We start from the raw sequence: 72089 nt of genomic DNA, 5'->3' as shown, positions 1-72089 counted from the left end.
ACTAATAAATACAAAATATTTTAGAAAGAAAATATATTTTGTTTAACTTGACTTGCAAGCAATCTATTTAAATCCTTTTCATATTTTTTAGTCCACCAAAGTTGAAGTGTTTGCCACCTTTGCATGAACGGTCATCTCGTAACACTCCTCCTTGACCTTCATGCTGCGAACACCAATTTTATCCCTCAACTCTTCAAACCTCATCTTCTCAAGTGGTTTGGTTAGAATGTCTACAATTTGTATCTTGCCCTGTTCGCAAGCTTGTACTTAATGAACTCGCATTTTGATGTCCTCACACTTTTGTAGCACGTATTTCATTCAATTTACAGTTTGCAGCTTGCACTTATCATAATTTACACATTTGTCAACTCACACTTTTTTAGAGTTCGCAACTTGTATTTTGGTAAGCTCACAATTTCACGTTTCATCCTGTTGCTTACTACTGCATGGGTGGCCAGTTTTCAACACTCTTTCTTGACCATCTTGCAGCAAACTCCAATGTTGTTTTTTCGTGCAACTTTTACAAAAAAGTTGCATGCTCCAAAACTGCTAAGTCACATCTGTGATAAGTTTCAACAATAGGCCTAATGCTTTTAACAAGAAGATCATCAAAACCTTCATCTTTATCTTTATATTCAACTTTAGTCATCTTCTCAATCAATTTTGACTTGTACACTTGACTAAGGGAATTATAGTTCACATGCCCCAGTCTTTTGTTCCAATTATATTATTTATCCACTAGATTAGTATAGGCTCTTAAAGCCTCAAAGTTCCAATCCAATACAAAGATTTTATTATTCATTGAGACTGTGACCACTTCATGTTCCAATGAATAAAATATAGTGCAACATTTATCTTTAAAAACAATTGTGTATTTCTTCTCCACTAATTGACCAATGCTAAGGGGATTATGATCTACTGTAGGTACTAAAAAAATTAAAAATTACTTTTGTACTTGTTGGCGAATTGATCACTATTTTGCCTCTCTCCTCAGCCTCTAAGAGTTTGTCATTACCAATCCTCACTTTAAGACCACAGCTTCGGTCTATCTTCTTGAAGATGCTTTCGTCTGAGGTAATATGGTTGGTGCATCCACTATCGATCAACCAGCCCTTTGCAACTCTATTTTTTGATGTAGAACTTGTGGCTGCCAACACTTGCTCCTCTTGAATGTGATCTCCTTTAGCTGTCTGAGCATGAACATTTTGTTGAGGGGTTCGCCCTTTGTCTTGCATACTTTCTCCATATAGCCAAATTGTTTACAACTTCTATATTGAATATATATCTGGCCTGAACCAGCAATACCTTTTTGAGTGATTTGTCTTTTTGCAGTAAAAACATGGTAGGTTTTCTTCTTTGCCACCACTTTCAATCTATCTATCTATCTTCTTTATTCTCTATCCAACTTTTCTTACCCTTACGTTTCTGAGGGTTCGCATCATCAATATTCAAGGTTCGTAGTGCTTCTTCTTCTGCGCGCTTCCAATGCCTTGATGCTCTTCTTTGCTCTTGAACATACATGGAATTTATTAATTTTGAAAGGGAGATCGCCAAGAGATCTCTTGAGTCTTCGAGTCAGGAAATCTTCGATTCATACCTCTCAAAAAGTGTTATTATGATCTTCTCAACGACCCTGCTATCTGTGAACTGTTCCCTAGCAACCTGATATTATTCACTACTGCCATAATTCTGTCTGCGTATTGCTTTATTGTTTCAGCCTCCTTCATTTTTAAAGTCTCAAAATCTCTTCTAAAGTTAATGAGTTGTTGTTGTTTGGTCTTGTTTGAACCTTGAAACTTCTCTTTTAATTTATCCTAAGCTTCCTTTAGGGTTTCACAGGCCATAATGCATGTGAAAATGACATCTGAGACGCCATTCTAAATACATGACATTGTTTTGTATCTTTTAGCTTGTTCGTCACTATGGTTTGATTTGAGTGATTGCAACGTTGTCCTTCGATGGTGCTAGCTCAACATCAATATTCACAACCTTCCACAAGTCATAAGCCTATAGGTAGGTCTTCATCTTAACAATCCATATATGATAATTTTTGCCATTGAAAGCGAACAATGAATGTGGTGAAAAAGCTTGCAGAAGCCATGTGTAACTCAGAATGAATAATTATGACCCTTAAAAAGATAACTCTAATATCACTTGTTGAAATTTTGATACTAAAGAAGAAAGATTTGTAGAGAAGAAACGAAAAAAATTTAGCAAAAAAATTGTCTACTAAGATTTTTATTATTTTTCACTCATCTATTTTAAACAATGTAACAAGGGTATTTATAACAAGAAAAACTCATAAATATGAAAAGAAATAATAAAGATTTTTATACTAATAAATGTCAAATATAAATGTTAAATATATTATACTAATAAATACTAAATCTTTTAGAAAGAAAATGTATTTTGTTTAACTTGACTTGCAAGCATATTTTGTTTAGCTTGACTTGCAAGCAATCTCTTTGAATCTTGTTCATATTTTTTAGTCCATCAAAGTTGAAGTGTTCGCCAACTTTGCATGAACGGTAATCTCTCAACAAATTTAGTGTCTTATTTTTCTGTAACCTTAGGCATAAGTCTCGAGACTAGATGAACAAGTCTCATGAATTGATTATTGTGGCTTAATTCTTACATTTCTAGGTTTAAGTCTCAAGACTGGTTGAACAAGTCTCGATACATGGTAATGAAGTCTCAAGCCCAAAGTATAGATACATTGACCTAGGTATCAAGATTTGATATATAATTTTTTTATAAATGCTAAAAGTAACATATTTTAACCTTATTTTTAGTGTGTTTTTAGGTGATTATTCGTTGTTAATTATGAATTTTATGCTCCTAATCCTTTAAATTCATGTTTTTATGCTTAATAGAACATTTATGAGCAAAATGAGTGAAAAATGAGCGAAAACTGAAAAATCGGAGCAAGCTATAGGAGCCACACGAGCTGACCCATTCCACACAGTTATGTGACCCATACGACTACTACACAGCCATGTGGTAGGCCTTGTCGGTTACATGGATTTGCACTCTGAATAGCAGAAAATCATAATTTTTAGGTTTTTTGGGCATTCTAAGATGTATATATGACAAAAATAAGAAGATAGGAGTGAGCCGTCCCCTAAACCCTAAACCCTAAACATATTCAAGAAAACAACTCAAAAACTACCATTGAAGCTGATCTTGAAGCAGAATTTCTATAAAGATGGCAGTTGATTTCTTAGAAGATTATCATAAGTTTCTCTATTTCTTTCGGTTGTACTGTATTTTGAATGTTTTTATTTGCAAGTATGAACTAATTTTCTAAATACCTAGCAGAGATGAACCCTATGATGGATTCTGTCGTTTGATTTTTATTTTACATAATAAATACTTAGATCTTGTTCTCAATTATGTGTGTTTAATTTCTTGGTTTAATATTTCTAGACTATTGAACCATGTTTGATGTGCTTAAATCGAAGGTTGAATAACCCTGTTTAAGAGTAGATCTTGCATAATTGAGTGGAGTTGCATGTAATCCTAGAAATAAGACGACATAAATTTACCAGATTAGAGTCAAATCTAATAGGGGAATTCATAGCACGAGTTAATGCGATAATATGAGTTTTAATTAGAAAGAAATTTCAATTAATCAACCTAGAGTCAGTTGTTCTTACTCTCGAAAGAGATATTAGCATAATTTAGGTATTTCTACAGATCATAATACTAAGTAAAGAAATTGTGTAATTTAGATTATAGTAACAGATAAAATCTAGGTGAATTCTTTCTTGGGTACAGTTTTGTTTCTTGGTTGTTAATCGTTTATTTTCTTGATTTGTTCTTTATCGTGTTCAGTAGTTAATTAATTTAGTTATTAATCAATCACTCAAATTATTCGGTTAAATAATATAAAGATAGTAATTACTAGTACTTTTAATCTTCGTGGGAATGATATCTTTGCTCACCGTAACTATACTATTAATTGATAGGTGCACTTGCCTTAGTCAAATTTTTAGTTAATTTTGTGAACATCAATTTTATATTTTGGGCTTCCAATTGACATTTCAAGGCCCATTTGAGCTCGATTTTTGTTTATTATGATTTATAAGTTTTTGGAATAAATAAATGCATGTTAAAAACTGAAGTTTAGATGCATAATGATTAAACAATTTGAGCGATCAGGTTGTTTCAACAACCAATGTGACACTTTTTGTTTGACTGGGCCTTTAGACCAAGTAAGCGGTGTCATAAGAACTGAGCCATAATATATATATGTGTGTGTGTGTGGTGCTCTTCACAAGATAGCTATATGCAATTGGTGTCCCTCTACTTATGATGCAATGGTTTGAAGAATGAAAACTTAGAGTAATTTTGCATAAAATAGGTATTGGTTGTTCATTTAATCTCGATGCTCATATGTTTAATGAGCTTGTTAGTCATACAAAATTGAAGGAAGAGAGAACTTGTTTGCCTTTTCCCTTGTTTATTTTTTAGTTGTTGACGAGGCAAAAGGACATTACAACAACTGATGATATTTTTAAGACACTGGCAGCATATATTAAAATCTCAATCAAGCTTAAGAGGGTAAGCATGTTGGTGATGTTACTCAAGTTGATCCAAAAACAATAGGTGTAATAGAAGAAGCAGATGGGGAACTTAGTGTTACCATTCCAAAAGCCGCACAAAATCTAGGTGCAACAATGAAGGTTAAGACACTTTAAACAAGAGACAAATTGAGGTTGTTCAATTTATGTCTGACATACAAAGATTTTAGATCCTTCCTTTGGATTTTTATCAAAAAGGGGGAGAGAGCATCACTACTTTTCAACTTAAAGGAAGTTGCTACACTTGTTGGTATGGCATTTTGTTTAGGGGGTTTATTGTTTTGGAGTTTATTTCTTGAAACTATTTCTTTAGGAGGAATTTATTTTCTATACTTTTAACTATTTTTTATTTCAGATCATGTTACGGTTATATTTCAAACACTTGCTACTTTTGCTTACTTGAATGATTTTGCTTAGTTGATTTGCTTGTTGCCATATTGGTATGAAAGTGTTTTGCTGCTATAGTGGTTTTCTCAGAAATGTCAAAGGGAGAGATTATTGATGCACAACTCGTAGTGAGCCTTGCGATAGTGGTTTCAGGTGTTGGCACATCTTTTTCCACACCTATAGTAGATAGTTTATACACTATTATATATAAAGAGTTGGTAGCTTTAACGTGGTAACTTATCCTTTCAAGCTGTAAAACTATGATAATTTATATGTAATCTATTGAAGACAATGATCCTTTTTCAAGTAAAACAAGCGTCAAACTTAAATACCGTATAAGGCATCAAACCTTTAGAAAAGTACAATTCTATAACAACATTATTCCCACAATATTTAAAAGTTTAGTGTTTTCAAAAGTATTTATAATGTTGCAATAATTTAAATTATTTCAAAATATTTTAAAACAATGTTAATTGTTACAACAATATTTAGAAGTGAAATATTTTCGAAATATTTATAATGTAGTAACAATTTATATTATCTTAAAATATTTGGAAAATCATATAATACTAAAATAAAGTTAATTGTTTTGATTTTTTTTCCCTTTTGCATCTTGATAATATAGAAAATGGTTAAAATATCTCATAAATTGATGTACTTTTCGAAAATTTAGAGTGTAGTACTTGTATTTTTATTTTCAGAAATTTAACTTCTCTTTTTTCATATTTTAAAATTTGGGTTTAAATGTTAACATTGTTAAATTATTTTTATTAAATTTGTTAGTTTGTTATTTTGAAATAAAAAAGAACTCATTTGATAGCCATGTAATGTGAAGAAAAAAGTAGTGTTGTAATTAACTAAAAAACAAGGGAAGAAATGAAATAGATGGAGAAGAACATAGTCGAACCGGAAGGGTTCATTGTTTTTTACTTCACCAAATTAAAGCCTCAGAGTACAATCAAAAGGTGATTATATAAAGACACAAGTTACTTAGATGCAGAGAAGCTGAGAGAGGGGGGGAGGGGGATGGGATGGTTACATAGTACTTTATCTTTTTCGCTTGTGGAAGAACAACTCTGCTTCAAATTCACATAAACAATGGAAATTAAGGAAATGTTATTATGTTCCTTAAGTGCTAAAGGGTCTGTTTGAAGCTGGAATCTTAACAATTTTGGCATCTCCATCAATGCTCTCATCAACATTGATTGATTTAGCATTGTTTGTGATTGGCAATTCTTGCAGGCCTTTGCTTTTCTCATCACTTTCTGGGCTTTTCCCATCTTTGCTTTTACCCCACACCACAGTGTAAAGCCCTGAGACTATGATAATGGCTCCAAGAATGCTGAAATCACCCACACACCAAAAAAAAAAAAAAAATGGAAGCAGCATCAGAATCCACCAAAATGAATAAGACTTGTAAATTGTTTTAATGGTGATTTTGCATTGTGTCACTATCTGGCAAAAGTAATTATCTTTAACACTTGATGGTGAACGTATTTTCATAATTGTTGTCAATATACCTTCCAAGGTGGACTTGTTCTGATAAAACAAAGGTACCGAGAGCAGCAGTGATTATCATGCATAGAGGGCTGAATGACGTAAGGAACACCGGTCCTCGTTCCCGGATCACCACTCCTTGCACGTAATACGCAATCCCAGAGCAAACTATTCCCTAATCCAAACACAAAATTGGCACATTTATGTGTCTGCTTATTTTGTTTTTACTAAACTTTCAAAGTGCATCAATGGCTGGCCAAAAAGGCTTGTAAAGCAATAGACAAAAGGTGGTATCTCACCTTTTTGTTTATGTTATTCATTGTATTTGGTTTTTATTGGTGCACTTACAGAGTAAGACGCAGCAAGGAGCCTTGAATCCCAACCTAGTTTCCAAGCACTTATACCCCGGACCATGATAAGGGACGCTACTGCATTTTCGATCGTTCCCATCAAGCATATCCAAGCTGTAAGAGAGAGCTCGGCTGGGTACATCTTCAACGTGAAGGACTGAACCATAAACCATATCCAATACAATTAGGTGGAGAACATGCATGTAGTGTAAACCAAACTTTGAATATGTTTCCACTCACTTGCAAAATAAAGTAACTTGACCAGCTTAAGATACTTGCTAGAAGCATTATGGTGCCAGTAACCCAGTGTTTGTCTGCAGATTCAGTGGTGGTGCCATGGTGTGCCACGCCTCCTGATTTGATGAAATCAACAATTGGACCTTTGTACAAAGTCATCACCATTGCCCCTATCACAGTGATTGCTGTTCCAATGATCTTTGCTACACTGTATATCTTTTTCAAATTGATCTTCTCTAACCTGATTGATATAATTAGCATATTAAACAATGATTCAGCACATACATATATTAATAAATGATGGAATTAAATTGGTCTGAATTCTTTCACCTAAAAATCATTGCCAATATGAAAGTAACAGCAGGAAGCATGTTGACGAAAGCCGATGAATATGTTGCAGTTGTCTTCATCATTCCCAGATAGTATAAGTTCTGGTCAAGTACTGGTCTGTAGTAGACAATCAACAGCGTTATTATAGAGTATAGACCCTTTGCATGCTTTAATATATAGCACATAAGGATGCAAAAAAGAAGCATTACTCGAGCAAACCAAGAACCACAATCCTGAGGAAGATAGGAAGGGTCATCTTTGGCCGGATTTTCCTGCATAAAACAAAGGAAAGAGAGAAAACAAACTAAGGAATCGATCCATGAAATAATGCGGTCTATCTATTTGAGAAACTGTGAGAAGAAGAGGAAACCTTTCGAGAACAAAGGCAAAGGGAGCAATGATAATGGTGGCAACAACATGACGATAGGTACAAAGGATGAAATTACTCATTCCATGCTTTAAAGAAACCAAGGAGATGATATACATCCCTGCATATCCAAATTGCAGGGAGATGATTGCCAAGAATGGTTTCACTTTGTTCCATACATTAGACAAAGCTGCACATGGCATTTGGTCTCCCATTGTTTCTCTAATAGCAGTCTCTTACTCTCTCTTTTAGTTTTTTTCTCTATAGAGAGTACTCACTCTGACGCTGCCAACTTCTAAATGAGAACTACCCTTCTTATAGATAAATTTCCAAGTGGAAATGAAATAAAGGTAAGTGCATTATTTTCCAATAAATGTAAGAGCTGTATAAGTCCAAGGCACCAACTCTTTGATTGATTGACATCTATTATTTTTTTCATTTCATAGTGTATATCTATTTGCAAAGTAACAACTGCTATCATAATCAATTTATATTGGATTACTTAAAAAATCAAATTAAACTAAAGATAAATTAATGAGAGCTCGAGTCATGAATTCAAAACTTAATTGTATTATTAAAAAAATAAAAAATTAAATGTGTAATTTTAATGAACAATTTTTTTTAAAAGAGAGTTTAAAATTGAACTTTTATGTTGTTTTTTTTCTTTTCCTAATTATTATCATTATTTTGTCATTTTAACTAGTTCTTAATTAATTCAAAAAATTTCGGTTAGATGGTTTATACTAAATCCACCATTTTTAAATTGGATTAAATCGAATAGTTGGATCAAAAATTGACCGAAATATGGGTATGAAATTAATGGTTAGACTGATTGACTGGTTTAACCAACGACTGAGCTAGTTTCTCTATTTTAAATTTTTTAATACTTTATTTAATTAAACCGAATAAACCAATTAAATTAATTCTAAATACCTTAACCAAATCAAATATAGTACTAATGTCCATTCCAACCCACGAATTCAATCCTCCCATTCTTAATATAAATTTCCTTATCCATTGATCTAAATTCACCCTCTTGCAATGCTGATAGAAACCACAAAAAAAATAAAATTAAAAATAAATAGAGAAAGAAATGTGTTTATGTGGATGTGTGTGAATATGATGCTTTCCTTTATATTATTTAAAATTTATATAGTCTTGCGGGGATTTGATTCATTGACCACCAAATGATGTTTAGGGTAAGTGGGGATGATGCATGCAAAAATTATGTTAGGTTTTTGTGTTAGAGGTGTTGGGTGCTATAAAGCGTGGCCTCCATATATTTTTTTCTAAAATCATTGTTTGCGCTAGTTCTTGACTTCCAAAAAAAACTTCATTTTTTTATTACAGAATTGAAATTAAAATATATCCGACTTAAATTAAAATAATATTTTTAAAAAAATTTACTTAAAAAAATCCAAAGTGAAAACAATTTAATTAGTGTAATTGAGGAAATACTGTATCTTTCTTTTTCAGATTAGGGTTGGAATCTTATTTAAGAAATATGTCGGTAGAAGTTTGAAACCTAAAATTCTTTGTTTTTTTTATTTGATACTATATAGTAAATAGGGTTTAAGTCCTTATCTTCTTATTGATAATCTCGAATGTCTGCACTGAAATACATTTATATTCTTATTCCCTTTTTTATTATATTTGTTTGGGTTTTTTAGCAAATTAATTACGATAAATTTAAGTTTTCAATTAATATTAATTACAGTTTAGCCATTGTAATTTTGATGTCATGTAATATATATCTAGTTTCTAGTGTGGAGTTTTTAATCAATGATTATTTTAGTTGTGTTATATTACGTAAATGATTTTAATATTCTGAATATCCACGAAAGGTCTAATCCTCATATCACCAACATATATGTATATATATTATTAATAAAAAAATTTATTTCGATTAAATTAAAAAACTTTCATATATTTTAATTTTAATTTTTAAATTCACAGCTTGGTGTATCAAATAATGCAGCAAAAGAAAAAGGCTTTAAATATCCAAATATAAAATAATGGTTTAATCATTTTTAATGAATAGTTGAAGGGAGACAATGCAAAATTGGTGCTTTCGTATTTGGATTCCAACACCAAAAATCAGGTTGGGTGATGGAATCCCACGAAACATTCGAAAAGATATGTCAGACATCTTTTATAATTATTACAACATCATTATTTATTCCTTTTTTTAAATTCACAATAATAGGAATCAATTTTAAATTTATATCTCAATTTTCACAAATGAAGTTTTAATGGTGTAATATTAAAATAATATATTTAACGTAATTATAATTGTTTGTGTATATATTAATTGAACGTCAAATAAAATTATTTTTAAGTATATATTAAGTTTTTTATTAAATTGATGTCATAAGTCAATCGGATGTCAACTCAGCTTGAAAATTATTATAAACACCATACTTTTTATATAAAATACCAAATATTAATACAATTTTTCTAACTTTAAACTTTCATAAATATATTTTAAAATATATATAAATATATTATTTTTACATAAAACTTTTCTGACTCAAATAAAAATACACGGCCAGCATTAAACTCTTTTCACCAAATGTATCAAATATAATTATTATTTTAATAAAAAACAAGAATAGAAAAAGCAAAGGAGTTTTTTCCTTTGCTTATCCTTGATGATGATGAAGAGTCACAGAAAATGACTAGCCCTGCAATTAGCTTTTTCCAGGTTTTGTTTCCATTTCCTGATATCGTTCCCAACTGGGTAATTTCATTGACACGTATCTCAATTTCGGTTTTATTTCACTATTTGACATTCAATTCCTCAGTATCTACGATTGATTCATCGTTTCTAAAATTACACAAGTACTCTGTGAAGGATTGAAGTATCAGGAACAGAAGCATGATGGCTGACACAACTTATCACCCATCTCCCATGAAATGTTATTCCCTCACCCTTCCTGCGACCCAAAGATTGAGAAACTGTATATAGATTTATTCATTTTAAGTGCTCTTGGAATTAATTTAGACACTGTTTTTTCGAATTTCTTTTCGAAATAATCTTCATTATAATAAATAAATAAGGGAATCTACTGAAAGTAGATGCAGTTTCTTTAAGCCCTTTCATCATATTCAAAAGTGTGATGTACATGCATATATGGCAAGTAGGTAAGCAGATAAAATTATTCCACCCATTGGGATTTAAATTATGTCAAGTTAAAAGAGTTACTGCAAATGCATCTTTTGTAGGTGTCTGTCTGGTTCATCAATAGAATATTTTTGTCTCCTTCATCAATGTATACAAAGTATATATAGAATGTGATTTTAGTTCTTGAGTATCTCAAGAAATTGAGAAAGAAAAAAATTAAACAACGCATTAACCACAGTTGTTGAATAATAATAATAATAATAATAATAATAATTGACCTGAACCCATTATTAATATGCAAAAGTAGAATATAAAAAAAGTGACAACGGAAATGAACACTTTTGATGACTATTAGGCTCCATTTGTTTGTTAATAAAATGTTTTTCGAAAAATAATTTTTGAAAAATAATTTACTTTTCTGAAAGTGATTTACTTTTTTGATGTTTGGATGAATCTGTGTAAAATATTTTCTGTTGTTTGGCAGATTTCTAAAAATATTTTCTGGAAAAGCTGTTTTTACATATATTAATAAATTTATATTTTAAATTATTTTTACATATATTACAATGATTTATTAATTTAAATTAAATATATAATAATACTCAATTATTAAGCTAGAATATACATTAGAAAATAAAAGGGAGAAGAACAATGCAAAATGTGAAATATTTAAAATTAACATGTGCTGTCAAAGTACAAAAAACTATTACTGCACTTCGACGCGTATCCTATAAGACAGAGCTTTGAAAATTTCATAAACCATAAATTCATATATCTTGGACTAGCTTTAATTTATGAATTCTGACAAATAGATCCATAATGCCAAATACATGAAGAGAAAAAAAGCATGTATAAATAAGTTTGACATAAGTACAGAACTATCCATTCTTCTTTCAAATCTCTTTACAATACCCTTTTTCTCATTGTCTGTACGTCTCAATGCATGTTATTTCAAATGTTTGTCATCAGTAACTCAATGTAAGCATTGCTAGCACCAAATAACTTTAAAACTAAAACCAGTCGTTGGTTAGTAATTGAAACAACCTATGGCCACCATGTAGAATGTGTAATGTCGAGCCTTGAGCTAGTCATCAATGCTAAAGGGAAGAGCTGCAAATCACATTTGTTGGGGTTTTGACAGCATAGGAAGGGGGACAATGCTATACGGAACGACCTTATCAGTTGTGCTATAAAGATATAGCTGCGAACAGTGCTGATGGGCCTCCAAAGCTGCATCAACCACTGCTCTAAACTTTCTGCAGTAGGAACCACAAGTTGTTTATCACACGCACAAGATTTTATTGCATTCGGAGAGAGCAAATAGCATGGCATGTATGTGTTCATTTAACATTTATGTGGGAAGCAAAATCGGATCATAAAGGGAAAACCTACCTTTCCATTTCCGGCATATTTAGAACAGATTTAAAGAACTTTTCCAGGGAAGCTAGCACTACAACTTCAACCATTTGAGGTTCCAATTTTTGTAATGTGGAATCGGCCCATCCGTTTTTGGATCCATTATTTGAGTTGAGTTTCTTCAGTATAGCAACAGCAAAACCAGCTGCCCAAACCTGCAAAGGATGAGCCATTTTCACCTTGTTGGAAAGCATACATAAGAAAATATGCACAAAACATATAAAATATGACATCCAAGCTCATAATCAAAGAAAACTTTAGGAGATTTTTATGAAAATCAAAATAGTATAAATAATGTTATTTAGAAGTTGAATTGAACATCCAGACTACAGAGACTTCATCTGCTTCACAAATCAATACATATAATACGCATTCTAAAGTCTTTTCTACAACTAATAAAACAAAGCATAACACAAGTATTTCAACTTTGATCATACAATTAGAGTAATGCTACTGAAGTGATAGAAATTTCCAAATGTTTCCAGAACCTAGACTCGTACTCAATTCTTTTTTATCAAAGGCCAAGATTAGTATCTTATTGATTCCACTGTGTTCTATTCAAGAGCAGACCTTTAGTGATATAAGCTAAAGAACTCTATTCATAATTTGATATAAAACATTCATTTCAAAACTCAAAAGCTTACAGTGAACTATAATCAATCGTCTAAGAACATTAAGAACATCATAAATAAGAACCTTAGGATTTAAAGGGTCAGCTGATCTTGAATAAAAAATTACTCCTTTTATCATCTCTTTCAATCCCTCTCTTCTCTGAAAACGCTCAATCACTGAACTGTATCTGCCAAATAATGCCAGAATTTACTTTTCCATATGCAAAATTCCAAAATCAAAGACCTTTAGTCATACCAGAAAAAGAAAAAGAGAAAGGGGAGGCATCAAAGTAAGAAGGGTCCTAAATTGCTACAAGAGTTAAACTACCTAAACTACTACATTAAAGACCAATATGAAGAATTTTCAATTTATAACAGTCCTGTCTCATGAGATTATCAACAAGATCAAAATATCAATCACAACATTAACAATTACTTATAATTATCCAGAGTCAAACCCAAAGAAAATAAGTAGCGACAAGGATATCGCACTTTATTGACAAGTGATCCAGTTGCTGCTTGTCAACTATGCAGAGTACCTTTCTGATTCTACTAAAAAAAATACAGCATTGCCTTGTAAAGAAAGCAACGACAGATAACTTCATATTCTGGAATTATTCTAAGCTATATAGAAAATTGATTTAAGCTACTAGTAATTAATAATTACGTCCAAAAATCATAACGCAATCAAAAACATGATAATCAATTCAATGAATAACATGATACAATAAACAAAGCAATCACAAACAACCAATTAAAAAAACCCAAATCAGAAAATTAGCAGGGAATCAATTTTACATTTGTAAAATGTTTTCATGCTTCCAAACACTGTAAAACCAAGAAAACATTTTCTGGAAATGTTTCCTAGCTTCTAAATGGAGCATTAGAAAAAATGAATAACAAACAGAATGGCTAGTTGAACTCAATTCTCAACTGATTCAATTTCACTAAGCTTAACAAATTCACCGTTCACTAGTTGTTTGTTATTCAAATGGTTATAAATATTATATTTCATTTGTGGATTCTTCCTCTCAACATACATGGATATACTTTCTCTGGAACAAGTTAGATGCCTTACAAGCATTTTTAATATTTAAACAAAATGTTGAGTTGTAGTTAGGAACTAAGATCAAATAATTTTAAAGTAATAGAGATGGAGAATCCGTAGTTTTGACCTCTCTCTCCAATGTTTTGGTATTCAACGTCGTGTTTCCTGCCCACATACCTCTAAATAAAATGGCGTGGTTGAAAGGCATCATCGGCAGATAATTGAACTAGCTTAGCCATTATTACTCAAGCATCATTACCTCTTTCGTATTGGGTTGATAGTTTCACTTTTGTAGTTTATTTAATGAACTTACTGCCCATAAAAGCATTTCATGGTGTATCCCCTGCTTAGAAGTTGTTTCACCAACAACCTGATTACAAATTCCTCAAAGTGTTTGGCTATCTTTGGTACCCTTATCTAAGACCGTATAACAAACACAAGCTTCAGTTTCGATTCACGAAGTGCATTTTCTTGAGGTATGCTCCAGATACAAAAGGTACAGGTGTATTGACCAACATGGTAGGATCTACATTTCGTGATATGTACAATTTTATGAAGGTGTGTTTCCTCATGCTAGTCGTTCTGATTTATCTACAACGTCTCTAATCAATAGCCCCACCAACGATGATTCTATTTATACACTACCACTTGTTCTTTCACTACCACATGTTGTGGTCTCTTCTGCTCTGCCTGAGTCTCTATTACTCCTCCCCACAATCACTCTCATGAGAGCTCCCACACTTTGCTTCCATCAGTCTCATCTCATCCTGTTAAAAACTTGTTGTCTCCTAGTTCTTCAACAAATGCTACACAACATGATCCTCATCCACCTCCTCTTGGCAACACCCATTTTATGGTTGCTAGGAGTAAGGACATTATTTTCAAACCTAAAGCATATGTTGCAACTGTTAGTACAGTGGAACCCTCCAACATTCATGAAGCTATCTCTATCTCATTATGGAAAGATGTTGTCCTTGATAAATCACAAGCTCTGACTTGTAATGGCACTTGGGATTTGGTTCTTCCTCCTCCAAATCGCCCTATTGTTAGGTGTAAATGGTTGCTCAAAAATAAAAAGAGTTCTAATGGCTCAGTTGTTCGAAATAAGGCACGGCTCATAGCATAAGGCTTCTCTCAAACTGCAGGTATGGATTACTATAAAATATTTAGTCTTGTTGTTAAAGCTAAGACAATGTACAATATGCTTGCTTTGGTTACATATGAAAGTTAAGACATGTGGATGCCAACAATGCCTTATTGAATAGGAGTTTGATTGAGAAGGTATACGTGAGACAACCATTAGGGCTCGAGGTTGTCAATGCTCATGAAAATTTACTAGCTTGTAAGCTCAACAAGGCTCTGTATGGCCTTAAATAGGCTCCTAGAGTCTAGCTTAAAAAAACTTCATGATTTCTTAGTTCAGGACCTGTAATTTTAATCTTCCAAAGCTGATTATTCTTTGTTATTCAAGAAGTACCTTATTGGTAGTAATGTGTTTCTTCTTGTTTACGTTGATGATATCATAGTTACTGGTGACTCTAGTTCTTTGATTGAATCAGTTATTCAATCTCTCAATAGTCAATCTTCTTTGAAGGATTTAGGAGAGCTAAATTTTTCTCCTTGGACTTGAAGCACCTCGCCATGGTGATACAATGCATGTACACAAAGGAAGTATGAAAAAGAGCTTTTGGAGAAAACAGACATGTGGTATACCAAGTACGTTGCTACGCCTATGGTTAGCTCACAATCATTATCCTCTCTTGGTGATTCACCATTCCAAAATTAGACGAAATTTCAGTAGATTGTAAGGGGTCTTCAATACCTCTGTTTAACCCGACCTGACATTACATTTGTAGTGAATAAAATCTCACAATATATGCATTTTCCATATGATGTGCATTGGACTGCAATAAAAAGAATCTTAAGGTAAGTTTGAGGCACGTTATGGTCTGGTTTTCCAACCCTCGGCAATTTGTCTAACAGGATTCTCTGATGTTGATTGGGCAAGCTCACTTGAAGGTCGCAAGTCAACATTTGGTTTTTTCATTTACCTTGGTGACAACTTGATTGGATGGTTGTCTAATAAACAAATGGTTATGTCTAGGTCCATATTTGAGGTAGAATACAGAAGCCTTGCAAATACTACTGTAGAGATAACTTGGTTTCAATCTCTTTTCAGTGAGATAGGAATCTCTTTACAACAGACTCTAGTGGTGTGGTGTGATAATACCAGCTCTGTAACTTTGGTAGCAAATCCAGTCTTACATGCACAGGTCAAACATGTTGAGCTCAATGTGTATTTTTTGTGTGACAATGTGTTAAATGACAAACCCACTAATAGCAGGTGCATTTTCCAGATTTTGAGATTAGCTGAATGTCACTGCACTTGAAGAATTTCAACAAGAAAATGTAGGGGGAATATTAGAAGAAATAAATAACAAACAAAATAGCCAGCTTAACTCAATTCTCAAATGATTCAATTTTACCAAGCTTAACAAATTCACCATTCACCATTTTTTTGTTACAAAATGATTCCTTTGCAGTAAAGTTCTAGTATATTACCTGTATATATATTGAGGTCCTGTGCACCTTGATGGATATGATTGAGAGAACATTTTCCCTTTCATCTATAATTTCTTGTAGTGGCACTACGATAAACAACAGAAAAATAGGGGCCAAGAAATTGTTTACATAGTTCGATTTTCCTATGTCTGTAGAGCCTAGCTCAGTGAGATGAATCCACTATATTTCAACTCAATACAACCAGTTTCCTAGTTTTATCACACCAGTATAGAATCTTCAATTTTGTACTAAAAAACAGATCTCTCACCACTAAATTCTCTCTCTAAGAATTTAGTTTGTAAATCACCAACAAAATTTTTTTGCTCAATGCGTACAAAGAATATAAAGAATGTGATTTTAGTTCTTGATTATCTCAAGAAATTGGAAAGAAAAAAATTATACAACGCATTAACCACAGTTGTTGAATAATAATAATAATAATTTACCTGAACCCATTGTTAATATGCAAAAGTAGAGTATAAAAAAAAAGTGACAATGGAATGGACACTTTTGATGACTATTAAAAGAAATGAATAACAAACAGAATGGCTAGTTTAGCTCAATTCTCAATTGATTCAATTTCACTAAGCTTAACAAATTCACTGTTCACCATTTGTTTGTTAATCAAATGGTTATAAATATTATATTTCATTTGTGGATCCTTTCTCTCAACATACATGGATATACTTTCTCTAGAACAAGTCAGATGCCTTACAAGCATTTTTTGATATTTAAAAAAAAATGTTAAGTTGTAGTTAGGAACAAAGATCAAACAGCTTTAAAGTAATAGAGGTGGGAAATTCATAGTTTTGACATCCCTCTCCAATATTTTGGCATTCAACATCATGTTTCCTGCGGTTGAAAGGTGCCATCGGCAAATAATTGAAACTAGCTTAGCCCTTATTGCTCAAGCATCATTACCTCTTTCTTTATTGGGTTGATGCTTTCCTTTCTTTAGTTTATTTAATGAACTTACTGCCTACAAAAGTACTTCATGGTGTATCCCCTAGTTAGAATTTATTCCACCAACAGCCTGATTACAAATTCCTCAAAGTGTTTGGTTGCCTTTGCTACCATCATCTAAGATCGTATAACAAATACAAGCTTCAGTTTCGATCCATTCTGTGCATGTTCTTGGGGTATGCTCTAGGATACAAAAGGTACAAGTGTATTAACCAACATGGTAGGATCTACATTTCTTGACATGTACAATTTGATGAAGGTGTGTTTCCTCATGCTGATCGTTTTGATTTATCTATAGCATATCCAATCAATAGCTCTACCAACGATGATTCTATTTGTACACTACCATTTGATCTTGCGCCACCACATATTGTGGTCTCTTCTACTTTACCTGAGTTTCCATTGCTCCTCCCCACAATCGCTCTCATGAAAGCTGCCTCACTTTGCTTCCATCAGTCTCATATGATCCTATTAACAACTCGTTGTCTCCTAGTTCTTCAGCAAGTGCTAGACAACATGATCCTCATCCACTTCCTTTTGGAAACACCCATCTTATGGTTACTAGGAGTAAGGACAACATTTTCAAACCTAAAGCATATGTTACAACTGTTAGTACAGTGGAACCCTCCAACATTCATGAAGCTATGTCCCTGTTGAATCACAAGCTCTGACTTGTAATGGCACTTAGGATTTGGTTCTTCCTCCTCCAAATCGCCCCATTGTTGGGTGTAAATGGTTTTTCAAAAAAAAAAGAGTTCTAATGGCTCAGTTGTTCGAAATAAGGCACAACTCGTAGCACAAGGCTTCTCTCAAACTGCGGGTATGTATTACCATAAAATATTTAGTCTTGTTGTTAAAGCTAAAACAATGCACAATATGCTTGTTTTGGTTACATATGAAAGTTAAGACATGTGGATGCCAACAATGCCTTATTGAACAGGAGTTTGGTTGAGAAGGTATATGTGAGACAACCATTAGGGTTCGAGGTTGTCGATGCTCATGAAAATTTACTAGCTTGTAAGCTCAATAAGGCTCTGTATGGCTTTAAATAGGCTCCTAGATCCTGGCTTAAAAAACTCCATGATTTCTTATTTTAGGACCTATAATTTTAGTCTTCCAAGGCTTATTATTCATTGTTATTCAAGAAGTACCTTATTGGTAGTAATATGTTTCTTCTTGTTTATGTTAACAATATTATAGTACTGGTAACTCTAATTCTTTGATTGAATCAGTTATTCAATCCCTCAATAGTCAGTCTTCTTTGAAGGATTTAGGAGAGCTCAATTTTTTTTTGGACTTAAGGTACCTTACCATGGTGATACAATACTTGTATCATAAAGGAAGTATGAAAAAGAGCTTCGGGAGAAACCAGACATGTGGTACGCCAAGTATGTTGCTACTCCTATGGTCAGCTCACGAACATTATCCTCTCTTGGTGGTTCACCCTTCCAAAATTGGATGAAATATAGGCAAATTGTAAGATGTTTTCAATACCTCTATTTTACCCGACATGACATTACATTTGTAGTGAATAAAATCTTACAATATATACACTTTCCATATAATGTGCATTGGACTGCAGTAAAAAGAATCTTAAGGTAAGTTTGAGGCACGTTATGGTCTGGTTTTCCAACCCTCAACAATTTGTCTAACAGGATTCTCTGATGTTGATTGGGCAAGCTCACTTGAAGATCCCAAGTCAACATTTGGTTTTTTCATTTACCTTGGTGACAACTTGATTGGATGGTTGTCTAATAAACAAAGGGTTATGTTTAGGTCCACATTTGAAGCGGAATACAGAAGTCTTGTAAATGCTACTGTAGAGATAACTTGGTTTCAGTCTCTTTTCAGTGAGATAGGAATCTCTTTACAATAGACTCCAGTGGTGTGGTGTGATAATACCAGCTCTGTAGCTTTGGTAGCGAACCCAGTCTTACATGCACAGGTCAAACATGTTGAGCTCGATGTGCATTTTTTGTGTGATAATGTGTTAAATGACAAACCCACTAACAACATATGCATTTTCCAGATTTCATGGTTAACTGAATGTTACTGCATTTGAAGAATTTCAACAAGGAAATGTAAGGGGAATATTAGAAGAAATGAATAACAAACAGAATGGCCAGCTTAACTCAATTATCAACTAATTCAATTTCACCAAGCTTACAAATTCACCATTCACCATTTGTTTGTTACAAAATGATCCCTTTGCAGTAAAGTTCTAGTATATTACCTGTATATATATTGAGGTCATGTGGACCTTGATGGATATGATTGAGAGAACATTTTCTCTTTCATCTATAATTTCTTATAGTGGCACTACGATAAACAACAGAAAAATAGGGGACAAGAAATTGTTTACATAGTTCGATTTTCCTATGTCTGCAGAACCTAGCTCAGTGAGATGAATCTACTATATTTCAACTCAATACAACCAGTGTCTAGTTTTATCACACCCAGTATAGAATCCACCATTTTGTACTAGATCTCTCACAACTAAATTCTCTTTTTAAGAATTTAGTTTGTAAATCACCAACAAAAATTTTTTGCTCAAAGCTTTGGAATTGTTTTTCCTTGCACATGCCAGAGGTAACTCAAGAAGGAACTCATTGACAGTAGTTTGTCTCATGTTTTTGCATTCCTTATTTTTCGTAATGAATTTTTATCTCTTTAAATTTTTCTTATTAAAGCATGCATTTAGGTTCATTTTTAATTTTGGACTTTAATATTTATTTTAATCAATTCACGTTTTTGTGAATGATTAAATATTTTAAAATATGAGTTCATGCTTAAGTATTTGCTTCATTTTGCAAAATTTTTGAATGATTGATTGAACAGGTTATTTCAACAATCAATATGACGCTCCGGATCCAATCGGGTGGTTTTACAATTTCAAATGCACTAACACAATAATGTTCCTCAATGAACTTATAAGTGCTCTCAAATACTCAGTACAAATACTTATACAAGTTTCTCAAATATATTCAAGTTTTGTAATACCCTAAAATTTGGGGTTAGAAGTTTTGAGGTTGTCGTTGGGGTCATTAAATAGGTCGAGCACTTGCGTGGGTTTCCATGTTTTAATGTATGAATGAGCCTGATGGTTCGGTAGTGTTGAGTGTGTTAGTTTACCTTTAGGTTCCAGGTTTGAGTCTTCATGTGTGTTTTGAGGAATTAATTTATTTTGGTTTTGTTTTTAATTTTTAAAGATTTACTTTTAAAATTTGATAGAAGAGGTTTTTCAGTTTCACATTCTTTTTTTTCCTTTTTTTTGTTCCCTCTATTTTTTTCGGTTATTTCCCTAAATTTTATCTGTAGACACTCAATTTTGCCCGGGCCCAGAAATAAGTCCAAAAACAAAAACATAATAAACCCAAAAAAAAATGAAGTCCAAGTTTAGTCCAGAATTACAAATATAATTTGGCCCAATCAGAATGGCCCATTACTTTAAAAGATTTAAGGTCCATCTACAAGCTTGACTTATATGGAAATGTAATCTTTAAGGATATGCAATCTTAGATATGATATGCAATCTTAGATATGATATGATATGATATGATATGATATGATATGATATGATATGATATGATATGATATGATATGATATGATATGATATGATATGATATGCAATCTTGAAGATATGATTTTGTAACCTTGGAGATTTAATTTGTAGATATCCTTTAATCTTAACTGTTGATGTAATTGATCTATACCGTTGGATTTGGGGAGGCTCAACTATAAATAGAGGCCTCTCCCTTCATTGTAAATCACTTGAGTTTTGGAAAACAATAAGAATTCTTGAGAGCATTCACTCAAATTTCTCTCTCTCTTGCGTTCTTACTCTATGTGGTTTGTTATTATTTTATTCTTCGTCTATCTTAGTTTTTCAACCTTTTTTTTTATTTTAATTTCTTCATTTTTTCAAATATGTATATTTATTCCTATCTTTTATACATTTGATTATGTATTTTATATATTATAATATTTAACCTTTTTATATAGTTTATTTTCAAATATAGATTTTCTATGCATGTATATATATTATATTATCATTTCATGAATTTTGAACTATTGCATCATATTTTTATAATTTGTAAATGTTCCATTTATTCATTTTTTTAGTGTATGTCATTTATCTTATTTGTGCATAGTTTCATTTTTTTATATGCTATGTTTAATTATTTCTTTTATATGCTATTTTATGATATATATTGTTGTATAATTTTTGCATGTATTATGTTTTTCTATTAGTTTACTCATGTTTTTATTTGTTTATTATCTTATATTTACCCTAGTATGATTTTTTTCGTTAAACTTATGTTCATGTTATTTAGTTTTGTCATAATGATATTATTTATGTTTGTATGGAAATGTTAGAATATTTTGTACATCTATGCTTCATGATGCATTAATATGTCATCCTAAAACGTCATTTAAAAGTAATATTCCAAGGTCTTTTAAAAAAAAAATTTAAAAGGAAATGCTTGATGTTTGGAAACTTCGAGAAAGGTAGTGCCCTAACTTTCTGGGTTACAACTTCTCTCGTTGAATTTGAATACTCAAGCACCCTTCTAAGTGATTTTGAGTTTTCAAAACTTAAACAATTATTTCGAGATTTCAAAACATAGTGTCCTAACTTACTGGATATGGCGTTTTGTTGTTTCAAGATAGAAATTTTCGAAAGACGAGCTTAGTTTCGAAGGTTTTAAAATGTTGCGTCCTAACTTATTGGATGTGATGTTTTGACTCGTTTGAAATAATTGAGCCTTAATTTTCAAAATTGAGACATTCTAATTAAAAGAGGTTTGCATCTTAAAACTTTCAAATTTCCGACATTAAAGACACTTGATAATTAATTAGGTACCAATTTTTGGGCGTTACGAGGGTGCTAACTCTTCCTTGTACGTAACCGACTCCCGAATCCGTTTTCTCGACTTTCGTAGACCAAAATTAATGTTTTAAAACAAAACATTTTATAAGGTGATCCAATCACACCTACAAAGATTGGTGGCGACTCCCGTTTTCGTTTTTCTTAAAGTCGATTCCCATTTTCCAAAACTCGATTTAAAAATGGTCTCGACATCAGTTCTTTTGATTTCTTGTTTCTTTTATTTTATACTCACATTACGTGTTGTCTGCCAAGACTGATCGTCTTCGTGTGTTTCGTTTTATCGGAGGTGAAGTGGGTAGGTTTTATTTATGAAGGCTTATGATAAAATTGCTTTTGTTTCTATTACTTGTTAATTGAAGTTCTTGTAGTTTAAGTTTATGTGTGAAATTGAGGTTTTCAAACAGTTTGGTGAGAGCAAATCGATTGATCATTGGTGCTTGATATCGCGTTCTAAGGTGTGTGTGTGTGTGTGTGTGTGTGTGTGTGTGTGTGTGTTCTAAAACAATTTAACTTCAGTATCAAATTACGGTGGAATTCAATAATGTCTTGTGTGTTTCTGAAATTGGTTATTTGTAGTATCGTATTGTTACTGAATTGCATGAAATTCTGTATGTCTTGGCATAATTCTAGGTTACCAAGTTTTAGGGATCGTCTCGACATCAAAAGCATGATTTTTAAGCTATTTCAGTGTGGTTTCGTGACCACACGAGCGGCCACATGGGCATGTGTCACACACAGGTGGTCACACGGTCATGTGCAATTGAGAAATTAAGATTTTTGATGGTTTTTGGTTCCACACGACTTGGCCACACGAGCGTGTGAGATCTCTACATGGCCGTGTCTCATCTGCTATTTATTTTTGGCACTTTTAGACAGTGAGTTACACGGGCTACTCTTACGGCTGTGTAACTTGGTCACACCTATGTCTGTCTCTTCCATATAGACATGTAGGCCTCCACATGTTCTAGACACTTCCACAGGGCCATGTGGCCCTCTTTTGCAAAATTTTTGTTTTGAGTCATAAACTGTCTGTTTTATGTTTCTGTATAATCCGACCTTCGTTGAAGCCTTAGTAAGTGTGTTTGAGACTCGATTTAGTTTGGTACATGTATATATATACGTTTATAGGCTTTAATTTTATTGTTTGTTTATGTGATAAATAAGTATGAGCTTATTATTGTTGTCGTAACTGAATATTAGAATACAAGTGTAGTCAAATCTGAATCTGTTCAAACTGGAAATGTTAATGTCCTTTTCTGTATGTTTTCGGCATAATGTGTGCATTGTTGCATAGCATGAAAATTTTAAGATCTGGTTATAAAGAGAAGGAAGACAGACTTAGCTGTTTTAACTGCAATACTTTTGTACAGTGGTTTACTGCACTCTCCTATACGTATATCAGCTCAACTGTATACAGTTACGCAAGTGGTATAATTCCACGTTGTGGTGTGTAGGGTGGATGAACCTATTATGGTTCTATGTGGTGTGCAGAGTGGACGGGCCTACCATAGCCCTTATGCGGTGTGCTGAATGAACAAAGTAGTGTTTGGTTGGTGGGTGGGATTTTTGACTTATGTATCCTTTCGTATCTGAATATATGTTTATTTGTCAGAACATTTTGTTTGTTTGTGTGAACATTTGGTTATTGACATATAGTTAATGTCATGTAATATGTTTTGATTATTACGTATGATTGGAACATCATTTCTGTGGTTTGATATTGTATTTGACATACCGATTGAGGCTTTCGTAAGTGATATTTTTATACATATGCTTGTCTGACGTATTTATTGTGTCACTTCATCTTTTGCCATCTGTTCATGTTTTGGACTTACACTGAGCTCATCTCTGTAGTGTTTTCCTTTCATGTACATTCTGTGTTTTGGAGATGGACTCAGCATAGCGGAGGTCTCAAAGTTCTTTTATCGATTTGATTTCAAATAATGTTATGATAAACTATTCGAATCATGCACCTTTTTTTTTACATAAGTCTATGTGTACTGTGGTACGGGAATTTTTAAGATGCTTTGAAATTGTTCAAAAACACTGATTTGATTTATTCCTAATAGTTTTTAAACGTCTATTATATGTTGTTTCCAAAAACAACTACGTATCATTTAATCTACTAAAATTACGAAGCATAAGGGTTTAGCGAAGAATTTTCTATGGTTATAAATGAGTTTTATCTCCACCACTTTGGTTGGCCAATATAACTCCTAGAATTTGATCTAATTTCTAGGTCGAGTTTTGAGGTGTTACATTTAGTAGTATCAGAGCCAGATTTGTAAAAAGTCGGCCTGTATTTTTATATATCCATGTGTGCGCGTGTTTGTTTAAAAACAAAATTCTGAAAATTTGTACCACAATGTTTCGAAAAAGTTTTTGAGAAAATAAAATGTCTGAAACTCTGATACTAGTCTGTGCGAAACTCTGAAGTTGTCAAATTAGTTTTTTAAGATTAAAACTGTAATGTTTAGACATTTATCTTTGTGTTTGATTTTGGTAGTGTAGATTCTTGAGATTAGTTCAAAGTTCGATATGGATTCTGGTGATAAGCAAGATCATGAGGGTCAATCTGGTGAGACTCTCGAGGAGTCATCAACTTCTCCAAAACGTGTATTGGTTCAAGAGTCGAAAGTCAATGCGTTCAGTCAGCTATGGGTAGCGATAACCCGGAGGTTGGTACTAAGGCGTTAACTCAGGTAGTGAGAGAAGTTTTAGAGAAAGTCTCCGAGGCTAGTTTAGAGAGAACTAGAGAAATGGTTCAAGGTAGGTGTGTGGAGTGTGGGAAGAAAAGAGATCGTAGTCCTTCGAGATTGAAGCCTCGATCTATGAAGTGTGTCAGGTCTCAACAGAATGTCAGTAAGAGTAATGTGGGAGGTTTCAGTAGTGGCACGAGTGTGTCAGTTTGTGGGCATTGCAAAAAGCATCATTCGGGCAATTGTTGGAAAAAGTCGGGAGCGTGTCTCAGATGCAGGTCCACTAGGAATCAGATTAGGGACTGTCCTCGGTGACATTGAGTCAGGTGTGGTTTTGTGATATTGTTGACTTTGTGTGCTATTATTTATGAATGATTTGACTTTTTGAATATGGCATTGTGTTGTATGTAATAGAAAAAGAAATTGATCTCGTTCAGTGGTTAAGTGTTCTGGGTTTATATGCGAAATTTTAAGGTTTATTATGATATGATACTGTTTCGAGGTCAGAGTGCACAGCGGAAGTGTAATGGTGAGTTGTAGCGCCCCAAATTTCGTATTTCGGCTTTTAGGATATTTGTTGTATTCTACCCTATTTTTTGACAAAATATATGTCTGCTTATGTGATTAAGTATTTTGGAGTGTGTTGGGAGATCCCAAGTTCGAGCCTTAACTTAAGCTAAAATTTGGTTTTATTTGGATAAAGTCTGACTTTTGGTTGATGGTCTTATCAGAATTTATTGGTAGTAACTTAACAGAATGGGCCTACTAGTCTAGCGGTTAAGTGGCAAGAAATTATGCCTAGGATCCCGAGTTCGAGTCGTGGGTGTGGCATTAATTTTACTGATAAGCCGTGCAGACGTTTGAGTTGGATTAAAATACTAAATGGGGCTAGGGTTTATCAGATGTTAGGCTAACCTGTTTCCTTTTACTTTTTGCTCTCTTTGTCGTTTTTCCTTTTTTTCCCAAACCCCTTGCTGCCGAAATTTTTATTCCTTTTACCTCTCTCCTCTGTTTTTTTTCTTTCAATTAGTTTTGGCGTACTGCTAACGATTCCGCCAGCTCGATAAGTATGGTTTTGTTAATTGTGAGTTTCTTTTGGAGATTATTAAGAGGGATTTAATTTGCTACTTAGGGGATACTTGAGGTTCTGTGGATCGCTAAACGGGGTTCTAAATAGCGAGTAATCGCCGTTTTTCATTGAAGATAAGTAGATCTCTCATTTCGAGATTTGTCTATTTTGAATTGTTTGAATCAAAAGACTAAAAATTTGGGTTATGATCGTCAAATATAGGTTCTGGAGTGTTCGGGATTGCGTTAGGCTTCGATCGGAACCAAGTGTGTACTCCAATCGATCTGAAATCGCATTTCAGTGAAAGTCGAAAACGCTACTGTCGACGTCACACAGGCGTGTGGACTCGTGTGCAGACCGTGTAGTGATACACGGCCGTGTGATCGACGAGCCAGGCTGTGTGCGTGCCACACGGGTATGACGGACACGGGCGTGTGAGGTTGGCTAGGCCATGTGCGAGGCACGGGCTAGACCAATTGGGTTGTATAGGCCACACGGACCTATGGGCCTGCACGGGTGAACCACACTGGCGTGTGGGACTTGGGCCAAGCCGTGTGATCCATACGGGTAAGGCTAATCTGGGCCGTGTGAGCCACACGGGCGTGTGGGCCTACACGAGAAAGGCACACCGGCGTGTGAGCCCGATTTGTTTGAAATGTTTTGTAAGGTTACACGGGTCGCCCAAGTCGGCTGTGACCTATCGGAAAGGTCGGTAAGCGTTACTTAGACCCCTACACTCTGATCTGATATTAAGATATTTGTAAAAGCTTGCTTTGATTTGATGACGGTGTTATGTTTTTATATCTGCACGTGAGTATGTCATATTATTTATGTTGTATTGCATTGGGTTGGGTTTGTATTGAAAAGATGGAAGACTGAAAGGCTCTTTAGCCGCTTATCTGGCAGCTTTGCTGCAACTATTGATATGTGTCGTTTTATGGTACCTATTGGTGTGTAGGGTTGGACGGGTTGATTTTATCCCATACTCGGTGTGTAGGGCTGGGTGGGTCGATCTTATCTCCACATGGTGTGTTAAGTTGGACGGAGATGGTGTGCAGGGTTGGTGGGCATTACTGTTCTGATTGATATGCATGTATGTTTGTATGGGCTAAGGCCTGAATGTATTTGAGATTGTTCTGAGTAGGCTAAGGCTACACAGATTCTGTTAAAAGCTCAGGCTCGATTATGACTGTTTGACTACTATCCGTTTACATGCATGTTTTTCTGTAGGGATGTACACACTGAATTTGCGAAAACTCACCCTTTATTTTATTTGTCTGTCAAGTAATCTCCAGCAGTAGGTAGATCGGTGCAGCAGAGGGCTCGACAGTGACCACTGCTACATATACTCTGGTTTTTATTGTTTTGATGCTTTTATAATTTTAACTGCTATGATTTGGAGTATTAATGAAATATCTAGACTCAGACTGTTTGATTTAAATTTGGGATTTTAAACTACTGTTTATGAATACTGAAACTACAATGTATAGCAATAATTTTAATTGTTTTTAACTTTCGTGTATTAAGAAATGTTTTCAAACAAATTAACCAATATATGTTTATCGATGTTTAGTAAAAGGTGGTAGCTGGAAAGGTTTTTGGGTAAACACGGTTTTAAATACATTCTCATATGACTTCGCTAGATTTGGTCATAACGTCTAGGCCAGGTTTGGAGTGTTACATGAGTTTTGTGTTTAAATGGTTGTTCTATTAGTTGGAAATTTTAGGGACGAAATTTCTTGAAGGAGGAGTAAGTTGTAATACCCTGAAATTTGTGGTTAGAAGTTTTGAGGTGGGGTTGAGGTCATTGAATAGGTCCAGTACTTGAGTTGGTTTTCATGTTTTAATGTAAGAATGGGCCTACTAGTTTGTTGGTGGTGAGTGTGTTAGTCTACTTTTGGGTTCCGAGTTCGAGTCCTCATATGTGTTTTGAGGAATTAATTTATTTTGGTTTTGCTTTTTAATTTTTAAAGATTTACTTTTAAAATTTGAAAGAGGAGGTTTGCCAGTTTCACATTCTTTTCATTTTTCCTATATTTTTTGTTCCCTCTGTTATTTTTTGGTTCTTTCCCGAAATTTTAGTTCTTTCGATTTCTTGTTTCTTCTGTTTTACACTCACGTTACGTGTTTTCTGTCAAGATTGATCGTCCTCGAGTGTTTCGTTTTATCGGATGTGAAGCGAGTTGGTTTTATTCATGAGGGTTTATGATAGAATTGCTTATGTTTCTATTATTTGTTAATTGAAGTTCTTATAGTTTAAGTTTATGTGTGAAATTGAGGTTTTCAAACAATTTGGTTAGAGCGAATCGATTGATCCTTGGTGTTTGGTATCACGTTCTAAGGTGTGTGTTCTGAAATGGTTTAACTTTGGTATCAAATTGTGGTGGAATTCGATAATGTCTTGTGTGTTTCTAAAATTGGTTATTTGAAGTATTGTATTGTTACTGAATTGCATGAAATTCTGTATGTTTTGGCATAATTCTGGGTTACCAAGTGTTAGGGATTGTTTCGACATTAAAATCATGATTTTCAGGCTATTTCGGTGTGGTTTCGTGACCACATAGATGGCTACATGGGCGTGTGCCGTATACAGGTAGTCCACATGGCCATGTGCAATTGGGAAATTAGAGTTTTCAATGGTTTTTTGTTCCACATGGGCATGTGAGATCTCTACACGGTCGTGTCTCCTCTGCTTTTTTATTTTTAGCACTTTTGGATAGTAAGTTACATAGGTTACTCACACGACTGTGTAAATTGGTCACACGGGCGTGTGTCTCTTCGACATGGGCGTGTAGGCCTTCACACAGCCTAAACACTTCCACATGGCTGGGGCACACGACCATGTTGCAGAATTTTTTCTTTGAGTCATAAACTATCTATTTTATGTTTTTATGTAATCCGACCCTCGTTCAAGCCTCGGTAAGTGTGTTTGGCACTCGATTTAATTTGGATTGTGTATATATGTGCGTTTATGGGCTTTAATTTTATTACTCATTTATATGATAAATAAGTATGAGTTTATTATTGTTGTCATAACTGAATATTAGAATACAAATTTAATCAAATCTGAATCTGTTCAAACTGGAAATGTTAATGTCCGTTTCTGTATGTTGTCAGCGTAATGTGTGTATTCTTGCATAGTATGAAAATTTTGGGATCTAGTTATGAAGAGAAGGAAAACAGAATTAGCAGTTTTAACTATAATACTTTTATACAATAATTTACCGCACTATCCTATATGTATATCAGCTCAGATGTATACAATTACACAAGTGGCATAGTTCCATATTATAGTGTGTTGGGTGGATGAACCTATTATAGTTCTATGTGGTGTGCAGAGTAGACGGACCTACCATAGCCCTTATGCGATGTGTTGGATGGACGAAGTGGTGTTTGGTTGGTGGGGTGGGATTTTTGACTTATGCATCCATTCGCATATGAATATATGTCTATTTGTCAGAACATTTTGTCTGTTTGTGTGAAAATTTGGTTATTGACAATATAGTTAATGTCATGAAATATGTTCTGATTATTGCGTATGATTGGAACATCATTTATGTGGTTTGATATTGTATTTGACATACCGATTGAGACTTTCGTAAGTGATATTTTTATACATATGTCTGTTTAAAGTATTTCTTGTGTCACTCTGTCTTTTGCCATTTGTTCATGTTTCGGACTCACACTGAGCTCGCGTAGCTCATCTCTGTAGTGTTTTCCTTTCATGTACATTCCGTGTTTTAGAGTTGGGGCTCAGCATAGCGGAGGTTTCAGAGTTCTTTGATCAAAATGATTTCAAATAATGTTATGATAAACTATTTCAATTATACACATTTGTTTTTGCACATAAGTCTATGTGTACTGTGGTACGGGAATTTTTAAGTTACTTTGAAATTATTCAAAAACACTGATTTGATTTATTCCTAACGGTTCTTAAATGTTTGTTATATGTTGTTTCCAAAAACAACTACGTATCATTTAATCTACTAAAATTACGAAGCATAAGGGTTTAGTGAAAAATTTTCTATGGTTATAAAGAAGTTTTATCTCCACCACTTTGGTTGGCCAATGTAACTCTCGAAATTTGGTCTAACTTTTAGGCCGAGTTTTGGGGTGTTACAAGTTTTTTAAACTAGCTAACATACAAAAGATCAATTACAATATCTTCTAAAGAGAAGATAAAAGAGTTAAATACAATATAATAATAACAATCAAAGTAAGATGGATTGTTAGAAGATAAATCTTCAAGTTCTGTCATAATCCAACATCTTTGATACAAGGCATTTGGTAAGATTAACCTGATCTGATCTGATCTAATTTAATCATTAAGATATGTTTCTCCCACTGAATTGATCTTCATTAATGGGCTTGAATAATTATATACTATCATCATAGCTTAAAGTTTCAATAAATTTTCAATTTCAAATATTAGCAAGTAGCACCCAGTCACAATGAGCATAGAAGTGGGCACTTTCATTGGCACATAGTTAGCTACTTCAAAAACTTTCCTCAACAATATCTTTATTTGGAAATTTTTTTGAAAAAAATCAAATAAGACAAGAAGCTAATCAACAAACTAACTATAGCTTTCCCTTAGAACAATTCCCTTAATCCAACATACTTAACTTAGAATATAATTAAGTAGATTAACCATCAATACTTTGCTTAGAATTTGCATCAATAACCAAAATGCTATAGTTATATTTGAGTGAGAAGTGTATAAGTAAATGTGCACTAAAGTGAAAATATTTAGCTATTATAATAGTTCAAAAGTCCAAGTCTAATAATAAAAATAAAAAATTCTGAAAAGTAGATAAACAATTAGGTCAGTAGAGCACAACAATAACAACTTCCTTATACCGCCCTTTTATACAAAAAGATTGCCAAATATTGATATGAGGGAGTGCAAGCAAGTCATTGCGCAAGGCTTTTCTTTCAATAATTGATCTTTTAGGTCATCTTGACTTCAACTCGAAACTTGGCAATAATGTAGTTGTGTGACTCAATAGAGGAAGTGAGATCATCAACCATTCGCTTTTTGAAACTAGAAAGAACTACTTTAATGCTTGTAGAGTTGCAAGCTCACTAAAGTTGCGAAGTAACAAAGCACGTAAGCTTTGTTAAGCGAGCTTATACATGCGAGCCCTTTCTTTGCAAGTTGCCAACTTGCACTAAAATGATGATAATTTTTTATGAGATATTTTGGTTGTTGATTGACTAAAATCAACCAATAGAGAGGCAAGTTGTATTGTACAAGTTTCAAGACTTGCTAAGTTATAATTATTTATTATTATTTTTAGCTTATTTAAGTATCGTTGTTCATGTAAACTGATATATTGAAATAAAAAACAGAAGTTCATAATTTGTTTACTTATTTGTTCTATTTTATTACTTTTTGTCTCAATACATTATTTCATCAAATATCCAACAATTGGTATCTAGAGCGACTTATCTTTAAGGGTCTTAACCTTTGTTTCTATAAAAATGTATTCAACAAGCTTTTTACCACCTCCACCCCTTGTTTTCACATGAGAAAACTGTCATAGCTAAGTAGTAAAAATGAAGACTTATCTTCAAGCCTTTGATCTTTGGGAGGTCGTAAATGCTAAAATAGAACCACCAGCCTTGAGAGTAAATCCAGCACTTGCTCAAATGAGACAACATAATGAAGAATGTACAAAAAAATATAAGGTAATGTCTTGTCTACAAAACAGTGTTTCATATATAATTTTTGCAAGAATTATGGCTTGTGATACTCCTAAACAAGCTTGGGATAAGCTCAATGAGGAGTTCCAAGGTTCGTAGAAGACAAGGCAGCAACATATGATCAATCTCAGACGAGATTTTAAAAACCTCAAGATGAATGAAGCTGAGACTGTAAAGTAATACTTAAATAGAATCATGGCAACGGTGAACCAAATAAGACTACTAGGGGACCAGTTTGCATACATTCAAGTAGTTAAGAAGGTGATTACCACACTTCCTGAGAGATATGAATAAAAAATATCCTCACTGGAAGATTTGAGAGATCTTTCAACCATCTCACTGTTTGAAGTAATCAATGCTTTGTATGCTCAAGAACAAATAAGGGCAAGTAAAGAAGAGGGGTATGCTGGAGGAGCCTTTCAAGCTAGAAATAGAAAAGGCTCGAGCTCCACAAATTAGAAAGGAAAGAATAGTTGGTCAAAGAAGAAAGAAAAGTAAAAAAAGACTGTGGAAAGAAAAAATATCCAATATGCTCACATTGTAAGAAATTGGATCACCCTGAGAGAGTATGTCAGTTCAGACCTAATGCTCAATGCAGAAATTGCAAGCAGTTTGGCCGTGAAGAAAGAGTGTGCAAGAATAAAGGGCATACACAACAACAAAATGCTCAGGCACAAACAGCAAAAGTCAATCAAGAAGAATTGATGTTTGTTACCTCTTACAAAGCCTAGTTCACTGCCTCCTACGAAGCTCAGTTCGCTGCATCATGTGAACCCTCCTGTGATGCCCAATTCGTTGCAAGATGCGAACCCTCTAACAAAGAAAGAAATAGCTAGCTTGTTGAAAGTGGTTGTACAAGTCACATGACTGCAAATGCAAGCATCTTCAAGAGCATTAACAAGAGTTTCCACTCTAAGGTGAAAGATCAAAATGGCCAGTACATTGAAGCAATAGGAAAGAGAGATGTTTTGATTAAAACACAATGAGGAACTAAACTTGTAACTAACATTCTTTTAGTTCCATAATAGATTGAAATAAACTAAATGTAGGGCAGCTGCTCGATAAGAGATATTCTGTGGTATGCAAGGATAATAAATGTTTAATCATTGATCCTAGTTGATGTCAGCTCATATCAACAATGATGGTTGATAAAAGTTTTGTTGTTAATTGGAACTTGACAACTTTTATTTCATATACTAGTTCACTAGATGAAACCAAATTACGACACAAAAGAATAAGACATGTTGACTACAGATCTTTAAGTCAAATGTCCAAAAATAATTTGGTTGAAAACTTATCAAACATGACTAATCATGAATATGTATGCGAAATGTGCCAGCTTGGGAAACAGACGAGGCTTCCATTTTCTGGGACAAAACATGGCGAGCCAGTGAAAAAGTACACTTAGTACATACTGAAATTTGCGAACCCATGAAAACAAGTTCGCCAAATGGAAGTAGGTACTTTATGTTGTTTATTAATGACTGTACAAGGTTCTGTTGGGTGTACTTCGTGAAGAACAAGTCCGAAGTAGCTGAAATCTTCTTCAAGTTTAAAGCTATGGTGGAAAATCAAACTAGTTGCAAACTTAAGATAATAAGCTTAAACAATAGGGCAAAGTACACTTTAGAAAAGTTTCAAAAATTCTGCAAAGAGGCTTGTGTCCATCATCAATTGAACAACATGTATAATCCACAAAAGAATTGAGCAAGTGAAGGAAAAAATAGAACAATTATGAATATAGCTCGTTGCTTGTTGTTTGAGAGCAAATTGCCAAATGATTTTTGGGTAGAAGTAGTAAACACTGTTGTTTACTAGCTAAATAGACTACCAACTTAAGCTGTTGAAAGGAAACACCATTCGAGGCCTAGTATGGTTTTAAACCTTCTATTTCTCACGTACGAGTGTTTATTGCACATGCTTTGTTCATGTTCTAGGAGAGAAAAGAAACAAGCTAGACAATAGACCGCAGCCAAGGATTTTTGTTGTATATTCTAGTGTTAAAAGAGATTATAGAATTTATAATCCTTACTCCAAAAAGATTATTATAAGCAGAGATGCGAAGTTCAATAAAGGGAGGATCTGAAATAAAATGCAACAAAGGAGGAGATGTAAGAATAGGGGGAACTAAAACTCGATCTACTACCCATCAGAGATTAAACTAAAATTGAAGTAGTTGATGACCATTGAATGCGAAGGACCAGGTCGATCACTGAAATCTATCAAAGGTGTAATATGACAAAGGTGGAACTAGTCATCTTCGAAGAAGCAACCCAAGAAGTTGAATGACGAAGTGCTATGAAAGATGAAATCAGCATGATCAACAAAAATGAAACATGAGAGCTGGTAGACATACCAGTTCATAAGAAAGTAATTGGAGTTAAATGGGTGTTTAGGACCAAGATGAATCCTGATGGTTTAGTCAATAGATACAAAGCCAGATTAGTTGCGAAGGGGTTTAGTTAACAATATGGAATGGATTTCACTGAAACCTTTGCACTTGTTGCTAGGTTAGATGCCATAAGGCTACTACTAACTTTTGCAACTCAAAAGGGTTGGAGAATACATCAAATAGATGTGAAGTCACCCTTTCTAAATGGTTTCGTGAAGGAAGAAATTTATGTTGATCAGCCTCAAGGGTTCGTTGTGTCTAGATGTGAAGCAAAGGTATACAAACTGAAGAAAGCTTTGTATAGCCTAAAGCAAGAACCAAAGGTGTGGTATGAAAGGATCAACAATCATCTAACAGACTTGGGATTTGAAAGAAATGTTAGCAAACCCACACTATATATGAAAAAAGCTGGTAATGAAACTTTCCTCATTATATCATTATATGTTGATGATTTACTTTTGATTGGAAGCAACAACGAACTAGTGGTAGATTTCAAAGAGCGGATGCAAGTGAAGTTTGAAATATCAAACTTGGGAGAAATGACATACTACCTCGGTTTGGAAGTAATTCAAGCTCACAATACAATTTTTATAAACCAAAAGGGGTTCAGGATGAAGATTTTGCAAAAATACTGTATGGAGAATTGTAAGCTAGCAAACACCCCTACGCATAAAGTGAGAAGTTCATCAGCAATGAAGATGTTGAAAGAGTTGATTAAAAAAGCTATAAAATCTTGGTTGGATGTCTGCTTTATTTGATTGCATCCAAACTTGACATAATGTTCGTTGTAAGTTTGTTGTCAAGGTACTTGCATTGTTACAATGCGAACCACTGCAGAGTTGTAAAAAGGGTTCTATGACATGTAAAAGGAACTCTAAGCCATGGAGTGAAGTTTGTGAAAATTGAGAAGATCAAGTTACTTGGTTACTCTGATAGTGATTGGGTTGGGTCTACCGAATATATGAAAAGCACTTCTGGTTATTTCTTCACTCTGGGATCCAATGTTTTCTATTGGTGCTCAAAGAAGCAAAAAACAGTAGCACAATCAACAACTGAAGCAGAATATGTTGCAACCACAGCCGCTGTAAACCAAGCCATTTGGTTAAGAAAGCTACTAAATGATTTGAATTTAAATCAAGAGGAGGCAACAGAGATGAAGTGCGATAATTAGTTTACTATTGCAATTGCAAAAAAAAAAGCCAATGTTCCATGGAAGAACAAAACACTTCAAATCAAATATCATTTTGTGAGAGAAGTGGAACAAGCTAAGGAAGTAACTTTGGTTCACTGCAATTCACAAGATTAGTTAGCAAACATTCTAACAAAACCTCTTGGTAAGATGAAGTTTGAGAAACTGTGATATGATATTGGGGTTCGCAGCATAAAGGCCAAGGAGGGGTGTTGCGAAGTGATCATACATGCAATGGCGAACACAGATCGCACAATACGAGCTCATTCGAAGATACGAGCTCATCAAGTGTGTAAGCTCACTAAAGCTACGAAGTCAAAAAAACGTGCTACCTCTGTTAGGCGAGCTTATACATGCGAGCCCTTCCTTTGCAAGTTGCCAACTTGCATTGAAATGATGATAATTTTTTATAAGATGTTTTGGTTATTGATTAGATTAAAATCAGCCAATAGAGAGGCAAGTTGTACTGTACAAGTTCCAAGACTTGCCAAGTTGTAATTATTTATTATTATTTTCATCTTGTTTAAGCATAGTTGTTCATGTAAACAAATATGTTGAAATGAAAAACAGAAATTCATAATTCATTTACTTCTCTATTTTATTTTATTCCTTTCTGTCTCACTACATCTTTCATCAAATATCCAATAGTTTTCACAAACAAGTTGTAGATTAGAAGACACTAATTGAAAAGCTTTATAAACAGAGTTAATACTCTTTTTATTAGGTGAAGGAAGTTTTTTACTTTTTTAAGATCATGTTTTATGTATAGCAAAATGAAAGAAGAAACTATAAGCTAATGAAGTAATTGGTATTGAAAAATAACAATATACTTCAAAAAGTTGTACCCATGCTGAAAGTTTATTCACATAGCTTAATAATGGCTGCCTTTATAAATTTTTTCATATAAAAAGGAAAAAAAAAATAGAAATTCCCAAAGCAAGGTGTGCTAAGAGAGCTCCTAGAAATGTGGTTTTTTAATAATAATAATAATAATAATAATAAACTCCATTTTCATGTTCCATAAGACAAAGAAGAAAGAAACTCATGGCTAATTGATGAATTATGAATCACTAAGTTCATTGGATGTTTCTTTAAAGTGGCTTTAGTGATTGGGGGATTAGGTATGCTAATGGACCAAGCTTTCCATCTTAATTATTTTAATTTCGAATATATTTGTTGTGAGGTTTGATTATATAATTCACATGGAAACTATGCCACCATAAATGGGTTCATCAGGAAAAAGTGATTGCTGAAGTTGATTGGGACTAATGAATTCCATTATTTTGTTTGAAGTTTGGTTTTTTGTATGGATTTGTATAAGAAAAAACCCAAAGTGAATTCAATTGTCGAGGATTGATTGGTTGAATCTGGAGTTTAACTGAGTTAATTAATACAATTACTCTTTAAGATACGAAATTAGCAAGCTAGAGATTTTTTACTGAAAAATTAGAATCATGTTAGAGAGTTTGGAAGTTATTGTTGGTTTGTCAAGTTTCTAATTTTTCTAACACAGACAATTTCTACTGCAGGCTCAAGCTCTTCTTCTGATATGTCTTCATTGGTAATTTCAAACTTTACCTCATATTAAATATATATTTATATATATAATGGATGTGTATGTATGCAAGTATACATATCAACCAACAAGCACTATGAAAATAGTAATTAAATTGCATTATTTTGCAGATAGAGTACTTTAAAATAATCACTTTAACTTTTCCATCCATTTAAAAATATCTATCCAGTTATAAGAACTGAAATTAGTAGTCATTATATTTAGGAACAAATCATGAGCGTATAAATTTACCCAAAAATGACTTCAATGACACATCAAACAGTATCCATAATTGCAGATATAATGAACAACAAATGCAACCCGAATCCGAAACCTATGAATCAGAGTATAATATTAAGCACTATCTCAAGCTCCCATGACAGTAAAACTTCCATGATTACAATGTTTATGCAAAACAACAGAGACAATAAACTTACACAAATGATAAATAATCTCTTTCACTTACTTCCTTTAGAAGGTTATTAAAAAGAAGTAGACTATGCATGGGAAATATAATTGATAAAAGTGCATGATGAGATCAGGCCATAGAAGCTAAGTGCTTCAAAGCTTGTTTTTCTTAAGTGGAATTCATGGTGGTTCTGATCCCTTATTAGATAGTTTTCACCTAAAGCCAGGTCCATGAACATGATTTTATCTCATACAAATTTCACAAATCATTATCATTTCAAAAGCCTCTTTATTATCATCTTTTTTTCCACCCCCCAAAAAAACAAAGAAAAAAATGACAAGGCTGATGCATTTCCTGTGGATATATAATAATATTCTGGAAATGTCTCCAACAAATATTTTGACCAAAATAAGAAAGATATGGCACTTACAAATTAAATTATTCAAGGAAAAGATAGAAAAGATGAACCCCAGACATTAGGACCTGTCACATCTGGTGAAGAGGGCTAATTTCATACTCTTTCTCCTATACAAATGGTTAATTGTAAAGAAAAAGATAAAAGAAACTATGGTTAGCTCTTAATAATGCCATTAATGGTTGCTTCTCATTCAGCAAGCATGATATGGACTTTGAATTCAAAATCACTTTGCCTCAACCACTGAATCATATAATCAAATATCTCAATTATGAACCTCTGAGACCTTATTTGGCCTCGTCACTAACAATAACAAATGATTATGACTTAATATGATTTTAGCCATTAATTACAGGATCATAAACATTCAGTTCTGGATTTGAAACAAAACCCCTAGGATAGGATTTTGTTATTAAGTACAAAGGTAACCAATCAAATAGTTCACGAAGTTCATCTTTACTTGTAGGGGTTTATATCCCCTTTTTTTTCTCCTTTTTAAAGTTGATTTATTCCACCATTTTTAGGAAAGACTAAAAGAGAGTGAATTTTAGATGAAAAATTTGACAACCCTTTGTTGCTTTTGCTTCATATACTTATCCCAAGTACAAAGCTTGTTTTCTAGAGATGTCTGTCATATCTAAAACTGATGTTAACCAATCTTATTTTTCTTCTAAAGACATTAATGCTATGAAATGAAAATTCAGAGTTTTTTTCCCGAAGGTCCATACCAATCGAAATTTCGTTTTCTAGAGCTACCAAAGCCATCCGTGTTCGATCCGGTCATGTCTTACTTTTGTTGAGAACAATCCATTGATGCAGTTTCGTGTAGTCACGGAAAAAACATGCTTGTATTTGAAGCAATCTGGTTCACAAATAGATGCCCTGGAACTTAATGAAAAATCAACTTAAGTCCATGATCAACTTATTAAGAGTCTTGGGACCAAAACTTTGCAAAACATGAAAAAACAGTCAAAAAAGATAGCAGAACTACTTTCCTTTTACTTTATAAATGCTATTCTATCAACCTTTACAACATGTCGTATAAGAGACAATCTGTATTTTTGGCATGAGATTTTCTTGTTTTCTTGCTTCCCTTTCACTAATGTTTTTTTCTCATCAGCTCTTGTAACCTTGTCTGTCTACTTTCAGTAACCTGACATCACATCCAAAGCCTAACCTATGAATCCTTTTAGTGGCTTTTAGATTCCAGGATTCTGAAGGATCTTCTTGGATAAAATGTGGGAATTTGATGATTAAGCCAATATAATTCAAGCAATTTGTTGATGCCAAGAAACAAAAGATAAACATGAATATCCACTCCCAATATAATATGTTTGGAAATGCGGATCATTCATAAGAAAAATAGAGTCTCAAAATGGGATTGAAAAATGTCATTTCATGCTTGATAAACAAGCAAACTATGCTCTCTTCAATTGGTGAGCCTGGACTTTACCGAGTGGAAGGAACACTACACCTGCAAATCACAAATCATCAATAACCCCTTTTTACAATTGCATTAAAATATAACAAAAATGATATTATTCCTTAGTTTCCAAAAGGATGACATTTTTCCTATTTCAAAAGGAAAAAACTTGCATGAAAAAGTAGGTTGGACTACACAGTTTGGAGTGCATGATTAAAGGCGGTGGTGAACAGGTTAACACATTGGTGTTAATGTAAAATAATTGGTTATTTTAACTTAAAAACCCATGCATGGTTGCATTTCTTTTATAATAAAAAACAAATGAATCTTTAAAAAGATGAAAATAAATGTTAAACAATAGGGGTATAGAATTGACCTTTCATAATAAATTTATCATAGTGCAAAAAGGTAAGATATTAATTATATTTACAAAAAAAATTTAACCTTAAAAAATTTGTAACAAATGAATGACCCAAAAGGCTTTTAGAATTGCTTATAGAAATATGAAAAAAGTGATATAAAGCAGAGAAGAACTTTGTCCTGTTAGTAGAAACACAAGTGAGGGAAGAAAACCTCTATTTGTTGGCTTCTTTTAGAATTAAATGAGAGATGATACCGTGCACGACATATTATTAAATCCGGTACTCTGCATATCGATGTCGTATTCATTTATTTTCATGTATAGTATTTGTTTTTAAGACATTATATATGGTCCCCTGAAGATGTAGATGATAGGTCATGACTGCCTGGTTTATGGAACGAACGTAAGGCCACCTGTGAAGAAGCTTCGAGCCCCAATTTAAATATATGGCTAGAATGATTGTGAAGAAAGGACACAGTATTGGCATTATAATAGAAACTTTTCAACTTGGAAGGTCCTATTGATACAAAAGGATTCAAAGTGGGGCAATGGAATCAGTCAAGTAGGTTCTCAATCAAAGTCACTTGCATGAATGGTATCCTACTTTCAAGTAATATTAATTCATTTTAAGTTACTTTCTTTAAACAATAAAATAAGGCACAAGAAAAAAGGAAAAGAAGACAAATGAAACCAATTTGCAAAATCGAAACCGAGTCTTAGCTCGATTGGTTTAAACAATCATCTTTAAGAGGTGGCATTTAGTAAAGTCGTGTATAATGACAATACCAATCATTCAATCACCGACGAAAGCTTCGGTGGCTAGAACTCTTCGTCTATTGTACAATCCTTTTCGTTTTCTTTTTTCCCTTTGGTGAATGGAAATCAGCCCTTACTGGTACCCCACTAGACCAAGATATATGAAATAAGGACAAACTGGAATCATGCACCACAGAAAAAGCAAGGAGTTCAACAGCATGGGGCCTTTGCAAACAATGGGTTAGTCAAAAGTTGTAAAAAAAATAGAATGAGTACGACATTAAAGAACCATGATTGATGCAATATTTTTTTGCTTTCAATTTGATCACTTTCCAGATGTTAAAGTGGCTACTTTTGTTTGCATGGAATTATTAGTATAAAATAAATGAAAAGAGTAACACAATGTGAGTAATGACAAACTAGATTGGACCAAGTCAAAGTTAGTAAAATGACATGATGTATATCAAAATGGTCGTCGTGCAGATGTACATAAACTTTGGCATCCATCATTATAACAAACAAACAAAAAAAAAGTTACAGAGACCTCTTGCTGTTTAAAGGTAGCCGCTATCTTCTTTTGGACAAACTCCACTCTAAGTTGAGGAGATAATATTGGCAGTATTTCCTGAGAGAAAATTGATAATGGTGTGAAATGCCTTTTTTTCAGCATTGGTCACATTATAAGTCCATACCTGTAAAGATAGTGCAAGATAGTTCAAGAAGGATGATCTAGTTTAAATATCCTATGTCTAGTAGTATTTTGCAAATATATATATCTGTTGGTATTACTTTTATTTTATATTACTCAAAATATCTTCAAACTTTGAAAGTTAGTATTTACCACTGAGCCAACCAGTGACCTGAATGAGTTAAAGCAACTGTTTCAAGAATGCATACCTTTATTCATAAATGATATGTCTACCTTGCTTAAAATAACCCAACAAAAAATCCACATTCAATGGGTCTTTTATCAAATAGAAAAACCCAAAGCCCAATATTCTTGAAGCATTGAAAGAAGCCAATGCCTCATTGGTCAATAGGGAGGAACTTCTTTTGAGCATGAACCAAAGGGGCTACAATTTGTCCATACGAATAAATTTGCGGTAGTATCCCACCAACCCCAAGAATCCCCTTAAGAGTTGTTATGGATTGCAACTGAAGCCAATCTAAAATGGCTTGAATCTTGCTTGTGTCAACTAATACTCTTGCTGCAAACACAGCATGGCCAATATATGCTACTTGGGATTCCCCAAAGGAGCATTTTGATTTCTTCAAACAAAGACGGTGAGGCACAATAATTCAAATACTATTCTGATATGGTTCAAATGCCCATCCCATTTCTTATAAATTAAAATATTATTGAAGAAGAGAAGAACAAATTGGCGCAAGAGTTCATGGAGTACCTCATTCATAAAGGCCTGAAAGGTTGGCGGTGCATTGATCAACCCAAAGGGCATCACTAGAAATTCAAAGTAGCCATGATAAGTTCAAAAGGCCGTCTTCTCAATGCTAGTTATATCCAAGCAAACTTGATGGTATTCAAATTGTAGGTCTAATTTAATGAAGTTTTTGGCCCCATGTAGCTCTCTATAGTCAACACAAAAGCGCCATGTACCATCATGCTTGCAAACTAGCAACATGGGGGTGAGGAAAAGAGTGATATGCGAGGTCGAATAATTCCTTGTTGGAGCGCTATGCAATGTCATGTTCACAATGCTTCTCTATTTCGTCTTTTGCAGATGTGGATAGCTGTAAGGTCAGACCGCCACAAATTGGGACCCTGGTCGCAAATAGATTCAATGATCACAATTTCGAAGAGGAGTTAGCCCTGATGGCTCTTGAAACAAATCACTAAATTTGTTTAATAATGTATCCAACTCATGGTGCAATTTCGATGCTTCTATTAAGTGAATTCGAACCCCATTAGACTTTTGATACCTTGCAGGGTGATAGTTGTTTCCCCCAATGAAAAGCTTATAGTGAGATATATAAAATCTCATGCAATCGATCCTAATGTTTGAAGCCATTAATTCCTTTGCAACATCAAAGCCATCCAAAGGAATAACACAATAAAGTTAGTAACAAAAGTATTATTATCGACTTTAAATGGTACCTCTTGATATATTCCTTTACTGACATCCTTTTCTCTATTGCCAACTGCTACACTCAACCCAATTGGAGTTTGGATTGACAATCCTAGGGGTTGGGCTGCTGTAATACTAATGAAATTATGAGTGCTTCCCAAATCTACTAATCTTAATAGTAGGTGTCCCTGCATTACAATACGTAATTACATAGTCCGAGCACCTTGCTGACTCGTTATCGCATGTAAGGAGATTACAGGTTCCCTATCCTCGCTTTGATTTGACACACAGTCATCATGATCTTCTACTTCCAACCAAAATAACTTCTTACACTGGTGCCCAAACGAGTAGGGCTCGTCACGATTGTAGCAAAGACCCCGCCCTTAGTTCCACCATCTCTACACGACTCAACATTTTGATAAGAAGAATGAAAGAGGAAGTTGTTGTAGATATACCTGTAATGTTCGAGCCCACTGCAGATTTGCAATGTAGAGATATTTTCCACTTTTTTTTTTTTTGAAATTTTTCTAGTGAACTTTCTATTTCCCCATGCTTACCATTATTAGTTTCTTAGCCTTAAAACATCAAGCATTGGAATTTTTTAGTTTGAAAGAAAAGGCTAATAACCATCATGCTAGCTAGAGTTCCTATCTTAATGAGTTTAATTTCTTGGTGAAATATAAGGCTCGTGAAACTAATGTTACGACTGGTTCTAAGGTGTTCTCAAAGATTGATTTGAAGAGCTGGTACCACCAAATCAGATTGAGAGGTTGAGATGAATGGAAGACGACATTCACGACTCCTGTTGATCTTTATGATTGGTTAGTGATGCCCTTTGGCCTTTCAAACGCACCGAACACATTTATGTGGGTCATGAATGAGGTATTTAAGAAAATTTTGAATTCCTTTTGTTGTTTTTTATTTCGATGACATCATGATTTATAGTAAAAGCAAGGAAGAATACCTATCTCACTTGCAACAAGTTTTGCAGGTGTTCAAAATAGAGCTTTATATGAATTTAAAGAAGTGCACTTTTTTGTGTGACGAAGTCATATTTTGGGGTTTTTTTTTTCTTTGCTAAGGGCATAAAACCATATTTGAAGAAGGTATGTCCATCGGAGAATGGTATGGACCATAAAATTTTAAAGATGTTCGAAGCATTCATGGGTTGACTTCATTTTATAAGAGGTTCATCAATAATTCTAACACTTGTCATCTACAAACAGATGGGCAAACAAAGGTTGTTAATTGAAGTTCGAAAAATATGCATAGGTGTTGTCGGAAATCATATGACGAGTTGAGTTCGCAGACAACTCCGTAAATAGAACAATTAAGAAGATACCTTCTAAAGCGGCCTACATACTCAAACTTCAACATGTGCTTGACTTGGTTCTTTTCCCACTTGGAACTAGGGTGAGTGATGATGGAGAAGCTTTGCCGATCATTTAAGAGAAGTTCATCAAGGGCTGATGGCTGCCCTGAAAGCAAGCAATGAGAATTATGCTAATGCTGCTAAGCTACATCATCGGGTTAAGGAGTTTGAAGAGGGAGACTTAGTTACCATACATTTGAGACGAGAGAGGATGTTGAATGACACTTATCACAAGTTGAAGTCAAAAAAAAGTTGGGGCTTGTAACGTGCTGAACAAAATAAGCTCCAATACTAATGTGATCAAGTTGTCTTCTGATTTGAATATCAACCTAATTTTTAATATTCTTGAATTGTATTCTTTTGAGGGTTTTGATGGCAATGTAGCTGAAATTTCAGACCAAGTGCAGCAACCTCCTAAAGCTAAGATTAAGGTTATCAAAGATGTGTTGGATGTTAAAGAGGTGTGTGGTCCAGAAGGGGTAATCAATATAAGAGATTTTTGGTAAAATTGCTAAGCAAACCAACTAGTAAAAAGAGAAAATCATCCATAATACAAGTTTCCAGGCACTAATGCAGCCAAACTAGAGAGAAAAAAAAATAAAAGGGGCTAATCTCGGTGCCATCAGAGAGTTCTTTAGCTAAAATAGGTATCTCATATTGGTATGCCTTCTCCCACTCAGGACTGCTGGTAATATCCCTCATCTAATGGATAGATAAGATTAGAGATAATTGAAACCATCCAGTAATTTGTTCTTTTCACTTGTCACTCATCAACATTCATAATGGAAGTGCCGTAAATTAGATTTATAAACCATCGCCAATCTTCATTCCCAAATCAGCAGGAAATGAAAGGAAGTCAATGGTACAACAAGAATTAAGTGAATTCTTCTATCTTTCCTTTTTCTAGTTCTTCAAAGACATTTTTAACTTTGTTTCACAAACTACTTGTGTATATAATCTAGATGAGCTTCTTCTTTACAAAGTAACGTTTCAAATACCATATCTGCAAAACCGAAACCGCGATGCAGACACCAAGAGACATGATACTGAACCATGCCACTCTAGCATTTGTTGCTTCACTTACTTCTCTCATATCTGCTTCTCTGTAAGATATCCAGGAAAGAAAGGCAAATGTTATTTTAACATTTTCTTATTTTGAATATGTTCATACTTTAAAGATGTATAAACCCTGTGAACCTATGAACAGATCCTTTAAGCATTGAGTTTCTTAAGGTTTTTATTTCAAGCAATTTCAATAAACTGTGATTTGGGTTTTCACTATAATGTTCGCACCTTGAACTACAGTTTAGGTGTGATAAGAAGAGTACCTGTCTCTGAGATAGATTAGGTTACCGCGAATGGTTTCCACTATTCCTTGAAGTCTCCTAAGAACAAGTTCAACACCCTATAGAAAGCAATATAATAATGCATAAGAAATTTGGAACGCTATGGAGATTTAAGTCCCATGTGAAACTTCAACTGAAAGGACATCAAGGATCTCACCTCTATTTTCTCTTTCTTTGCAACCGATTCCCAATCCTTGGCAGCAATTCCAGTTTTCCAGTCAACTCCCAAAGTTAGTTCGGAATCCTTTTGGAAACTGCCATCCTTCCAGAAACAAGCTAGATAATTGCCTGACTCACTGGTTGTAAATGCAAACTGACCATGAGTTGCATTTTCATTGTGGTGAAGATTGTTCCCAAAAGGGGATGTTACCTAAAGAACAAGATATAAGGTGTTGTAAGTTTGAAAGTAAATTACTTATTCGATATGTGCATCACCATGTTAAAACTATTAATAGTTGGAATGAGTTTCCCTGATAAATTCCAAAACACATAAAAATTAAAATCAATGATCTCAATATCGCTCCAACCCTTCGTTTTTCTTAAAGCACCTGAATCTGAACTTATTGAAAGATATCTTACTGCTTGTAGTTCATTTCAAACTCATTAATATCAATCATTTGAGGATAGTAGGAAGAAAATTCCATGTAGATGACCTCATCTAGTTTGGTTTCGGCTGAGCTACAGATAGTTGTCATAGTTGTCAACTCGAACACAAAGAGTATCAAATGCAAAAGAAGCTTCAATGACCAATTAATTTTACTTTTACTATTCCTCGAAGTTAAAGGGATTCTTCAACCATACCAAGGTAACCAAACAAATTTTTTTTTTCCACCCTCAAGACTTTTCCATCAAACAGAAAGGATAGTTCTTCTGCAGATTAAGAAACAAAAAGAAGCACCTAAGACTTCCCTTGAGGGGTGGCCTAGGACCTGAAGGCACATATCTTATCCCCATGTTCATGGCTCAGCTAACAGCATATAGGATTAAAAACATATACTTATAATTTAAACTGAAGAAAAGAACTTATTCTGTCAATATTCATACGGATCCATTGAAGGATCCTAAAGTATCAAAGGGTAATTTCTGACCTTAGCCAAAAAGAACTCCCATTCATATTAAAAAAGGAAGATTAAGCAAAGGTTTACTCTTGGATATGACTTGCCCCATAAATACAGATTCTAGACATCCTTGACACTGGCAAAAGGATACAAAATCATACCCATAGTAAGGCTAAGCCAAGATATATGACATTAAAATCGAACATTGTTATACCTAACCCCTCGCCCAGAGAGGCTCGCCAAACCCGCACACGCCATTCACGGGTGCCACCACCAAGTCGCATTAGAGTCCACTCAAAAGCTCCCCCAATCACATTTCATAGAATCGCTCAAGACTCTACTGCTGGCTCTACAACTCCACACAATCACACCCTAGTAGAGCACTCCAATGCTCTACTAATAGCACTCAAATGACCCTCTATTGTAGGACACCTGTAAGGAGGCCAGGTCAAGTTCCTCTATATAAGCTCTCTCCTCCATCTCCAGGAAGAGGCAGGTGCTGAATACAAGGCCGATACTCTACCCAAATCCGGCCACACTGACCAAACTCTCCAAATCATCTTCCCAATAAACTCTCGACACACAGTGTGAACCCCTTCAGATCACCAAACTCAAACCTTGTATCAACAAAACATAAAAAGTAGCAACATAATCACTGATCAACTAAACCAGTAAAAGCTTCAACAACAAAAATTTCAGATGAAGAACGTCAAAAGTTGCAAACCCATTAAACTACAAGTATTGAAATTGTAAAAAGAAAATTGAAGAACTCAGATAAACCCAGATGGAGAATTTGGTTGAAAAGGTAAAAGAATTACCCGGGCAGAGATGGTGGGGATATGATCAGGGTTGTTTTCATCGATCACATAATAATCACCTAAAACGACAACGTTGCTCTGGATCTCCTCGGAAACACACTTGGTTCCTGAACTTGGAATCGTTAACCATATAGCTTCAGCAACCGGTAATATATTACTGTTCCTCGTTAAACATAGTACCAAGATTATAGGCAGAAAACACGCCGCACGACCGCCAAAAACCATGCCTTCGTTCATTGTTAAAGGCGAACAAAACCCACAAAAAAAGGACTCTTTTCGCTTCCTTTCTCTGTTTCTTTCTTTATTTTTAAGTTCAATATGTTTGCTGGGTTTGATAGCTAGTCGTAGACTCGTAGTTGTCAGAGTCAAACGGTGGAAAACACGCGCCGATAACTGGGAGTGAGTTTGGTGTATGGGACAATTAAGAGAAAGGTCATATAAGAGTTGCTGTGATCGACCAATAATAATGTTCCAGCTAAGAAATTTTAGGATTGAACTGCAATGTCAAAGCCACGACCACGCGCTATTTTTAATAAGGGTAAATTTTATTATTAGTCCCTTAACTATTAGCATATTTTTATTTTGATATTCAAACTACAAAACTTTTAATTTCATAATAAATGTTTTTCAATTGATTCTGTTTTTATCACCCTCCATTAAATCCTTAATGGAAATGATATACAAAAGTTAGCTCTCCTATCATATTATATATGTATTAGTAGTTTTAGGAATACTTATATACTATAGAGAGGGATCCACTTAAATCGATGTAAAATTAAAATAATTTTACATTCTCGATTAATATTTTATCGATCTAACATTCACATTTTATATTTCATTTATATAGATCATACATGAAAATTTTAATGTAAATTAAAATTTTCTAACAATTTGTTTTATTTAAAAAAATTCTAGTCGTTCAATAAATATTAATATATATATATGTGTGTGTAGTATTTTAGATCTATATGATAGAAATATCAGATCAGCTTGAAAATTTACATGCATAGCAAGTATAACTACATTGTTAAATTCAACGATTGAATTGTTAAAATATTAATTGTTCAAAGAGATACAAAAGGGTGTAAAACTATTTGTATAAGCGGATCCCTCCCTATATAATATATTATTATATTATGTAATAATATATAATCTATTAATTGATCCAATTCACGTAAATCGTTTGGTAAATTCGATTTTTACTTCGGATTAATGAATTGTTATATATAAGTACTAATAGTTTCAAAATATAATATTACATTATGTAATAATATATCGCGTACTGCAATAGTAATACATAATATATTAATTATCATTATATATTATTGTTTATTATTATCTTGGTTAAAATATGCTCTAAGTCCCTAAGTTCTTTGTACATTTGAAAGTTAGCCCTACTACTATATTGAATAATGCTATATTATATATAACATATTAATAGTTTATATATTATAATATTATGTAATACTATATCTTTTATTATAATATATAATATATCATAGCTATATATATATGTATTAAAGTTTTAGTAAAAATTACTACTATATTATTATAGACATAATACTAAAAATAGCCCCTAAAGTTTGACATTTGTTCACTTTTGCCCTTTATCTTTTTTTTAGCACTTTAATCCTTAACGTTATTATTTTTTTTGTCAAATTGATCTATTTTTAATGGACATGTTGGTGTGACTGTTAATTGACTAATTGTTAACATTAAAACCAAATTAAACAATCAAATTGAGCCAATTCAAACAAATCGATTGGTAGGTCTAACTCTTAGTTATATACACACACACATATATATATATGTATGTATTAATAGTTTTGAAATATATTATTACATTATGCAATAATATATCACATACTATAATAGTAGTACATAATATATTAATTATTATATATTATTATTTATTATTATGGTTGAAATATGCTCTAACTCCCTATACTCTTCATACTATATTATATAGAATGCTATATTATATCATATCATAGGTAATATATTAATAATTTATATATATGCATTAATGATTAAATATAATTGGTTAATATATTCATAGTTTATATAATTGGAGTCAAAAGTTGTTAGGATCGTCCCGAATTAGCAACGAACAAGTAAAAATAGTAGAAGAAATTGAGAAGATGAACACACAAATTTAACGTGGAAAAACCCCTCAAAAGAGGATAAAAAACCACGGGCAAAGATAATTTTACTATAATGGCAAAAGAATGAAGAGTACAAAAGATGGAGATAAAAACTAAACCCCAAAAACCCGAAAAACAAAGAACCCTCAAACGTAAACACAAAATTCTCTGAATGTGTTATGAGTTCTAATCTAATGGGTGTCTCTTTTTCTAAGATTGTAAAGGAGCCTATTTATAGGCTAAATTAGTAAGTCAAATAAACTATACTAATAAATGCTAAATATATTATACTAATAAATACTAAATCTTCTAGAAAGAAAATATATTTTTGTTTAACTTTACTTGTAAGCAATCTCTTAGAATTTGGGTCACACAATTCTAACAATCTCCACCTTGACACAAATTCTTTCAATGCCATCTTTGCCAAAACCCGCCACGGGCCTATCTTGAACTATGCAGGGAATTAACTGAGTCGAATCTATACTTAGAAGCTGGAAGACTTCTAGCCTTCGACTTGTGCACTGCCAAATCAAAACTAACCCGGGTCTGATTTTCACGAATACAGTGCCCTAACTTTTCAAAACCTGCATCCAAAAGAGAACCTCTCTTCAACGAAACGGTCATACCTTTTTCCCTCCTATGACAAAGTTGCCTCCGCTTCAAATGAGTTGACTTTGACTCCGTAACGGACGAGGGACGTCCAATTTGACCGGTCACTGTAGAACCTTCCAGAATATAAAGACTGCCGGTTCTTTTACCTTTTAACAAAACGAGAGCTCCACGAGATACTTTAATGTCGCTCGACTCGATGTTGATTTTGCATCCTTTCAAGTCTAAAATACTCAAGGAGATGAGATTCTTTCGTAAATCAGGTACATACCTGACATCTGAGAGTGTCCTAATCGTCCCATCGTGTATCCTGATTTTAACAGTACCAATATCGATTATTTTACTAGATGAATCGTTTCCTATGTGCACAACTCCACCTTCAACTGAACTGTATGTGGAGAACCATTCTCTATTGGGACACATGTGGAAAGAACATCCTGAATCTAGGATCCACTCAGACGTAAGCTTGGAATTATCGCTCGTTGACACTAACAAGAAATCATCACCGCCTTCATCGACCAAATTAGCACCAGCTACATCTTCCTCGTTACTCTCAGCAGCTCTTTTATTTCGCAGTTTATAACAATCTGCTTTGACGTGACCTAACTTTTTGCAATAGCGACACCTTTTGTCTCGTTTCTTTGATGCTACCAAAACGGAAGCTTGTCTATCTGCTTTGCTATTCAAATCAAACTCATTGTCGAGTTTGTCTCTACTCAACAAATGACCCTTCACATCTTCGAACGAGAGTTTGTCTCTGCCATAAATCAGGGTCTCCCTGAAAGACTTGTATGAAGAGGGTAAAGAACACAATAATAGCATAGCTTGATCTTCATCGTCAATATGAACCTCAACGTTCTTTAAATCATTTAAAAGAGTAATGAATTGACTGATGTGATCTTTAAGAAGCTCACATTCGTTCATGCGAAACGTAAATAGACGTTGTTTCAACACTAAACGGTTAGCCAGAGACTTAGTCGCATAAAGAGTTTCTAACCTTTTCCACAAGGCGAATGAGGTCTTCTCCATCAATACCTCCTGCAATACTGTATTCGCGAGGCACAACTGGATTGCAGACAAGGCCTTTTCATCAAGCTCTTCCCATTCTGTTTGATTTAGATTCTCAGGCTTTTTCCCTGTAACAACCTTTTTCAAGCCATTTTGAACTAGAATTGCCATCATCCGAACTTGCCACAGATTGAAATTTGTCTCACCATCGAAGTTCTCAATTTCAAACCTTGTTGCTGCCATCTCTGACCGGGCTGATCTATGAAAGTTAAACTAGCTCTGATACCACTTGTTAGGATCGTCCCGATTAAGCAACGAACAAGTAAAAATAGTAGAAGAAATTGAGAAGATGAACACACAAATTTAACGTGGAAAAACCCCTCAAAAGAGGATAAAAAACCACGGGCAAAGATAAATTTACTATAATGGCAAAAGAATGAAGAGTACAAAAGATAGAGATAAAAACTAAACCCCGAAAACTCGAAAAACAAAGAACCCTCAAATGTAAACACAAAATTCTCAGAATGTGTTATGAGTTCTAATCTAATGGGTGTCTCTTAATTCTAAGATTGTAAAGGAGCCTATTTATAGGCTAAATTAGTAAGTCAAATAAACTATACTAATAAATGCTAAATATATTATACTAATAAATACTAAATCTTCTAGAAAGAAAATATATTTTTGTTTAACTTGACTTGCAAGCAATCTCTTAGAATTTGGGTCACACAATTCTAACAATCTCCACCTTGACACAAATTCTTTCAATGCCATCTTTGCCAAAACCCGCCACGGGCCTATCTTGAACTATGCAGGGAATTAACTGAGTCGAATCTATGCTTAGAAGCTGGAAGACTTCTAGCCTTCGACTTGTGCACTGCCAAATCAAAACTAACCCGGGTCTGATTTTCACGAATACAGTGCTCTAACTTTTCAAAACCTGCATCCAAAAGAGAACCTCTCTTCAACGAAACGGTCATACCTTTTTCCCTCCTATGACCAAGTTGCCTCCGCTTCAAATGAGTTGACTTTGACTCCATAACGGACGAGGGACGTCCGATTTGACCTGTCACTGTAGAACCTTCCAGAATATAAAGACCGCCGGTTCTTTTACCTTTTAACAAAACGAGAGCTCCACGAGATACTTTAATGTCGCTCGACTCGATGTTGATTCTTGGTATCAGAGCAACGAACAAGTAAAAATAGTAGAAGAAATTGAGAAGATGAACACACAAATTTAACGTGGAAAAACCCCTCAAAAGAGGATAAAAAACCACGGGCAAAGATAATTTTACTATAATGGCAAAAGAATGAAGAGTACAAAAGATGGAGATAAAAACTAAACCCCGAAAACCCGAAAAACAAAGAACCCTCAAACGTAAACACAAAATTCTCTGAATGTGTTATGAGTTCTAATCTAATGGGTGTCTCTCTTAATTCTAAGATTGTAAAGAAGCCTATTTATAGGCTAAATTAGTAAGTCAAATAAACTATACTAATAAATGCTAAATATATTATACTAATAAATACTAAATCTTCTAGAAAGAAAATATATTTTTTGTTTCACTTGACTTGTAAGCAATCTCTTAGAATTTGGGTCACATAATTCTAACAATCTCCACCTTAACACGAATTCTTTCAATGCCATCTTTGCCAAAAACCCGCCACGGGCCTATCTTGAACTATGCAGGGAATTAACTGAGTCGAATCTATGCTTAGAAGCTGGAAGACTTCTAGCCTTCGACTTGTGCACTGCCAAATCAAAACTAACCCGGGTCTTATTTTCACGAATACAGTGCCCTAACTTTTCAAAACCTGCATCCAAAAGAGAACCTCTCTTCAACGAAACGGTCATACCTTTTTCCCTCCTATGACCAAGTTGCCTCCGCTTCAAATGAGTTGACTTTGACTCCGTAACGGACGAGGGACGTCCGATTTCACCGGTCACTGTAGAACCTTCTAGAATATAAAGACTGTCAGTTCTTTTACCTTTTAACAAAATGAGAGCTCCACGAGATACTTTAATGTCGCTCTACTCGACGTTGATTCTGCATCCTTTCAAGTCTAAAATACTCAAGGAGATGAGATTCTTTCGTAAATCAGGTACATACCTGACATCTGAGAGTGTCCTAATCGTCCCATCGTGTATCCTGATTTTAACAGTACCAATACCGATTATTTTACTAGATGAATCGTTTCCCATGTGCACAACTCCACCTTCAACTGAACTGTATGTGGAGAACCATTCTCTATTGGGACACATGTGGAAAGAACATCCTGAATCTAGGACCCACTCAGACGTAAGCTTGGAGTTATCGCTCGTTGACACTAACAAGAAATCATCACCGCCTTCATCGACCAAATTAGCACCAGCTACATCTTCCTCGTTACTCTCAGCAGCTCTTTTATTTCGCAGTTTATAACAATCTGCTTTGACGTGACCTAACTTTTTGCAATAGCGACACCTTTTGTCTCGTTTCTTTGATGCTACCAAACCGGAAGCTTGTCTATCTGCTTTGCTATTCAAATCAAACTCATTGTCGAGTTTGTCTCTACTCAACAAATGACCCTTCACATCTTCGAACGAGAGTTTGTCTCTGCCATAAATCAGGGTCTCCCTGAAAGACTTGTATGAAGAGGGTAAAGAGCACAATAATAGCATAGCTTGATCTTCATCGTCAATATGAACCTCAACGTTCTTTAAATCATTTAAAAGAGTAATGAATTGACTGATGTGATCTTTAAGAAGCTCACCTTCGTTCATGCGAAACGTAAATAGACGTTGTTTCAACACTAAACGGTTAGCCAGAGACTTAGTCGCATAAAGAGTTTCTAACCTTTTCCACAAGTCGATGAGGTCTTCTCCATCAATACCTCCTGCAATACTGTATTCGCGAGGCATAACTGGATTGCAGACAAGGCCTTTTCATCAAGCTCTTCCCATTCTGTTTGATTTAGATTCTCAGGCTTTTTCCCTGTAACAACATTTTTCAAGCCATTTTGAACTAGAATTGCCATCATCCGAACTTGCCACAGATTGAAATTTGTCTCACCATCGAAGTTCTCAATTTCAAACCTTGTTGCTGCCATCTCTGACCGGGCTGATCTATGAAAGTTAAACTAGCTCTGATACCACTTGTTAGGATCGTCCCGATTAAGCAACGAACAAGTAAAAATAGTAGAAGAAATTGAGAAGATGAACACACAAATTTAACGTGGAAAAACCCCTCAAAAGAGGATAAAAAACCACGGGCAAAGATAATTTTACTATAATGGCAAAAGAATGAAGAGTACAAAAGATGGAGATAAAAACTAAACCTCGAAAACCCGAAAACAAATAACCCTCAAACGTAAACACAAAATTCTCTAAATGTGTTATGAGTTCTAATCTAATGGGTGTCTCTTAATTCTAAGATTGTAAAGGAGCCTATTTATAGGCTAAATTAGTAAGTCAAATAAACTATACTAATAAATGCTAAATATATTATACTAATAAATACTAAATCTTCTAGAAAGAAATTATATTTTTGTTTAACTTGACTTGCAAGCAATCTCTTAGAATTTGGGTCACACAATTCTAACAATGATTATTGGGAATTATCCATATTTATGGAAAATCAAAGATATGGGTATCAAATAATGGAAAGTCAAAGATATGGGTATCAAATATTAGAAAGTCAAAGATATGGGTATCAAATATTGGAAAGTCAAAGATATGGGTATCGAGATATTGGCATAATAAAATCTGAGATATTTGCAATATATGGTCCCTAATTGTAAAGTGACTTTGCAAGTTGATTCCTGAACCTCAACTATAAATAGGCATAACCATCTCTCATTCTGTATCTGAAACTTGCCATTCTCTACTTAAGGCATTATTTTCTCTCTCTCTCTTTGTAAATTCTCACTTGTATTTTGGAGTGAAATATATTTGGTAGTGCCCGAGGACGTAGGCAAAATTTGCTGAACCTCGTTAAATTCTTGTGTTCTTTATTGTATTATTCTGCATGAATTGTGTGTGTGATTGTAGTGATTTATTGTGCTATTAAATTACGATTGAGGGATATTCTGGCTAGGAAAGATCTGGTACTTAGGCGATCCTTGTGATCCACCTCTCTTTCCTGGGAATTGAACTTAGTGTGATTTTTTAGTACAATAATTTTACTCTTTTACACGCTTCCGCACAACAATTGGTATCAGAGCTAGATTCATACTTGGGGAATACGATCGTTCACGGCACTGTTCACGTACTGTAGTTGGGATTGAGGAGAAAAAAATGGAAAAGTCATCGTCAAAGACTACTGTGACCAATGCTAAATTTGAAGTAGAGAAATTTGATGGTACCAATAATTTTGGTATGTGGCAATGTGAGATCCTGGATGTCTTATGTCAGCAAGAGCTGGATATAGCCCTTGAAGAAAAACCTGACAAGATGGATGACAAGGAGTGGGCCAAGATCAATAGACAGGCATGTGGAACAATTCGCCTATGTTTGGCCAAAGAGCAGAAGTACTCTGTCATGAGGGAGATATCAGCGAAGAAGTTGTGGGATACACTGGAAGAAAAGTTTCTAACAAAAAGTCTTGAAAATAGGCTTTATATGAAAAAGAAACTTTATCGATTCACGTATGCACCCGGTATGTCGATGAATGACCATGTGAACTCATTCAATAAAATTTTAGCAGACTTGCTAAATTTGGATGAGAAATTTGAAGATGAAGACAAGGCATTACTGTTGTTGAATTCTCTTCCTGATGAATATGATCATCTTACCACCACATTGCTTCATGGGAAGGATACAATCACATTTGATGCAGTCTGTAGTGCGTTGTATAGATCTGAGACTCGAAAGAAAGATAAAAAAGATCACAGAGATACAACTACAGAAGTCTTAACAGTAAGAAGTCGTTCGCGCAGCAACAAATCTGGTAGAAGGAGTAAGTCCAAAGGGAGACCTGCCAAAGATGAATGTGACTTTTGTCGTGAGAAAGGGCATTGGAAAAAGAATTGTCCTAAGTTACAAAAGGGTAAAGCTATTTCTGATGCATGTGTAGCGGAGCATGATGAGGAGTCAGACTTTAGCTTGGTTGGCATGGCAATGGCATGTCATACAGATGAGTGGATTTTGGATTCGGGATGTACTTACCATATGTGTCCTAATAAGGACTAGTTTTCTAGTCTTGAAGAACTAGAAGGTGGAGTTGTTTTTATGGACAATGATAGCGCTTGTAAGACAATGGGAGTAGGTACAATCCAATTGAAGAATCACGACGGCTCAATTCAAGTCTTGACAGATGTTCGCTACATACCTAGCTTGAAGAAAAATCTTATCTCATTAGGGGTCCTAGAATCTAAAGGGCTCACAATCACTTTGAGAGATGGATTACTAAAGGTAGTAGCTGGGGTATTGACGGTGATGAAAGGCACAAGAAGGAATAATCTGTACTATTTAAATGGAAGTACAGTTATTGGATCAACATCAACAGCTTTTACGAAAGATGCAGATTCAGAGGCTACCAGGTTATAGCATATGCGATTGGGACATGCTGGTGAAAAAGCTTTGCAGAGTTTGGCGAAGCAAGGCTTGTTGAAAGGTGCAAATTCTTGCAAATTGAAATTCTTACAAATTGGAATTTTGTGAACATTGTGTTCTGGGCAAGCAGACGAGGATAAAATTTGGTTCAGCAATTCACAATACAAAAGAAATTCTGGACTACGTTCACAGTGATGTGTGGGGACCTACTAAAGTGGCTTCTTTGGGAGGTATGCACTATTTTGTTACTTTTGTTGATGATTATTCAAGAAAAGTATGGGTGTATCTAATGAAAAGGAAAAATGAAGTTTTGGATGTATTTCTGAAATGGAAGAAGATGGTGGAGACCCAGGTTGGTCGAAAAGTCAAACGACTTCGATCAGACAATGGTACTGAGTACAAGAATGATCCATTTCTACAAGTATGTCATGATGAAGGTATTGTACGACACTTCACTGTTCGAGATACACCACAACAGAATGGGGTGGCAGAACGTATGAATCGGACTATACTGGAGAAAGTTCAATGTATGTTGTCCAATGCTGGATTGGGCAAAGAATTTTGGGCTGAGGCAGTTACATATGCGTGCCATCTAATTAATGGGTTGCCATCAGCTGCAATAAATGGAAAAACTCCTATGGAGAGGTGGGCTGGTAAACCTGCTATTGATTATGATTCTTTACATATTTTTGGTTCCACTGCATATTATCATGTAAAAGAATCTAAGTTAGACCCAAGAGCAAAGAAAGCATTATTCATGGGTATAACTGGTGGAGTAAAAGGATATCGTCTCTGGTGTCCTGATACAAGGAAAATAATTTTCAGTAGAGATGTGACTTTTGATGAATCAACCATGATGAAGAACAATGATTCACAAAAGGATAACACAACCAGTGGCACTTTGCAGCAGGTGGAGCTTGAAAAGGTTAATGATGATCCAGCTAATATTGAAGGAACAAATGATGAAGAAGTTTCGACCCAAGAACTTCTACAACAACATGATTCAATTGCATATAGAAGGCCAAGAAGAGAGATTCGTATGCCTGCTTGCTTTGATGATATGGTGGCCTATGCACTTCCAATTACAGATGATGATGTTCCTTCTACTTACACAGAAGCAAGAAGTAACTCTGATAGTGTAAAGTGGAAGCAAGCTATGAATGAAGAAATGCAGTCTCTTCATAAAAATAGGACTTGGAAGTTGGTGACACTACCTAAAGGAAAGAAGGCAATTGGATGCAAATGGGTATATGCAAAGAAGGAAGGATTTCCTGATAAAAATGAAGTTCGATACAAGGCTAGATTGGTAGCAAAGGGTTACGCTCAGAAAGAAGGAATAGACTACAATGAAGTATTTTCTCCAGTTGTGAAGCATTCGTCTATTCGGATTTTGCTAGCCTTGGTTGCGCAATATGATCTTGAACTAGTTCAGCTCGATGTGAAGACCGCATTTTTACACGGTGATTTGGAAGAGGAAATCTATATGACTCAGCCAGATGGATTCAAGGTTGCTGATAAAGAAAATTGGGTTTGCAAACTGACAAAGTCGCTTTATGGATTGAAACAATATCCAAGGCAGTGGTACAAGCGATTTGATCAGTTCATGAAAGGGCAAAGGTATACAAGAAGTAAATTTGATCATTGCGTGTATTTTCAGAAGCTACAAGAAGGATTTTTCGTATACTTGCTCTTATATGTTGATGATATGTTGATAGCATCTAAGAGTAAAGTTGAAATTGAGAGATTGAAGACTCAACTCAACCTTGAGTTTGAGATGAAAGATCTAGGTGAAGCTAAGAAGATCCTTGGCATGGAAATATGTAGGGATAGAGCTCATGGCAGAGTTAGTTTATCTCAGAAGCAATATTTAAAGAAGATACTACAGAAGTTTGGCATGAACGAGCAGACTAAAGCTGTAAGTACCCTGTTGGCTTCTCATTTCAAGCTTTCTGCACAACTATCTCCTTCGACAAATACGGAACAAGAATACATGTTACAAGTTCCGTATTCTAATGCAGTAGGTAGCTTGATGTATGCAATGGTGTGTACAAGACCCGACATTTCACAGGCAGTTAGTATAGTGAGCAGGTATATGCATAATCCTGGAAAAGGACATTGGCAAGCTGTGAAATGGATTCTACGGTATATTCATAAGACCATGGATATTGGATTACTGTTCAAGCAGGATACTACACTTGGTAAAGGTGTTGTTGGGTACGTTGATTCTGATTATGCCGGTGATTTGGACAAACGAAGATCAACCACTGGTTATGTGTTTACTCTTGCTGGAGGACCAATAAGTTGGAAGTCTACACTGCAGTCTACAGTTGCGTTGTCAACCACAGAAGCTGAATACATGGCTGTAACAGAGGCTGTAAAGGAAGCTATTTGGTTACAAGGTATGGTTAAAACCTTGGGATTGGTCCAGGGGCATATTAATGTGTATTGTGATAGTCAAAGTGCTATTCATTTAGCAAAGAATCAAGTCTATCATGCACGTACAAAGCATATCGATGTACGTTTCCACTTTGTGCGGGAAATTATTGATGAGGGGAAAATTCACCTTCAAAAGATTAAGACTGCAGATAATCCCGCAGATATGATGACCAAGGTGGTAACAACAATCAAGTTTGAACATTGTTTGAACTTGATCAATATTCTGCATGTTTAACAGTTGAAGAAGGCACTATCAAGTGTTGTTGACAAAGGCAGAGAGAATTGTGTGAAGATAAGATTACTCTAATCAAATCTTCAAGGTGGAGATTATTGGGAATTATCCATATTTATGGAAAATCAAAGATATGGGTATCAAATAATGGAAAGTCAAAGATATGGGTATCAAATATTGGAAAGTCAAAGATATGGGTATCAAATATTGGAAAGTCAAAGATATGGGTATCGAGATATTGGCATAATAAAATCTGAGATATTTGCAATATATGGTCCCTAATTGTAAAGTGACTTTGCAAGTTGATCCCTGAACCTCAACTATAAATAGGCATAACCATCTCTCATTCTGTATCTCAAACTTGCCATTCTCTACTTAAGGCATTGTTTTCTCTCTCTCTTTGTAAATTCTCACTTGTATTTTGGAGTGAAATATATTTGGTAGTGCCCGAGGACGTAGGCAAAATTTGCTGAACCTCGTTAAATTCTTGTGTTCTTTATTGTATTATTCTGCATGAATTGTGTGTGTGATTGTAGTGATTTATTGTGCTATTAAATTACGATTGAGGGATATTCTGGCTAGGAAAGACCTGGTACTTAGGCGATCCTTGTGATCCACCTCTCTTTCCTGGGAATTGAACTTAGTGTGATTTTTTAGTACAATAATTTTACTTTTTTACACGCTTCCGCACAACACATGCATTAAGGTCAAATTAGGCAATCAGATGATTTGATGTTGTCAGCTCGGTTTCACTATTGAAATTCAAGACCGTTTAAACCAAATTAACCAACTTTATACTTATTAAGTGTAATAGGCATAAGGGTAATAAAAAAAATCTTAGTAAAAAAAATGCAATTAAGCCCTTAGAACAAAAAGTTCATCCTATTGAGCCCTTAATGACCCCCAATAAAATCAATTAGGCTCTTTCATTAACAAAAATCATCAATTGATCGGTTTACTCATTAATTTTATTGATGTGACAAGTGGTGTTGACATAACTGCTAATATGACAAGCAACGTTGACATAGCATGTTACGTAAGCAAAAAAAAATTAAAATTATAAAAAAATATTTTTAAAATTTAATAAAAAATTATATAAATCTATAATGAACCCGGATAATCATTTGTCTAGATTCATTTGACTCTTGACTATTATTTATCTTGATTCATTCAATACGAATGATAAACTATAAAAAAATTTAAAAATATAAAAATTATTAAAAATTACTTAAAAATTATAAAAATTTAAATATGTAAAAAATTATAAAAATTACTTAAAAAAAGCACTACAAACATCAAATGCTATTAAATAATCATAAAAAAAAACTCAAAATTTGAACTCTGAATTCATTTTATACAACAATGGCAGGGGAGTTGTGGAAATAGATGAATCAAACTGTGTGGTTGGAGAAGAAGAAATAATTTGGTTATTTAAATTGATTCTTCCTTACTTAAATGAGTTCTTATTAAAGCTGAGGGCACTTTTTTTCTGGTGATCCTTCAACAACAATGAAGCTAAATTTTCCATTATTTTTGCTACCATTTGCGATTCATCTTTGAAATTGAGGAACAAGATGGAAATAAGAAACAGAATTGATCATCACTTGGAACAATTTGCAGTTGGCCGTGCTGCTGTTTGTTTTGGCCATAAAAATTATTATACAAATATAATTATAGTATTAATTCAATTAATGTTTTTTAAATATTATTTTAGTTTATGATTTAAATTTATTATTAATTATCTTTATTATTAATAAAAATTTAATATAAATATGAAATGTTTATTACACATTTTTATAAAAATAAATAATTATCATTTATTTTTATTTTAAATAATATCATAAAATTATATTGTTATTAATGTTTATTATGATTGTTGAGTTATAAATTCGGATTTTTGACCTGGGTTTATCTTAAGCTCGAGCCAAATCATTCTCGTACTCGGATTCTTATGATTTGGGCTCAGATTTTTAAGTCTTGGACTTTCACGTACTTTTTTCTTCTTGAACTCAGATTGGTACTTTCACGTACTTTTTTCTTCTTGAACTCAGATTGGTACAGTTGAATTTTCAAGCTCAAGTCTATTTTGCTAGCGTAATGGCTATGGCACACAGAAATTTTTTTTATTTTTTTGTAACAAGAAGTTAGGCATTAAAAGAAATATTGCCTAATTAACAAGAACAGAAGCAGTAAAGGGTCCACGAGCATCCTATTCCAGCATGTGTAGCATTTCATGCATAAGTTCTTCAATAAGATAAAAACCAGAGCTGTACCTCAGAGCCTGTTTAGCTATAAAGTCGGCCACTCTACTAACTCCTCTTGGAATAATATGTTGAATATGGATGCTCCAATGCTTTTTTTACAATCTGTTTCAAAGTCACCTGTCGATAATCACGGCTCCAAACTGTTTCAAGGATCTTGTTGACTAACACTTCAATGGTTAAAGGTGAGGAGAGTTGTTGAGGGTCGCAGATTCAAACTGCATTGTGGTTGTTTGGCTCCCAGAATTTGAGAGTTGGTATTTTAAAAGTCAGCAGTCATATTAATGAAGTAATGAATTGGAAGGCATTTGCAAATGTGGGATACTGACTTTGGTTAGACACCATGAATACCAACTACGACCACCAATCCTTTCCTTTTTCTCGTTAAATCAAAGTTGATATTAACAACTACAGGCCCCATTCCATAAGCTTATGGCAAGAAATAATAAATAAATAAATAAAAGAAATAATAAATAAATAAATAAAAGTTACAGAGCATTATAAGACCAGTTGTTCTAACATTTTCAAGAAAAATGCAATCAACAGCATTCAGGTCTGACCGTAAGAATAAATAATAATGAGACCTACTGCATGCATCAATGTGTTCCAGCCAAAAGTGCACTTCATATAATCAGATCATTGAAGGGATAATCCCTTACAAGCTAAATCGTTTGTTCCGTAAGGTGTATTATCAATAGTATACTGGCAATTATATATAGCACTACTCAAGTTGATAAAAAGAAAAAAAGGGGTTATTAGTAAAACAAATAGTTAATTGATGTAATGCACTTGATTGTGAAAGTAGAGTTCGTAAAATAGACCCAAGTCGATAACAATTTGAATTTGATAAAGTTCAAGTCTATAATAGATTTGAGCTTAAAAAAATTCAAATCCGACAAAACTCAAGCCTAAGAAAACTCGAACTCAAAATAAATTCAACTCAAAATTTTAAAAAACTCGACTTTATAACTGAACAACCATAATAGAAATTAATAATTAATATAATTTTATGCTATTACTTAAAATATAAATAAATGATAATTTTTTAAAATATATTCATAATATTTGCATATTTATATTAAAATTTTATTAATAGGAAAAGCAATTAATAATAAGTTTTTATGTAAAATTATTAAGTGAAATAAATTTCTAAAAAAATTAATTTAATATAAAATATTTTTAGCACTATAATTATATAAGAATAATAATTATAAAAATTAATAAGTATTAAAATCTAAAAAATTAAATTTTAATGGTAATATAATAATATACTATTACCGAAACCGATTACCTAACCTTGAAATGATATACTAAATTAGTATATTACTAATACATAAAATAATAATATAATATATCACTATTACTAAAAATATTAATACATATATGGCTATTATTATAATATATAGTATTAAATGATATTATAATGTTTAATCATCAATGCATATATATAAACTATTAATATATTATATGATATGATATAACATTATAAAATATAGTAGGAGGGCTAACTTTAAATGTACGTACAAAAAGTATAGAGACTTAGAACATATTTTAATTAGTATAATAATAAACAATATTAGATAATAATAAGTAATATATAATGTACTACTATTATATATAACTATTATTATATCATAGATTATAATAAAAGATATAATATTTTATAATATATAATGCTTAATCATTGATGCTTATATATATAAACTATTAATATATTAATTATATATGATATATGATATATGATATGATATCATATAATATAATAGGAGAGTTAACTTTCAAATATAAGAAAAGTATAAGGATTTAGAGCATATTTCAACCAGTATAATAAACAATAAAATATGATAATAATTAGTATATTATGTATTACTCTTCTATTATAGTACGTGATATAGCTTGAATGAAATAGTATATTTTATAAGTATTAATATAATAACTATTATTATATTATAGATTATTATAGAATATAATTAACATAAATAGTTATGTGTAATTTAGTATATTAAAATACATGTTTATAATTATAACTAACAATACATAAAATACTATTAAAATATTAATATCTTAATAAAATATATATTTTTTAAATTAGATTGTGAATTGGGCTTTAACCTTTTACAAAATCGTATTTGGGTATTTGGTTTAATTTCTTTTTATTTTGGACTTGAGATTTGAGTTATAATTAGTTTGTTTTGAGTTTGGGTAATAATGAATATATTATTTAGGTTTGGGATTATATAATATATTTGAATTTTGGAATAAATATTAGAATATGAATATTAGGTTTATAAATTTAATAAGAAGGACAAATAGTTATTCAATTATTAATAAAATATAATAATAATAATAATAAATAATATATTTTCATTAATTTATATAATATCATAGAATAATAAATTTTGCATACAAGAAGCATTTTAATTATTTTATATAAAATAACTTTGTTAAATATATATAATGTATACTTTTTATAAGGTAAATTTCAATTATGTTGTCATCATATAAAAATTAAATGAATTATTACATTCAAAATTAAAATATTTATAACTTAAAATTTTCAAAATTATCTGAATTAATCAGAGCTCACCTAACTCGATCCAAGCTCTAATTTGAAAAAATTCTAGTCCGAAAGGGCCCAAGCCTAAGAAAATTTGAACCCATAACAGGTTTGAGCCTAAGAAAATTCGAGTCTAAAAAGACCTGAACCCGAATTGATTTGAATCCAAAGTAAGCATGATCCAAGCCGGCACATTTGTATCTCTATGTAAAAGCATAAACCAATATTTCTTTCTTTTGTTTTCTTCCAGTATATTTATAATAATTATTGATCCCTTAAATACAAGATTGAACTCGTTCTTCCATTCCATTTGTTACTCAAAAATTAACATGTATGATCTATATAAATAAAATATAAAATATTAATAATACAAAAAAATGAAAATATGTAAAACTATTTGAATTAAAACCCTTTAATATTTTTATATATTGTTGATACACTCATACACAACATCAACAAGGGGAAAAAGGCGGAGAGGGAAGCGATGCCGAGAAAGGTGGATTCACCCACTCTAGGGCCAAAAGTCAAAAAAAAGTAAGGGGGCTCAAATAAAAGTGGATGTGAGCTTATGGTTTTTTAAAGGGAGAAGAGAGGTGAGGAGAGGAGTCCCTCTACCATGTTGCACCTTGAGGTATTTATAGGAGAGTGGTGATTCCCGAGTGGTCTATTAATAGCGGATGGCTTAACAGAGAGTCCAGCCAGGTGTTTAAGGATCGATGGTCCTTCTTGTGGGGGGTTGAGGCACGCGGGTAGTCAATCACTAATTGACCATTTGGAGGTATAAGGCGGGAGGTTGCTTGTGAATCTCTTTGATCGGTTCTTGTGTTGCCACATGTCTCAATGGAGGTAAAGATATAATATATATATATATAATCAATGGAATGCACTTAGACCTGGTCATGGGTCGGACTGGGCCGATGTAAAATTTTTATGCCCGTTTTCTTCACCCGACCCAAAAAATGGGTCTAAAATTCTGCCCAAGCTCGACACAAATTACAAAATATTAAACTCGAGTTCGATTTGGCCTGTCCATATTAAATTTTATTTAAATTATTTTTATATAAAAACAAATTTAAAAAATATAATACATCAAATACACTAAAAACATTAAAATAAATGTTTCCCAACAATTGAAAATACATTAAAAAGAACATTTATACTTAAATAACAGTAAAATAGTTACAACTTAGTAAACAAATACCTTTAAAATAGTAGTAAAATTAACAATAGAATAAGAGTTGTACAATATTCAAATAATAACAATAAAATAGTAGTAATATAATAGCGAAACGATATTAAAATAGTAGTGAAATGTCAGCAAAACAGCAGTAAAAAAGAAAGTCAAGGCTAATTTAGGTCGAGCTAGGCCCAAACCAAAAAATTCTATCAACGCTCAACCTGTTTAGAAAAAGATGCCTTATTTTTTTTTTATCTAATTCCATATTTAAATATATATTTTTACTCAAACCCTTACATTTTTTGAATGAGCCTTCGAACGTAAACGAATTACTTAAGCATGGTCTAAATGCATTGTATTAACTCCATTAACATTTTCCATTATCCACTATATTTTTGCCCATTTCTATAAAAAAACAAGTTGAACTACATACGTTCAGATGACTCTAAACAAAAAAATATATTACTTATATATCTTTCAACAACCATGTGCCATTTTTTAATTAATTACAAACCCCAGGAAAAAAAAACCTTGTATGAACATTACATGAACCATCATCACTGTGGATACGGTGGTGGTTGTAGATTTCATAATGAGACATAATTTTTCCAGGAAGTTTCTTTATCTCAAAATTAAGGATTTTAGTCTTCAACCCTAACACCCACAAGGATATTGTCTCTCTGTCATCCAACACCTTTCAATCTCTATCCTCATAGCTATCGATCTTGTTTAACAAAGTTGATATAATATTTGCGAACCCCCAATGCATAAACCAATTGAATTTTAGTTGACCAAAAAATAGATATATTGTATTGGCCCTACTTCCAGTTGGTTAAGGATTTTAAATGCAGAAGATTTCATTATTCCATTGTCAATTTCCTCCAAACACACACCGGTACGGAATGGTTACGGGTACGGCAATGTCAAATGCCAGTTAATTGACAATATATAAGATTTTATATAGATATAATTTAACAACGTTGATTACAGTAAGATTAGAATATTTGATGAGACTTGGAAGGGAAAGAAAGCGATTATTGGGTTAAGAATATTATATTTTTTTACTACACATAAATCTAATAGAAGATTCTAATCCCTTTAAATGAGCGTTGCGTTTATCTACGATTAGTGTAAAAATAACAGTAATGGTGAGATTAGACACTATAACGATACTGTAATGTAAGACAAAAATAATGCTAAATGCACCGCACTGAAAATAAACGCTCATCCAAAAGTACCCGAAAAGTATAAAAAATTCTATTAATAAAAGAGAGAGAGAGACATGATAAAGAAATTCAACATCTAATTTTAATGTTGGTTATTTGCATTGAAAGATTACATTTTTAGCTATAGAATCACATAATAGGAATTTTGAGATCGTTGTAGCTTAATCTAGCTAGTCCAGGAATAATTTCGTAATTTTTTTTTAAAATGTTTCCATCGATGGTTTTTGATGTTTTTGTTGTTAAATAGCTTGGTTGAAAGTTTAATGTGATTATGGACTAAATTATATATTGAATTTGGTTAATTTTGAGTTTAGGGACTAAAAGGAAAATATGTTGAAATTGACATGAAATTCTTATAATCATAGATGCTTGAGAGTTGTGTGGGGATGAGTTTGAAGTTGGATTTTAGTTTGGGGTTTAAACATGAAAAATATGCTTATTTCGGTAACACTCTTATTTTTAAGGTTAAAAGTTTTGATATTTGTAGGTAGGGTCAGTGGCTAGATCAGACATGTGAGTTTGTTTCCGTTTTTAGTGTCAGAATGAGTTTGCTGGTTTGGTGGTTGGTTGTATGTTAGTTTAGCTTGGGGTTCTAGGTGTAAGCCTTGGATGTGCTTTGAGGGAATTACCTTAATTTAATTTTTGTTTTGTTGAAAAAGTTTAATACTTGCTTATTAAATATGTATTTAGTTTGGATTTTTATTTTTATTTTTATTTTCTATTTTTATTTTTTCTTCTTCTGTTTTTTTTTCTAGTTTGCATGTTCTCTTTTCTCCCTCACCATGGTTTGCTTTCTCATTTTCTTCTTGGTTTCTTGCGCATTTGGACAAAAACAAAAGAAGAACAGTTTTGTTTTAGAAAGCTTCGGCTCTCTGTCGTCAAGCCGGTGTCTGGAAGTTTTGGTCGTGAGTCAGGTGTGGGATTCGAACATTTCTTTTTCATTAATGAAATTATGAACTGGATATGTGAAATTCAATAGTTATTGATGTTTTGTGAATCGTTAAGTTTCGATGTTGGAGTTTGGTTTTTTTCTCTTGTATGTTTTTTGATTAAAGCGGATGGGATTCGTTTTGTTGATGGTTGAAGGATTGTTAAGCAATTTCGAGGTGAGTTTTAGGATTACAAATGTTGGGAATGCGATTCTGAGAAGAAAGGTGCAGATTGCAGCCAATTTCAGTGTGGTTTTGTGACCACACGGGCGTGTGTCCCCACTTAGACGGTTCACGGCTGTGTACAATTGGGAATTAAGGTTCCGGGCAAAATTGGGTACCATACAGCCATGTGGCCAATTTGGGAATTTAGGAATCCCACACGGGTGTGTGTTTTGGGCACACGGTCATGTCTGCCCTGTATCCTATTTTAGCACAAATGAACAAAGAAATACATAGCCAGATCATACGGCCATGTCCCTAGGTCACACGTGTGTGTGCCTCTTTCCACACGGGGTGTGTGCCCCTCCACATGGGCGTGTTGACCCCCACACGGCCTACGCATTTCCACACTGTCGTGTGGCCCTATCTTGTTAAATTTTGTTCTATGTTAAATTAAAGCTTGATCGTGATTCTAGGTGTTCCGACTCTTAGCGAGGTCTTAACAAGGGTGATCGGGACTTTGATTCAGCCTAGACTGGTGTGTTTTGTATAGATATACCTCTATTTAAGTAGATTGTTTGATTCTTGCTTGAGGTTACTTTACAATTGATATTGAATCAGGGTAAATGAATGTATGCATTTCTGATTCAGAGTGATTAGTATGTGAGTGTTTGCGTGTAGTATGCATTTTGTGACTGCACGAGAATTCTATAACTGATTGACTGAATGTGAGTTTCTATGTTTGAATGATTGTTTGGAAATCTTGTATTTTGATTCTGTATGCCTGTCTGCATACATACATTTGCATAAAACATTTGGGGTTTGGTTGTGAAGAGAAGGAAGACTGATTTCTGATCTGATCTGGCAATTTAACTACAATATATCTGTACAGCGGTTTACCACAATGCACTGTATTGCATATACGTCAACTTTGCTGCGTATTATTATCTGAATGACCTAGTCCACATTCGTGGTGTGTATGGTCGGATGGGCCTTTTGAGGTCCTACGTGGCGTGTTGGGTTGGATGAGCTTAAACAGCTCTTTTGGGGTGTGATTGGGGGATGAAGAGGTGTTTTGGTTGGATGGATGGGTTTCTTTTCTACTTGATTGCATTTATGCACATATGGTTAAGTGATTGGGTGTAAGTTTATATGTCAGTATTCTGTCTGGTTGACTTAACATGTGTGACTGATTTTGCTTGTATTGAGGTGTTAGAGTAATGACGTTTTGGAACACCATGTTTGTGATGATAAGTGTTTTGGTACTGACTCGTTGACGAGTTATCGATTGAGTTTCTGTCTACGTTGTGGTGTGCTTGATTGTTACGTTCTGTTGGGACGTTGGTCTTGAATTTACCTTCTATTTTTGTATATCTCTATAAGTATGTTTTGCTATTGAACTGCTATCTAGAATTCTCTTCTGTAAATCTGCTGTTAATAGTTTTGAACTCACACTGAGGTCGTGTAGCTCACCTCCTCAATTTCTCTTTTTCAAGTATTTTCGTATGCTGTTACTGGACTCGGCATGCCGGAGGTCTTGAACAACGACGTTTTAGAATCGACTTTAAAAGTATTTTCATAAATTTCGCATTTATAAATAGACGGTTTGAATTGTAAGTTTTATTTTGAATACTGTGGTACAAAATGTTGTGTTATATGCACATAAGCGTCTTTTCGACTAAAATTTTTGTAATATCGAGATTTTACAACTGAGAGTTTTACATAACTTAAATACCATTTGTTTTTTAGCTGGCTAAACTAAAATTTTTCCTACGATCACTTCGGTGATCAATGTAACCTCCGAGATTCGGTCTAAACTTTTAGGTCAGATTTTAGGGCGTTACAATTTCAATTGTAGGGATTAAATTGAATAAACTACAAAATTTTAGGATAATGGAGAAAAATAATAATAGGGTGTTTATAACAGCCCGATTTTGGGTCTACTAGGAACAGTAGTTTCGGGACAAAAAATTTGAAGTAGAAAAATTTATTTTTATTATATTTTTATGGTCTACAATTTTATGAAATGATTTCTTGAAAATTCCGTTCGAAAATTTTAACGTTTGGGCACTCAATTTAGTCAAAAGGACTAAATTGTAAAATGTGAAAAAGTTGAGTTCTACATGCTAGAGGTGTCTAATTGCTATGAAATTTTAATTGGATGTCCTTAAATGGTAATTTGACCATTGGATAACTTTTTGGACAAAAATGGACATGAAATAGGTGAAATAGAAAATTTTAAGTTTGGGGCATTTTGGTCATTTAGTAATTAAATGACTTAATAAACAAAATAAAAGCCAAAATTTCTTTTTCATCTTTTTCCTTGGCCGAATTTTACATGAAGAAATCATGGCTAGGGTTTTTCAAGCTTCCAAGCTCGATTGTAAGTCCGTTCTAGCCCCGTTTTTAATGTTTTTTTACGTTTTTGAAACCTTCATAACAAGATCTACCTATTTCTACCATTTATTTGAGTTACAATGAAATTTTAGGATTTAACCCATGTTATAAATTTATGTATTTTGATGTTTAATGTTAGATTATACATGTTTATGGTTAGAGAAACAACTTTTGCTAAGTGATTTTCGGTGAAAATACCTAAAATGACTAAATTGTAAAAGTTATAAAATATGTAGTAAAAGTGTGCTTTAATGGAAATTTTGGGCTGTTATAGTTATGAAAATGATTCGGCTAGGCTTGTAGCTTAAAGAAATTGAATAAATTTCATTTTACGAGCTTAGAGGCAAAAGTGTAAATATGTGAAACTTTAGGGGCAAAAATGTAATTTTTCCATAATGTAATTTTTGGGTCACAATGAATAATGTGACTAATAAGTGAGCTAAATTTGATATTATAGATCAAGAAAAATGAAGTTTGAGTCTCGACTGGGGGAAAAACAAATGTTGGACAAATAGGTCTTTTTCACCGTTGTCACATCCGAGGTAAGTTCGTGTGTAAATAATTTAACATTATGTTATTATGTACCTAATGTTTTGATATTGCATGAAATGTATATTTATCTCTATGGATTTGATTAATGATGACTCAATGACGATTCGACTTGAAATCCCGATTGAACCTTAGGAATAGATAGGATACAAATGTCATGACATTAGAGTTATGTGTGATCCCATGTAAGACCATGTCTGGCACATGGAATTGGCATTGATATGTGATCCCATGTAATACCATGTCTAGGACATGGCATTTGCATCGACATGTGATTTTGTGTAAGACCATGTCTGGGGCATGGCATCGATATGAGACATCGTGTAAGACCATAGCTGGGCTATCAGCTTTGATTTGTAATCCCATGTAAGACCATATCTGGGATATGGCATTGGCATCTTACTATGTGTATGAGATTTCCCGGGTATCCTTTAGTATTCCAAGTGGTTCAACAGGAAAGTAAATGGGTAGGTCAAATAAAAGAAAGAGCATGTAAGTATTACAAATTTTGTACAGGTACGTACATAAGTTATACGCATTGATTTTAAGATATGGTGAGTTCATGATTTCCATGAGAATATTTTTGTGAAAGTCTTGAGATTATTGGTCTATATTTGTGATGGACAAAATACATGATAAATTTGGTTGGCAATTGAGTGATTGGCTTTTGGGCCAAAATTTAGTTATGATATAACATGTATTATTCACACGAATTGTGATTCATCAGATACGTAAAAGAGGAAGGATTAGCATAATTGCCTATTAAAATGATTATGGGATGTTATGAGTTTTGAACAATTGAAAGATGTTAAAGTATATGCTCGAAATGTAAATACTCATATTTAATATGCATGTTTATTATGTGGTTTGAAATGATTTGTTAATTGTTGTAATATGTTACAACGAAAGGGTTTCGGTTGTTGGGCTAATGCCCGAATATGTTAAATTATGCTTATAAGTTGATAAAGCAAACGCTGTGACTGAATAAGAATTATAACCATGAGATTTTGGTAAATTATAATACTTTGTGTTTGTATTGTTGAGTTATGATAAACACTTGGTAAGTTGTGAATGAGTAAGTTATGTTGTGAAACATAAATAACATTTGTATGAATTTACATTATGTAAATTGTATGGTTGAGGTTGTTTATTATTTACATGCTAACTTACTAAGCTATATTATATAGCTTACACCCCTTCCCTTCCCATATCTTATAGGGTTAATAAGCTAGCTCGGGATGGAGATCGCCGGAGATCCTATCACACTATTAAGCTATCACTACGGGTATTGATGAATTCAAGTAGTTTGAGTCTATGGCATGTATAGAGAATTGGTCTTTTGGTTATATGTGTTATTATTGATATGGCCAAATGTGTTGGTATATAATGGATTATTGTTCTAATTGTATATAGCCATGAATGATGGCTTATGTTGATTACAAGTTTATTCATGTGTTAATGCCCTCTTGTGAACATGATGTCAATATGTTTTAATGGGCTAAGTATGATATGTTTTGTGCCTTTGAATTGATATGAGTGCATGTGCTAATAAGGGTGGCAAATGGCTTGGTAAATAGCCTTGTTTTATCCACACAGGCGTGTGTCTAGGCCGTGTGTGACACACGGTTCACCTTATGGGTGTGTGATCCAGCCATGTGTCCCCTGCATCTTAATTGTTGTAAAACAGAATGCCCAGTAGTAAACACAAAGGTAGAGACACAGTCGTGTGTCTCAGCCGTGTGAAGGACACGGCCTAAGCACACGGGCGTGTGACTTGGCCGTGTGACTTCAAATTGTTGATGACGTCATAAAAAGAGAGTTACACGGGTTAGGGACACAAGCGTATGTGACCA

The 72089-nt window shown here is 33.7% G+C and overlaps 2 protein-coding genes across 2 annotated transcripts; both read right to left on the bottom strand.

The window, feature by feature from the left end:
* Positions 1-5868: 5868 nt before the first annotated feature.
* Positions 5869-8212, bottom strand: LOC107962502 (WAT1-related protein At4g08300). Its single transcript, XM_016898913.2, has 7 exons — positions 7755-8212; positions 7594-7656; positions 7385-7501; positions 7058-7295; positions 6816-6974; positions 6491-6642; positions 5869-6312 (listed from the first exon to the last, which is right to left on the bottom strand). The coding sequence occupies exons 1-7, from the start codon at positions 7964-7966 to the stop codon at positions 6099-6101; spliced, it is 1155 nt and encodes a 384-aa protein (XP_016754402.1). The 5' UTR covers positions 7967-8212; the 3' UTR covers positions 5869-6098.
* A 36365-nt stretch (positions 8213-44577) lies between these two features.
* LOC107962500 (transmembrane emp24 domain-containing protein p24delta5) lies at positions 44578-47443 on the bottom strand. Its single transcript, XM_041115000.1, has 4 exons — positions 47020-47443; positions 45301-45513; positions 45126-45202; positions 44578-44900 (listed from the first exon to the last, which is right to left on the bottom strand). The coding sequence occupies exons 1-4, from the start codon at positions 47254-47256 to the stop codon at positions 44756-44758; spliced, it is 672 nt and encodes a 223-aa protein (XP_040970934.1). The 5' UTR covers positions 47257-47443; the 3' UTR covers positions 44578-44755.
* Positions 47444-72089: the final 24646 nt, after the last annotated feature.

The sequence above is a fragment of the Gossypium hirsutum genome, chromosome A06, assembly GCF_007990345.1.
Source record: "Gossypium hirsutum isolate 1008001.06 chromosome A06, Gossypium_hirsutum_v2.1, whole genome shotgun sequence".
Lineage (NCBI taxonomy): Eukaryota > Viridiplantae > Streptophyta > Magnoliopsida > Malvales > Malvaceae > Gossypium > Gossypium hirsutum.
This window is presented reverse-complemented; position numbering and strand designations above follow the sequence as displayed.

What these genes read in the sequence shown, in the direction of transcription:
- LOC107962502 (XM_016898913.2), bottom strand. Translation starts at nt 7,966, where the DNA reads ATGGGAGACCAAATGCCATGTGCAGCTTTGTCTAATGTATGGAACAAA. An exon ending in GTGGTTCTTGGTTTGCTCGA is followed by an intron (nt 7,502 to 7,593) that starts GTAATGCTTCTT and finishes TGTCTACTACAG; the next exon opens with ACCAGTACTTGACCAGAACT. An exon ending in CAAGTTACTTTATTTTGCAA is followed by an intron (nt 6,975 to 7,057) that starts GTGAGTGGAAAC and finishes TTTATGGTTCAG; the next exon opens with TCCTTCACGTTGAAGATGTA.
- LOC107962500 (XM_041115000.1), bottom strand. Translation starts at nt 47,256, where the DNA reads ATGAACGAAGGCATGGTTTTTGGCGGTCGTGCGGCGTGTTTTCTGCCT. An exon ending in TCCCCACCATCTCTGCCCGG is followed by an intron (nt 45,514 to 47,019) that starts GTAATTCTTTTA and finishes CTTGTTCTTTAG; the next exon opens with GTAACATCCCCTTTTGGGAA. An exon ending in CAAAGAAAGAGAAAATAGAG is followed by an intron (nt 45,203 to 45,300) that starts GTGAGATCCTTG and finishes TGCTTTCTATAG; the next exon opens with GGTGTTGAACTTGTTCTTAG.